Source organism: Erigeron canadensis, chromosome 7, assembly GCF_010389155.1.
Source record: "Erigeron canadensis isolate Cc75 chromosome 7, C_canadensis_v1, whole genome shotgun sequence".
Classification (NCBI taxonomy): domain Eukaryota; kingdom Viridiplantae; phylum Streptophyta; class Magnoliopsida; order Asterales; family Asteraceae; genus Erigeron; species Erigeron canadensis.
In genome coordinates this window covers 30,922,168-30,994,256 of record NC_057767.1, presented here as the reverse complement: position 1 = coordinate 30,994,256, position 72,089 = coordinate 30,922,168, and the positions used below count along the sequence as shown (strand labels likewise).

General features: G+C 32.2%; 3 protein-coding genes and 1 long non-coding RNA gene across 5 annotated transcripts; 2 read left to right on the top strand and 2 right to left on the bottom strand.

The window, feature by feature from the left end:
• The first annotated feature begins 28,197 nt into the window (after positions 1–28,197).
• Positions 28,198–33,527, top strand: LOC122606692. The gene is made up of 3 exons (XR_006324979.1): positions 28,198–28,255; positions 31,069–31,206; positions 33,446–33,527. It is a non-coding gene; the product is annotated as an uncharacterized LOC122606692 (long non-coding RNA).
• Positions 33,528–41,211: 7,684 nt separating this feature from the next.
• Positions 41,212–52,471, bottom strand: LOC122606708 (protein TIC110, chloroplastic). The gene is made up of 16 exons (XM_043779559.1): positions 52,130–52,471; positions 51,516–51,819; positions 50,653–50,712; positions 49,939–50,062; positions 49,727–49,795; positions 49,309–49,407; positions 49,108–49,174; positions 48,450–48,514; positions 48,275–48,369; positions 46,932–47,059; positions 46,380–46,480; positions 45,905–46,121; positions 45,215–45,369; positions 43,584–43,709; positions 42,191–43,168; positions 41,212–41,712 (listed from the first exon to the last, which is right to left on the bottom strand). The coding sequence occupies exons 1-16, from the start codon at positions 52,341–52,343 to the stop codon at positions 41,467–41,469; spliced, it is 3,048 nt and encodes a 1,015-aa protein (XP_043635494.1). The 5' UTR covers positions 52,344–52,471; the 3' UTR covers positions 41,212–41,466.
• Positions 52,472–58,030: 5,559 nt separating this feature from the next.
• Positions 58,031–63,665, top strand: LOC122609392 (putative tRNA pseudouridine synthase). Of its 2 annotated transcripts, XM_043782440.1 has the most exons (9): positions 58,031–58,452; positions 59,939–60,051; positions 60,142–60,290; positions 60,684–60,828; positions 61,242–61,661; positions 62,219–62,275; positions 62,375–62,648; positions 63,088–63,146; positions 63,239–63,665. In XM_043782440.1, the coding sequence occupies exons 1-7, from the start codon at positions 58,167–58,169 to the stop codon at positions 62,645–62,647; spliced, it is 1,443 nt and encodes a 480-aa protein (XP_043638375.1). In that variant the 5' UTR covers positions 58,031–58,166; the 3' UTR covers position 62,648; positions 63,088–63,146; positions 63,239–63,665. The 2 variants fall into 2 exon arrangements, with proteins under 2 accessions (XP_043638375.1, XP_043638374.1); XM_043782439.1 differs by having other exon boundaries at positions 62,219–62,648.
• A 4,934-nt stretch (positions 63,666–68,599) lies between these two features.
• On the bottom strand, positions 68,600–69,412 carry LOC122609286. Its single transcript, XM_043782340.1, has 2 exons — positions 69,217–69,412; positions 68,600–69,123 (listed from the first exon to the last, which is right to left on the bottom strand). Exons 1-2 carry the CDS (start codon positions 69,410–69,412, stop codon positions 68,600–68,602), a joined length of 720 nt encoding a protein of 239 aa, XP_043638275.1.
• Between the last annotated feature and the right edge of the window lie 2,677 nt (positions 69,413–72,089).

Here is a 72,089-nt window from a genome sequence, read left to right as displayed (position 1 = left end):
TGATATTTAGCTTCATTTGATTGAAATGATGTATAAGAATTTAATTTAATTTGTGATTTAGTTGTATAGTATGTTTTGGCCAATTCGCATACGTGATCCAATTAGATCGATGAGTATTACATTTATAAATGCTATGCAACTATTTTTGGTGTACACATGTTTATGTTTGGGCTTGCATACATGTGTTTTATTTATCATATGTGATAAAGTCTTTAATAAATCCGGTTGATGTATCGATGAATTATGAGAATAAAAAGGGTGAACTTTTTGATAATTTGATATGTGGGATAATTGCAAGAGAGAATTAAGGGGTGAGTTATAGTGGTGAACGATTTTGGGGGAGGAAGGGAATATTAATTCTCTTTTAGTAATTAATTTAATTTAATTGATTTATAAATTTACCATACTATCCCTATAATTTTTAATTAATTATTAGTTCTCGCAGTTCTCGACTTTTTCTTGGTTCTCATTTTATCTTTTTACTATATATATATATATATATATATATATATATATATATATAATGCTTTTATTGATTTATTAAAGGATCCTCTTGAAGAAAAGCCTAAAAATCTTTTTAATCACAAAATGATGTCACATGTATAAGAATCAAGAAATGAGATATAAAAAAAATAATAATTAGTAGATTATACATGCCAATTATTTATGGCTTATAAGGGGTTTTTAACTACTTTTAGGAGGATTAATCATTTCTCATTTGTTATACTTTCGTTATTTGTTTTAATTAAATATTACTTCTTATACAATTGTACTTTATTTAATTATCAATTTCATTTATGATAACTTAAATTTTGTATCCCTTTGTTTATTGTAAAAAGTAATAATAGATTTTTAAATCATTCATCTCTAATTTTGTGCGGTAACCTGCCAACATTTTCTTACAAAAGAGTCTGGTTTAAAATTATTATCATCATTGCACCTCCAACGTTGTGTATCGTTCACTTGAGGAGTACCCACGTGCAATGTGACGACGCCGGTGTTTGGTGATGGCGGTGTCTGGTTGGGATTAAAGGAGCGATTGTTGATGATGTTGGCGTCTTAGAGTAATGTAGGTAATTGATGTAAATAGGATAGTGAAAATATTTAAAGACTCGTGATATAAATTAATTCATTAAGAATAATCTTGAATATCACATAAATCTAGCTTTCAAAAAAAGGGTTACATCTCTCTATATAACTAAGAGAGGATATGTTTTTGCTTAGTTGACAACTATGAGAACATGACATGTAGGATTTTTCATGATGTGTCATTTTTACATTAATTTCCTAACTTTAAGCATCATATGTCATTTAAATTATTCCTAATTATTTATCCTAATCATTATTAATTAATCATAAAGAAAATTAAAAGGCAAAAAGTAACACAATAAATATTAACATCAATAAAAAAAATCCGTATCAGCAATGAATACGGTTGCAACATGGATATGTATGTATGGCTAAACTATCTTTTTATTATTAATTTAATTAGTTGTTTTTAAAACATATATGTCTATTATTAATGATTAATGAAGTCGACTAAAATATATAGATAATTTTTATTTTTGAAAATTTGGAAAATTTGGGAGGAATAATTCATGGCTAAGTGACTTAAGTCTTTGAATGTTAACTAAGTTTTTTATTTATATGTTCTTTTTTTTTTTATTCTTTTTAGTATGTAAAGAAAATACTTAGTCAAATATACTATTTATTTAAGGATTATATGATGAATAATAACTTTTGAAGTTCTAATCTAGTCGCGTATTTATTGAACTAATTATCTACATTGAATTAAATATGATATAGGCTTTTTTTTAATCTTTTAAATGCTAGAAGATCATATTTTGCTTTTAAGTTATTAAATAAAAAACTATTTGAAATTAACCCTTTTAGTTTTTTGTTTTATGCATTGAACTTTAACTTATGTTAATGATTTATTTAGGAATATATTTTATACAATATATATTTTGATTTTATTTATTGTTACATGATTGTATGATTTAGACCTTATTAAAAGGACTAGTCCATTGATTAATATTAAAATATATTCATTTATGATGTAACTGTCTTTAACATACAAATTTATATTTGAATATATGGAAATGCTAAATACAGCCCTAAGAGCTATATTTAACGTGCATAAAAAAACTTATAACTTCCATATTAAAAGTCCACCCCCTGATTTTCATGGTAAATGTATAAATAATTTATGCACCTTAAACACAGCCGTAAAGGTTGTATTTAGCAAACCCCTTTACTGAAATAATTATTTACCATGCAACGCATGGGTTTAATCTAGTTTTTTATATACTCGTAATAGTATAAATATTAGTAGCTTCTAGTTCTAGTTGTTTTTTCTAAAATGAAAACTATAACCAATTGTAACACATCAGATTAACTCAAAATAAATATGCATATATGCTTTTTATGTTGCCAGTAGTATTATCAATTACAAAGTGTATACTGTATACTAAAGCAACACTTGCTTTTGCAGACAGGTATTGATAATGTTGGTGAACCGCTTATTAGTTCGATGATGAGAATAATGGACAAAAAGGTATATATTTAAGAGTTGGCTTTTTATAAAATTGATAGAGTTGATTAAATTAGTAGTGTTATAAAGGACAGGGACGGGGTCAAAGTTTTATTTCAAAGGGTTTGAAAATATAGTGTACTAACATTTGTAAACTAAAAGATTGAGTTTCATCATGACTAGTCCAACTGGTTAGAGGCACCCTCAGGTTTTACCCAAGGTCTTGAGTTCGATCCTTAGGGATGGTAAGTCTTGGGGTTTTTTCTTCCGAATACTTATAACGACCTATAGTTAACATCTCGTTGTCTAGGGTACGTGCAAGACTTCACCATTATACGGTGAGGTTTCCGTGATGTCGTGTACTGACTAAATGTTCGGGAAAAAAAACGAGTGAGTTTAAACCAAAATTATGTCGGGTTTGGTTCCTATCAATATGTTGGGTCAAGATTGGTTCTTTCGCTTCTGTTTCAAATTTTCATCCGAAGATATTAGAAAGTCAAAGCAATTTTTTGACTGGTTATCAAAAATATGACATTATAAATAAATGAATGATTAAAAAGGATTTTGCGAGGTTTTTTTCAAACTAATGTATTGGCTAAATTTATTTACCAATTTAATATGATTTTAAAAAAATTTACCATTATGGGTTACTATATTAAATTCTTTCACTTTCATCTTCAATTCCATCTTCTACATAAAAATCATCTATATTGATTTTATCTTCTAAAACGTTATGAACATCAAAACTATTCACAACAATAGCCTGCGATATTATATATATTGAAATCTTCAATTTGAGGTATGTAAGAAACCGCATTCAATTAATTCACTATGCTAACCGTAAATGAAAACCAAAAATCACAACAAAGATAAATTTCATTCTAAGTAGTTTATTATCACCAATAAATTTATTCAGACGAAAAAAACAAAAAAATCATAACAAATAGGAGTGTGCTGACGAAAACCAAAATGTAAACCATCATATTCACATGTTTTCCAAGTAATTAAGATTCAAGACTAAGAGCATCACATATATGATTCCGAAAGGATTCCAGAATCACCAAACCAACAAGATGCAAACCTATAAAAACCGAACACTATAACAAAATAGTTTAAACTCAATTTCAAGTTATCGATAAATTAGAGCTATATATGAAACCATGCCTTAATTAATGCCTTATATGTAAAGTGTAACCAAAAGAAATAAGTGATGCCTAATTAGTTTTTACCAGCAATACGAGAGATTGCCGTACAAATACATAATATGGATGATGTTTATGAAATAGATGGAATTAAAGATGAAAGTGAAGATTTTAAAATGAAGAGTTTAATATAATAACCTATAATGGTAAATATTTTTGAAATCATACTAAATTGGTAAATAAATTTACCCACTACACTAATTTGGAAAAAAACTTTGCTAACTATAACTCTAAACATTCCATTTTTACTATATTCCATATTTAATTTATCTAATTATGGTAATCTATTAATCGTTCAATCTGACTTCTATGTTTTTATATTTAGAAAATGATTAAATCTTCGTATATCATACTCTAAATTACATCCTTCTAATAATATGATCAAAACACATAGTGCAATCAAAAGATGGAATTATAAGAGAAAAAATAATGAAATACACTTGACATTGAGTTAAGATATTAAAAGGATTATTAAGAAGATGAGTTAATAGTGTTAATCATTTTTTTCTTTTTTTTCTCTTTTGTTGGTTTAACAAGTTGATATTCATGTATCCAATTTATCTAATAACTAGATTATTGTCCCGCGTAATACGCGAGTAAATATATTTTTATAATTATATATATCAAAAATATAATTTTTTTTAAATAATAAATAACAAATTAAAATATTCAATTTCATTTTATTAACATTTGTTTTTTGACCTTGATAAATTCACAAAAACTTATTATGTTGCTCAATAAGTCTTATTGATTCATAAATTATTCAATGTCAAAAGTTATTGTTTATTCATGTTATCACAAATATCTCGATGTCATTCGGATTTTCATGTCATGTCATAAAAAATATCACACATGACACATTCTTTAGAGGGTGCCAAGGCATACAACCTTCTAAACCGAGTTGCGAGATTGCTACCATCAAGCCAATAATCATTCCAGAATTTTGTCATATTTTCACTCTCAGCTGTTCTTTAATAACATCTTAAGGAGGTTAACAATCGAGTGTGCCTTAGGGAAAGAGGAACATATATTTTCCCATATATTATTACCATTAATTTTACACAAGAATGCAGACTCGGAACATGAATCACATTGATGCTTTTAAACCTAACGGCATTCAGATTTCGAACCACATGTCATATCTATTAGTACATATCAATGCCAAATTAAGAGTATCCAGACCATCAAAACCTAAACAACCCACTTTTTTACCCGACAATTGCCTTCTTGTAGATCCATTACATTTCATTTTCCGAGTTTGACCCCCTTCCTCCCTTACCCTTTCTACCAAAAAAATGAAGTTGTGGTCTTTATTAATTAAAATAGAGAAAAATAATATATCCTAAATGCTTTGAATTGCCGAGTTAGAATCCATCATTTGGGGACACATTAACATTGAGTTTAGATTTTATTCTAGAATAACTTTGCAAAATTTATGAAATATAACAATGGATGGAGTGTCCACTCCAATTTTGATACAATGTAAACTTTTTTAAGGGTATATTTATAATTTTGTTGCTACAAAATATTAATAAATAAAGAATACATACAAACAATGACTTTGTTGTCATAAGTCTCTTTTTTAGAATTACATAACTTGGTTGGAAAACATTAGGTTTGAGATAAGCCTCTCTATTGATAGAGTAAAAATTTTTGAGTTGTTTTGATTTTTAATATAATAGGAAAAAAAAGGGTAGAAAAAAAGGGGTTTTTTATTTGTTTGGGTAAATGTATAGTACATTGATCATATAGTTGTATGTAAAAATGTTTTTTTATTTCAAATTATTTTATAATAGTAATCACAATAGTTTGTGCATATTACAAGCTAAATTATATATCATTAATTTTGATAACTTATTTTATGTTGTTTAATAGAGCGTAACTTTTCCGTCATCACATGTTCCGAAATTGCAGATCAATGTTAGAGGTTGACATTTCCAAAGTTGTCACTCACCTAAGCTAAACTCGGCCTTCTCAACACTGCCGTTGATAATTTCTAAACCTGACATTATTATACATATATATATATATATATATATATATATATATATATATATATATATATATATATATTGTAACACCCCACCGTTGGCGGAAACATGAGGTGTCATGAAAAGTACAGCACGACATGGAATTACATAGATACTGCTAAATGAAATAGAATATAATAAATATATTCTCAAAAACATGAGTTCACAGTCATGTCAATGATAGAACAGCCTATTACAATGAGCCCATAAACTGAAAAAGTCCAAGGCATGTAATCTTAAAGTCTGCTAGAAGAGGAGGAGCACTAATCTCCAAAGTCCAGCCTAGCATGCAAATCATTATCCCTGAATAACCTAAGTACCTGAAAAGTATACTAAAACGTGTCAACACAAAGGTTGGTGAGTTCGTAGGTTTTAGTCAAAAAGTCTAGTCAAGAAATAAGTCTTTTGTCGATTCTTTAAGTACAAAAATAAGTATTTGTTCGATATATAATGAGCAGAGTTACGCCATAGCCAGTCAATGGTCTCAAGTCTCAACGTCACAAGTCTCAATATCACAAGTCTCAATGTCACAAGTCTCAAAGTCACGAGACCCAAAGTCTCAAAGTCCGGTCTAACGGTACCTGCCTTAGTCCATAGTCTCAAAGTCTCAAGTCTCCATATAAAACACGTCAAATAAGCACATCATCAAGCACAACAACACACACATAATCATACGCATACAACAAGACATAAGCACGTCAAATGGCATAAGTAACTCTATACGCACATGCTCAGTATTGAACATAAACAGAAATCGACAAACTGTTTAAAAAGAACAAGTATACTTTTCACCCCAAAAACTTATAAAAAAAGGGGGGGGGGGGGGGGGGCTACGAAACTCACCTGAAAGCAGCACAAGTATAAGTATCCTAAGTCAACGAACAAGAACAGGAACAATCAATACACCTGAAATAAGCTCACTATCTGTCCAAAAGTCCTACATTGTCCACAAGTCACCCGGTAAGTACTTACTAATTGCACAAGTCCATGTCCTATACTAGTGTCTTAGAAAATGCCATTATGTCTCATCGAATGTCATAATATAAATAATAGTCTTATGGTCCTTGTAAATTGTCCAAAAAATTTAGTTCGCTCAATAATGTCACGCTTTATTGTTTATATCCCGTCAAGTCTTCGTATGAAACATTATTATAAAAATATGTGAAGCCTTTACAAAGTCTTTTCATTTCAAATTAGTCTTTTTATTTATATAAGTATAAATATGTTATTATTAGGTTAGTCCTTGTATATATATATATATATATACTTGTCCATTTAAATTAATCTGTAAATATATATGTAAGTCCATATTATTTCAATTTTAGTGACCAACTATACTTTAACTTTGACCAAGAAATTTGATTTGACTTTGACCAGAAAACTAAATTTTGACTTTGACCATAAATCCAAATTTTGACCATCCAAAAGTCCAAATAAGCCCCAAATAAACATAAAAACCTAATTTTGAACCAAAATGACATTTCCTGCCGGTTTGACCGGCGTTGACTGACAGTTGACCAACTTTGACCGAACCAAAAATCACATACAAACTTAAATTTGATCGAGATGAAGAAAAGAACAAGATTTCAATGATATAAACATGATTACAACTCGAGTCGATGAGTTTTGGGTTTATGCTTTTCGTATTTCAAGGATTTTCGGGTCGAGGTTTTCGGATCTAACAAGATTTCGGTTTTTGTTTCCGGATCTTGATGGATTTCGCATATATATACACACATTCATGCTCAAAACCGTAAAATATATAAATTTTTGTCAAGGAACACGGATCTATAGATATATACACATATATATAACCGAAAATATATATATTATTGTAAAAATCACGGATTATTATATATACATACATATATTTGGCCGAAAACAAAATTAAATAGGTAGAAAATTCGTGATTTGGTGAAGAAAAACCATTTCGATAACCAAATCTTACCAAAACTAAGAAAAAGATGAAGAATATGAAGATTGATGATGAAATCCGTGGTGGTTCGTGGTGGTTCGTGGGGTGGTCGAGTGGTAGCTGCCGAAAATAAAGAGAAAGGAGATGGAGGGGGGCGGCCACAAGAGAAAGAGAGGAGGGAGGAAGTGGTGGGAGGGGAAAATGAGGGGAAAAAGGTTAGGGTTAGGGTTTTGATGTTTCCCATCCCTAGCTTTGACCAAATTTGACCCATCTTTGACCTAACTAAAACTCGTTTGACTCGACCATTCAAGAAAACCCGATACCCGTTAAAATATTTTGTCGACATATTTATATGTAACTTTTCAATAGCTTTATAAAGGATATAAACATGACAAAATTTATTTATTAAATCTTCAATTGATTTAATTTAAAGTATTTTATTTATTTTGGCATTTTCACAAGACAATTAGTATTTCTCCTGTTCTTGAGTCCTCGTACAAATTTTTTTTTTCTAAAGTCTAAATGTCCAAAGAGTCCAAATAAGTCATAAGTCCACCTATTTCATCGATAAAGTTTTAAAGTCTAATGACGTAATTAAACAGAATGAACTAAAATGACCGGAAAAGTACTTCGGATAAAACGCTCAGATGACGGTTGTCACATATATATATATATATATATATATATATATAGGGTGAGGATCCTGGAAGAAGGTGTCTTAAGGAGAGAATGGAGAGAAGGTCCTATGGGCCAATCAAAACGCGACATGTGGCAAAAACAAAAAAGTTGCGTGGTGGCATAATCGTAAATAAATTAAACTTTTTTGAAGCTTGGTCAGCTTGGGGAGTCAGCTTGGTTGGGTCAGCTTGGGTTGGGTAAGTTTGGTCAGTTTGGTTAGATGGGTTGAATCAGCTTGGGGTTAAATCAGCTTGGTTGAATCAACTTGGGGTCAGCTTGGGGTTGAATCAGCTTGGGGTCAGCTTGGGGTTCGGTTGGGTCAATTTGGGGTTGGGTCAGCTTGGGATGGGTCAATTTGGGTTGGTCAGGTTGGTCAGTTTGGGTTGGGTCAGGTTGGTTAGCTTGGGTTGGATCACCTTGACACAATCTACACAAATGTAGATTATGGGTTTTAGGTAAGCTTGGGTTCTGGGTTGGGTCAGTTTGGGTCAGGTTGGGGTCTGGTCAGGTTGGGTCAGCTTGGGGTTGGGTTAGCTTGACACAATTTACGCATAATCTACACAAATATAGATTATGGGTTTTGGGTCAGCTTCGGGTTTATGTAAGGTTGCATCAACTTGGTTCTGGGTCAGCTTCGGGTTGGATTTGGTTAGCTTGGGGTTGACCAAGCTGATCAACCAAGCTGACCCAGACCCCGGGCTGACCAAATTGACCCAAGCTGACAAACCAAGCTGATCACCAAGCTAACCACCCAAGCTAACCCAACCCAAGCTGACCCAGAACCCAGGCTGACCAAAAGTTTGATTTATTTATAAAAATGCCACCGCGCATTTTTTTTTTAAAAATGACGTGTCACACTCTCATTGGTTAATAGAGTCTTCTCTCCCTTCTCTCCTTAACACACTTTCTTATTTGATCTCTCTCCTATATATATATATACATACGAGCATGGTACCCGCGCAATGCGGCGGCGGTGGTGGAAAAGACGGTCTAGTGGAGTCGGTGATGGTACTATTGGTGGTGGTGGTAGTGTCAAGTGGTGTAGGTGGAAATTTTTAGAAGATAAGGGCTTAAAGTGTTAAGTATTAAAATAAGGGTTTATGGTGTAAATTAATTCATTAAGGGCAAAGTTGGTAATTTATAAAACTCTTTCCATAGTGTTTTTTATTAAGGGGCAATTTAGTAATTTCCCCTGTGACATTTGAGTAACTATTTCTAAAAATGGAAGGGGTGATAATCTTTATATAGGAGTATATATATATATATTGATTGTAGATACAGAGTGTTACGACAACGCAACTTTTCTGTCACCGCATGCTCCAAAATGCAGATCAATGTTAGAGGTTGAGATTCCCAAAGTTGTCACTCACCTAGGCTAAACTCGGCCTTCTCAACACTGCCGTTGATAATTTCTAAACCTGACATTATTATTATTATTATTATTATTATTATTATATATATTGATTGTAGATACATGGTGTTACGACATTATTAATATTCAATTTTACTTTATTATGGTTTAAAATATAACTTACTATTTATATTAATAGAAAATTGATCTATATATTTTAAATGAAACATATCTTAAATATTCAATTAAAATATGCTTTGTATTTTTTTTTATGATATTAACTATTATTTTATTGGATAAGATATATGATATATTGTATTATTTTATTATTAGGATATATATTAGCTATTAATCTATAGAATATATAATATGAACTATTATTCTATTAAATATATTAGCTATTATTCTTGATTTTTTATATTAAAATTATTGGGTAAAAAGTGTAAATATGTGATGAAAAACCCAAAAGTGTAAATTAAATTTAAAGGGGGCTTTTTGTATAATTATAAAATGTATAAGTATTAATATTGTCATTTAGTAAAGATAAAATAATTAAATTTGATCTAATGATTCTAAATCAAAGATGAAATCCATCCAAGGGTTCTTGTTTGTTTATAAATGAATTTAGAACATTATTATATATATACTGGTGGATAATAATAATCTTCTTTATAGCTAATTAAGAAAGATATGAAAAATACTGCGTAGCATATTTATTTAGTTGACAAAATGGGTTTATGTTTATTTATAACTTTTTCAAATATTTGATGATTATTTCATGTCATGTAGATTATTAGTTTTTAAAATAAATTTTTAATGTGAATAACTTAGTGCTAGTATGACTTAAGTATTTGAGTGTCAACTAAGTTTTTTTGGTTTATTGTCATTTTTCTCTCTTTTATAATATTTTGTGATATTATATAAAGTAAATACTTAGTCAAATCTATTATTTAAAGATTATAGAATGAATAAATACTTTCAAACTTTGAACTGAGTGACGTACTTATTTAAGTAATATCTAGAGTAATAATTACATATCAATGATATCTAATTATATTAGCATTGAATTAAATATGATATATTGGATTTGTTTTTTTTTTATCCTTTGAATTTTCTTATTTTAAATTTTAGTTACCTAATGAATTATTCATTTTTTGAAAATTAACTTTTTCAGTTTATGTTTTACGTGTTGAAATTGAACTTATATTGATGATTTATCTATGGAGTATATTTATATTTTATATACTTTGTTTCTTAATTTCATTTGTTGTTACATGGTTCAATATTTTAGACATTATTAGGAAAAAAATTTTACATGGTTCCATATTTTAGACATTATTAGAAAAAAATATTCGTTGATTAGTATTAAAATATATTCATTTACGATGTAACTAACTTTAAAAAAGTAGGTTTAACATTTGAATACATTGTTGTTATAATATTTTAGTTTTATAATTTAATTTGCAAAATGCATTTTGCTTGTTTGATTTTACGACAATAATTATTCACCATGCAAACATGACTCTAATCTAGTTATAAAAGTAAACTTCCAAATAACATTATGTATTTCAAGGGATGGAGGAACATTTTGTTCTTTCGGGCATATATATAGGAAAAGATAAAATTAGTCCACCTAAAAAAAGTCCATGTAACTTATACATGTGTAAGTTAACTCCGACCACCACCATGATCATCTCTGACCACCACCATGATTTTCCGGTCACCGCGCCGCCGGAAAATCATGTGTAAGTTACTTACACATGTGTAAGAAAATCATGTGTAAGTTACTTACACATGTGTAAGTAACTTTACACATGATTTTTCGGTGGGTCCGTCGCCGGAAAGTCCTAGTGTTTTTACAAAAAAGTCTTGCATATCGTAGTAGATGATGATGGTGGTGTGTAAGTTACGAAAATCAATTGACTTTTTTGAACTTTTTTTAGCTGGACTCATTTTATCTCACCCCTATATATATATATATAACACAAGCTACTAATTACCTAAACCACCACCAAAACATTCTTCAAGAAAGATAACATATATAATATCTAACCCCTTCAGGCCTCCACCCACCCCCCGTTCCTCTTTTTTATCTGTCTCTTTAAGTGAGACTTGAAATTACCATCATTCCCTCAATAATCAAAATTTACTTTTTCATCTTCACCAAATACCTTTAATAAAAAAATTTGTAACATAAATTTCCTAACCCATAAAAAAACTACATTATCCAATTTTAAATTAAAAGCTTTGACATTAATAACCACCACACCACTGTCCTCCGTCACCACCACCACCGCTACTGTCAGTGCCATCACATCACATAGGCATACTTCTTATATTTCTAAAAATTGTATAGAAATATTGCGCACCTCCAAATAGGTGTGTGACACTTTGGTACCAACTATTTTCGGCAAAAATGTGAGACACCTATGTTGAGGGGCGTCACACCTGTTATAAGAATGTTCAGGAACAACTGTTCAAAGAATACCGACAACTTGAAAAATTCACACACTAAACACACACTAGTGAATAGGGATAGATAATGGATTTTGTTGATTCTAAGAATACCCAGAATTATGTATAGGGAGGAAAGAAAATAACTGTTGATATCATCACAAAACTGATTCTAAACATTCTTCATTCTATTATTTATACTAAATCTAATAACTATTAAAATAAGAAACAATAAATTTAAAAAAAGTCATAGTTTGAATGAGAATTCAAACGTTTGACCAATAATTTAATAATCATAGTTTGACTAAGAAGTCAAACTTTTGACCAAGAATTCACTAATGATGTTCCTGCATCATTCTTCCCCTCTTAAAGAAAACTCACCCTCGAGTTTTAGTTCAAAATTACCGGGATCAAATGGAAGCATATCACAAACACCATCAATCTTGGAATTTTCACCTCGAGAAATCTTTTCTTGAACACCAAAAACAAGATTCAATAACTGCATAAACTTAAAAAAACCATAACTCCTTGTGAAAAACTCCAATCGAAAATCCCAACTGTCAGAATGTGATTTAATGAGTCTTGAATAACATATTCAGAACGATCCAACGATGAACGAATCAGTGGCGCCTGTTTTTCTGCAACTGCGTAGAGTTGGACGAACATAAACGTTTTTTTTGGTATCTTTCGAGTTGGGATGTAATCTTCTTCTTCGATATTCTCATCATATGGACAATCACTAGACCCAAACCAAAGATAACATTCATCATCCTTGTATTCATACATAGGTGGATAATCATATATCATATCATCACTATGATGCATCTTGATTAGGATTTTCGTCTCTGATACCAAATTGACGCAGCGAGAAAAAAAGGATACATAATTGTAACCTGTTGATTCTAAGAATGTCCAGGAACAACTCTTCAAATTATCGTTAATTCACAATGAATACCGAAAACTTGGAAAATTCACGCACTAAACATACACTAGTTAATAGGGATTAATAATCGATTTTGTCGATTCTAAGAATACTCAGAAACAAATCTTCTAATAATTATTGATTCAAAAGAATACCGATAATTAGATAATTTCAAACACACTAACACACACTTGTTGTATAGGGAGGAAAGGAAATACCTTTTTATATCATCGAAATAATGATTCTATACATTCTTCATCATATTATTTATACTAATTCTAAAAACTATTAAAATATGAAACAATAAATATAATGAGAAGTCAAACATTTGACCAAGAATTCATAAATCATAGTTTGACTGAGAAGTCAAACTTTTGACCAAGAATTAAATAAATACTCTCGCATCAACTTTGAATGTGCAAAATACTTTGACTATTCCTAATAACCATACTTCACAATAGTAAAAAAGAAATTAAGATTTTAATTCAACTCGTGATGTTAAGTTGTAAATAAGTTAAAATAAATTTTTAAATATTTAAATGGGTTGGAAGTGTCTAAGTTAGAAAAGTACTAGTTTGGACTCAAACAAGTCAAAAGAGGCATAATGGATGAACTTTTGATAGTACAACTAAATTTTAGACCCGTATAAATATACGGGTATATATAAGAATTATACGCTAAACAAAACCTAAAATATGTTTATGGCAAAAGTTGTGAAATAAGTTTTATGAAGTAACATATGTTTGATTTATAAAGTCTCATTTAAAAATATATTTATCAAATTTTGTCAGCCTATTTGATAGAGGTTTATCTCTTGAAGAAGATTAAGGTTCAAACTTTGACATAGATTTTGAAGTAATTTTAGAAGCAGAATTAAATCTCTCTATATAACTAAGAGAAGATAAGTTTTTGATTATGTGACAATTATAAAATCATGCCATGTAGGATTTTTTCCTAGGTGTCATACTTATATTAAATTCTTAATTTTAAGCATACTTAAAAAAAAATTACACTAATTATTCTTTATCCTAATCATTATTGATTAAATAATAAAAAAAAATTGAAAAATAAAAGAAAAAATCGTTTCATATATATGGTGGATATATATCTCATAATCTCTTAAATCTCATTATATTTATTTATAATTTTATATTAATATTAATATTAAATTTATCATAAACTTCCTTATGTACGTAAGGATTTTTTTCTTAATTATGTATGAGATTTGACAAGTTTTCATATTATACTATTATTTAATTAATATAATTTCAAATAATAATAATAATAAAATAATTTGTTTAGACCTTTTGCATTTAATTTAAACTTCTTTTTATACAATAATAACTATATATTTTATATAAAGTTATTACTATTTTAATTAGTAATTATATATTTGTATACATTGACGTTAATGTACCAATAATATTTTTTTATTTATCAGTATAACGAGAGTTGTCTATTTATAAAATGCTATTATAAGTGTCTTATCATACAACGCATGGGTTTAATCTAGTTTGGTATATGTAATAGTAATATGTTCAAGAAATTATAATTTCTAAACAAATTTATAGGTTTAATTAGAAATTAATAGAATTGGAAAATATAGATTATATTGTTTATCATGTTTAGGAAGTGATAACGTATCTTCATCATAAAATTTCATTATTTAGTTTTATTAAAAATCTTGTGATAAATGTTATATGATATATAAATAATAATCCATTGAAAATAGAACTAAACAAAAAAACGATAAAAAAAGTTTCTTTCTTACAATAGTAGCTGAAGACAAGCTACATACACACATAGATTCTTTTTCCACATATTGGTATCCTGCTGGTCAAATTTGAATGTCAATTTTGTGTGTTATGTTTTTTTATTAATGGGTTGGATATGAGTAAAATTACTGGTAAATTTGAATGTCAATTTCGTGTGTTATGTTTTCTATAGATGGGTTGGGTATGAGTAAAATTAGTGGGTATATATACCCACTAATTAGCCGTTATGAATTCTGTTGTTAAGACCTATAGGTAACTGCAAAACTTGCCACTATGATTCTACCAAGTAATCGTATTTTTGTGATCATAATAACTAGATTTGGCCAATCAAATATTGTGTAGACGCATGCTAAGTATTCGTACAACTTAAATGTTTGAAAATAAAATTTATGATAAGGAAAAATCAACAAACTTTTACGGATAATTAGGAGAGTATGGAAGTCGATTTATATTCAAGTGTAAAATATTAATTTTTTTAAAGGTTTATGCAGGGAGCTAACTACATGAAGTTGTAGGGAATATATCCCCATTTAATTTTTATAATCAAATTTACTATATTAATAATTAAATGATGACATCATTAAGAGTATTTGATAAAATAAAGAGTTGTCTGTTATTATATATAAAGATAAAGATGATATGGATACTAGCTATTAAATAGTAAAAACTTAAATGGCTATGGACTGAGAAAACTTAAATGAAACGTATTTGGTTATATTTCCATTTGATCCACTCTCATCCTGGAAGCATATATAGTCTTAATTGGTTTTTTTTTCACTTCCGATGCATTTGTTTCTCCCCATTTTATGCTCTTTGTTTTGCTTATTAGGATCTACTTGAAGCCGTATCAAAGGCTACCGACCACTATCATGATCGGAATATCATTAAGGACGGGGGGTCTGGAAAGGTGTACAAGGGGAAAGTCTCATGGAAAGGGCAATTGATGTATATTGCTGTTTGGAGGTTAGATCGTCAGTATAGAGAAAATTACTATGACTTCAGGAGCGAGATTGCATTTCTTTCAGCTTTCGAACATGATAATATCAGCTTTATGTATAACTTCTTTGACAAGGATGAGGATGAGGCTGAAGATGATGATGATGATGATGACGACGACGACAACAACAACGATGGTGATTTTTACTATGATAGTAATGATTATATTGATGAACAATTAATCATTTACAAGCACGCATTTCATGGAAATCTCCAAGAACATCTACGGAAGCCAGATGAACTCACATTATCCCGGAGATTGCAAATATGTTTAGGTGTTGCACGTGGATTGAATTATATCCATAATCAGAGTGTCATACATTGTGACATCAACAGCTCTAAAATATTGTTAGACGAACATTGGGAGCCCAAGATATTTGGGTTTGAACTTTCCACAAGGTTTCCCCAAAGTTGGACGCATCGCCTTCACTTATCTCGCTACCCAGACACTAAAAGGATAATGACGCCAAAATATGATGTTTACTTGTACGGTGTATTATTGTTTGAAGTACTTTGCGGAAAGAAACCAATGTTTGATGATAAAGATGTTTTAGTTGAAAAGCTAGATGACATTATTGATCCTAGTTTAAGGAAACAGATTGGTAGTCAATCAATGAAACTCTTAAAAGATATGGCCGATAATTGTCTGGATAAACAACTTGTGAAACGTCCAAGCATGAATCAGATTGTCAAAGACCTTGAAGAAGCATTGGAACGTCAACGGGTACAGGAAAATCTTGTAAGACCATCTTTTTATTTATTTATTTATTTTTTTAATGTTTCTATCCTTCTCTTACATTCATTAGTTTCATGTTACTTATTCAATTACACTATGATAATTTGTATTAAAGGCACGTTCAACAGATGGAGGTGAAGGTGCATCGGGGAACTCCTTTCTGGTAACTATTTTCTTTTTTATACTTCCGAGAAGATTATGGTACATACAATTAGGGCTGTCAATGGGTTCAGGTTTGGGTTGGCGGGTTGGTGGGTTGAAAAACTCCAACCCTAACCCAACCACTAAAAGTTTCAGGTCAGAAAGTTCAACCCTGACCCACAACCCGTCAACCCATAACTCAACCCATGTGACCTGATAAGCAAATATAGTATATATATAAAATGGAATAAGTCAACCGATATAAAGCTTTATCATTGATAGTGTAAGCTGAAAATGAATGATACAAAACAGAAAAAAATACGGGGATATTGTTAGTACTTGGCACAAAGTTAATACACTTACCCTCTCATATTACATCAACTATCATCTCATAGAATTTTGGATCCTCCACTTATTTCAGATTTGAAGTTACTTTAGGTTATAAATATAGAAAATGAGAATTTGGCGTGTGAATTAGTGTAATGTACAGTACGAGTATTATATATAATTCAATTATTTTAAAGTTATCGGGTTGACAAGTCGACCTGACAACCTTACAACTCAACCCGGACCCAACCCAAAAAAATTCAGGTTGGTGGGTTGGCGGGTTAGTGGGTCGAAAATACTCAACTTTAACCTGATTTTTTTTTTGTTGGGTCTCGGATTGGGTCAATATTGACAGCTCTACATACAATTGACTTCTTACCATACTTAAAGTAAGATATCTAACAAAATACTCCGTAAATAATTTAGTGTAATTATAGATATTGTTTTATTCATCTGCATCCAACATAAGATTATTTTAGAAAAAACTAAAGCGAGTGCCTTTGATTTTTATCTAACCAATGGTTTTTATTAAATCTCATCATTTATAAAAAATTTCTACCTACTTAAATCCTCATCGATGAAGATGTCCCTCATGTCGTACACACACTCTCCATCCACCACCACCAACACAATCTCCGGTGACTCCCTCTCTCTCCTCTTCCAATGACAACAATTACCACCATCTCCAAACACCACCACATTCTTTCTCATTCTTCCTCTCCATCCGTAGGTCCATATGGCTTAATTAGCCATGGCAGTCATGGTGGTGGTGCCACCCGTAGGTAGATCCCTATTTAATTTACCCACAACCCCTTTTGACCTATCACCCTTATGACATATCACACTCTCTGACTACCTTTATTAATGTTTTAAGGGTGCAACCCCTATTGAATCATAGTTTCTAGCGATGGGGGTGGCGGTGGCAACGGTGCGAGGCGACAGGGGAATCAAACTTGATTTTCAATCATATTTGATTGGATATCGTTAGTAGAATAAATTATTGGAGCATGTGCCAGAGTGTTTGATTTTCACCAATTAAGTTTAATTGGTTTAACCAATCAAATTTGACTGGATACTGACGTCGGAGTACTACATCGGAGTAGGCATTGGAGTATTTGCTTTTACAAATCAAGACTGACAGTGACGGGTGGTGGTGGTGTCCGACTGTAACGATGGTGGTGGGGTGATGATGTAATGACAACAACAAGGGTGGCTAACGACGACAATTGGTGGTGGCGGCGGCAATGAGGGGTAGTGGCGGCGGCGTCGTGCAGCGACAGTTTTAGCAAATTGTTACAATTAGTTTTCTAAGCTTCACATAAATTTTTAGAGATAGTTTTGGTAGAAAATGAATGAATAAAAAATTAGAAATAGTGGTTATCAACATAAATCATCCCTGTAATTTTTGGAATAAAACAATGTTTAAAATCCTAAAAGAGAAGGTAGTTCTTTTTATAAGTATATATATCTATATATATATTAAAACAGTAGTTAACCGGACGATTCTAAGCCTTCTTTAACTTAAAATTATCTTCAAACAATGCCACGTAGGATAAAATCTAGGTGGCAACTCCATATTTTTTTACAATATTTAATTTATTTAGATATAAAAAATTTGAAATAAAAGATAAAAAAAAGTTAGAAAACAAATCTTCATCATACTAAAACAATTCTCGATTATATGATCTTTAAAGTATATTTATTTCTTAATTTAAGATATATAAAACACTAATCTAATATATAGGTTCCGTAAGTTTCTAATTATTATTCTCAATAAATTATATCATTTTAATTTATAGATTTCCAATAAAGATTTGCTTTTATTTACTCATAATATCTATCCATATCTACAATTTGTAATCATATACAAAGATACATATTAAAATAAATAAAAAAAACTCTATCAAACTCTCACCAATTTCAGATTTATTACCTTTATTCTTTGTTTTTTTTATGTTCTTTATTAAATTATGTCATCTTTTGTTTTACAGCATTCATGGAAAAATCGTTAATCCAACTTTTGATCATAAACTTTTATAAATTTAATTACTCTGTATTAACAACAAAAGATATGTTTTTTTGTCAAATAAGTGATCTATATCACGTGTAAGGATTTTAGATAGTTCATTTGCTTTTGAATTTCAAAGGCGTATTTTTTGAATATGAGATATAAAGAGTAGAATAGTGTGCGTATTATAAATTTAGATTGGTCTTCTTTGTAAGATAATGAGTATTCTTTGAGTGAAGAATCAATTAATACAAAAATGAATATGTGTGATAAGACTTGCATTTTATTTAATTTATGGATATGAATACTATATCCTTAATTTTAATTTGAATTGTCTTTTAAAGTTCATATATATATATATATATATATATATTAAAACAGTAGTAATCCGGACGATTTTAAAACACCTTCAACTAAAAACTATCTTACTCTGTATAACATTACCACATAGAATAAATCCCATGTGGCATCTCCACATTTTTTTGATAATTTTTTTGTATCCTTAAATTAAATTTATTTTAAATATTAAAATAAATATGACTTACTTAATTTCTAAATACTATATAAGTATTAAAATCTATTTATTTTAGCTAAAAGTTTGTTTTCAGTCTAATTAAAATTGAAGATCACGTGTAATTAATTGCAACTTTTATAAATAGCTACTTGATTATTGAAACATGACCCTACTTATATGTGATTGGTTTTTTTTTTTTACAATCATTTATGAAAATTGTTGAGTGACCCTTATCATTTTGACATTCAGTTTCATTGTTGTTATGTATTTTATTCAATAATATGTTATAATCTTTTTTTTATAACCTATGTAGCCGAGTCCGAATTCAACACATGTTATTTAATATTTTTGTTGACTGGTTTTGTTGTTAACCATAATATAAAAATACAAGGGTCAACAAATGATATGATTGTATAGATTAACACAAAACATTTTTAATAGTTATCAATATCTGCATCTAGATTATTTTTCTTATATTTTATCTATCCATTAATGATGTTTTAATTAGCCGCACATCGTGCGAGTAAAAGACCTAGTGTATATATATATATATATATATATATAACCAAACTAGATAAAACGAAACCTGAAAATTGTTTAAATATATAAATTTAACAAACACATAATAACATTAAATAATATATAGTAGAGAAAGGGATGTTTAGAAATTCTTGAAAAAAAAAACACGATAACCATTCTCTACCATGCATTTTCTTTCTTTAATAAAATAATTATAATTCATTCAATTAATCCAAAATGCTTTATCTCACAAACTATACATAATTAGACGGAAAAAAATATATGGGTAAGATCTTTTTAACTTTCTTAAATAGAGATGCGACTCGATATACTCTTGATGACTTTTTAACTTTTTTTTCCCTTTGACTTGTGTACCTAGACATGTGTAATATTTTTTGTTTTCACATGTAAATTACATGTAAATTACAAAATGATTATTTCTAAACAACAATGGGCGGAACCTGTCAATCCTTGACGGAGCAATGGTGACCAAGTGACGCAGCGAGAAAAAGAGATAAATAATTGATTTTGTTAATTCTAAAAATACTCCGAAACAATTCTTCTAAATTTTCGTTGATTCAAATTGAATACCGAAATTTAGGGGTTTCACACTAAAACATAAGCATGTGTATAGGGAAAATGATTTTTTATATAATGGAAAAAACTAATTACCAACACATATTACATCCCAATTTATAGATGAGTTTATGAAAAAGAAACTCAAACCATTACTAAACTAAATTAAATTGGAAAGAAACTAAAGAGTTTAAGATAAAGAAACTAGAAATCTAGAATGTTCCTCATCATTCTCCCCTTCTTTAACAAAAACTCGTCCTCGAGTTTTGACTCGAAACCACCGGGATCAAACGAAAGCATATCATTAACGCCATCAATCTCGGACTTTTCACCCAGAGAAATGTTTTTTTGAACACCGGGAATAAGATTCAAGAACTGTAGAAACTTCTAAAAATCATAACCCCTTGTGTAAAATTTAAACCGAAAATCCCAACGGTCAGATCGTGCGTCGATGAGTCTTGAATCACATATCCAAAAATCACAGCGATCCAACGATGAATGAATCCGTTATGCCTGTTTTCCTGCAACTGTGCAAACATGGATGAACCTAAATGAATTTCTGGGTAATATTCGAATTGTCAGGTAATCTTCTTTGTCGATATTTTCATCAAATGAACAACCATCAGACCCAAACCAAAAATACCACTCTTCATCCTTGTATGGCACCGAACAATGCTTTTCTTCCCTAAGAACTCTTCATCCTTGTATTCATCATACATAGGTGGAAAATGATAGATTATATCATCACTATGAGACATCTTGATGATCAGGGTTTTCGGCTCTGATACCAACTGACGCAGCGAGAAAAGAATGATAAACATTTGGATCGTGTTGATTCTAAGAATACCCAGGAACAACTCTTTTAACTATCGTTGATTCACAATGATACTGATAATTAGACAATTTCACACACTAACACATACTTGTGTATAGGGAGGAAAGAAAAGATATTTCTTATATCATCATCAAAAGACTGATTTTGTAACAATGCTTTCATCTCAATATATAGGCATAATTCGATTAATAATAAAGACCTTTCACCTACATAATTATTCAATAACCTTCAAAGTTATTAATAATAGCAAAAAAACCTCATAAAATTCTTAATTTGACTCTCATCATAATGATGAAGGTCAAATGATGAAGGTCAAATTAAGAATTTTATGAGTTTTTTCTTTTTTTTTCAGGGAGGAAACAATAGATATTTCTTATATCATCATAAAAAACTAATTTGTTAACAATGCTTTCATCTCAATATACATGCATACTAGGATTAAACAATAAAGACCTTTCACCTACCTAATTATTCAATAACCTTCAAAGTTATTAATAATAAGAAAAACCTCATCAAATTATTATATAGACCTTCATCACCAAGGGCGGAGCCCGTCAATCCATGGCGGAGTCATAATGGCTAAGGTCGGAGCCCGTCCGGGTAGATCACCGATAACCTCTTATGACCTATCACCCCTATGAACCATCACCCTATGACCTATTACACCAAGCGGCTACCCTTTATAATTTCCTTCCGCCGCCTTCGAATCACAATTTTAGTTTTATGGTCTTTATGCATCAAAATGTAGTTTTTAAGTGTTATCACACAGGGGCGGTACCACGTGGGGGGCAAGGGGGGCTAATGCCCCCTCCCAAATTTAGATTTTGTCATGTACTTTAAAAATTTTCATCAATTTTTAAAATTATTCTATAGGTTTTGAATATTTTGTCCCTTTTTAAATTTATTTTTCACGAATTTTTTAATTTTGTCCTCTTGAAATTTTTGGGTACCACCTCTGTTCTCATATGTTCTTATTTTAAGTTTGTTTTTATTTGATTGATGTCACATATATAAGGTAAAGGTTCATGTGAGAACCATTTAAATTGGAAGAACCATGAGAACCACTATATTCTAACTTGATGTCCATATGTGATAGGTATATGATTAAATTATACTTAATATTACTATTTATGTTCATATGTGAATGGTTCTCGATTGAACCATACCCTATATATATATATTTTTTCATTCTTAATTTGTAGATGCAATTTCTGAAGATTCCGCTAATCAAAATAAAGTTTGCCACCAATAATTTTGAGGAAGCACGTATCGTAGGGTATGGTGGGTTTGGTACGGTGTACAGAGCAAACCTTGATGTTTTAGATATCCAAAGTGTGTCATCAATTAAAGGGAAATCTAAAGATGAACTTCCCAGGAAAAGTAAAACAGTAGCCATAAAACGACTCTCAAAGAAAGGAGATGCGCAAGCTGAACAAGGTTTTTCAACTGAAATTCAATTGCTTACAAGTTGTAAGCATCCAAACGTAGTGTCTCTTCTTGGATATTGTATAGAAGCCAATGAAATGATTCTCATATATGAGTATGCTTTAAAAGGAAGCCTTAGTGATTATCTACGAAGCGAACTTAGTCTGTCTTGGTCGCAAAGAATAAAAATCTGCCTTGATGTTGCTCGTGGAATTAACTACCTTCACACCACAATGGAGGGTAAACCAAGGATAATACATCGAGATATAAAGAGTGAGAACATTTTGTTGGACCAGAATCTAAATGCAAAGATTGCTGACTTTGGGCTCTCCAGATTCCACCCTATGGTTGGAACAAAGAGCACTGTCCTTACCAAAATTCTTGCAGGCACAGAGGTGTACATCGATCCCGAATATCGGATGACAGGTAGGTATAAATCGGAATCCGATATTTATTCTTTTGGAGTGGTTTTATTTGAGGTGCTATCTGGTAAAATGGCTTATGATAGTAGTTACATGATGGAGAATGACGACGGACTTGCACCCATTGTGCGAAGACGGTTCAACGAGCGAACATTGGCGGGATTAATAGATCCTAAAATGTACACAAAAGAAGATGACGAACTCACTTTTACTCTAAATATAGGACCCAATCAAGATTCTTTCGATTTGTTTTCAAACGTTGGACATGAATGTTTAGCAAAAACTCAAGTTGAACGTCCAAAAATGGAGGTTGTTATCAAAGCACTTGAAGATGCATTCGAGGCTCAAGTAAGTTCACGTTTCTCAGTTTTATTCATTTTATTGATTCGATCCTGTTAGTAAATATCCATTACCTGCAGCTTGTAGACTACAACATTCCGATCTTCTTAATTTTACTGCAGGTTGAAACCATCCTCTCAAGGTTTCGTTTCAGTAGCTTAAAGTTTGCAACACAGAACTTTGCTAAAACATGCTACATGGAGTTAGACACATATGGTAATAAGGTGTACAAAGCACAACTCGATCATTTTGAGAGCAACAGCAGTTTGCTGGAAATAGAAGGAAAGAACAATGGCAAGAAATGCATCAGCGTAGCTATAACACGTATTTCACATAGAAAAGATAAGCATGGAAAAGAACACTTCTTTTCAGAAATTGGAATGCATACAAGTTATAAGCATCCTAACATAGCCCCTCTTCTTGGCTTTTGCTACGAAGGTGATAACATGCTTCTTGTTTACGAGCATGATTCTAGTGAAAGCCTGGATAACTATCTGAGAGACTCTGATAACAGCAGTAAGCATACATGGATACAGCGTCTGCATCTGTCTCTAGCGATTGCACGTGGACTCAACCATCTATACACCATGATGGACCGCAAGCAGGAGACGATACGTATTGACATAAGGAGTGCCAACATTCTACTAGTGAAGAGTGGGGAGGCGAAAATTGCTTACTGTGGGTTCTCGAAATTACTCCGTGCAAATCAAGAGGCATGCACCGACACCACCCATAATAACGTATGCACAAAAGTGTACTGCTGCCCAGAGTATCAAAAGACAGGTGAACGGAATAAACAGTCAGAAATCTACTCGTTTGGAGTAGTGTTATTTGAGATCTTTTGCGGGAGGTTAGCTTATGATCCAGTATACACAGTGGAAAATGACAATGGGCTTGCACCCATTGCTTGTCGATGCTACAGTGATGGAAGAATAAAGAAAATGATAGATCCTGCTCTTAAGGAAGAAACTTTACAAGAGATATTAACTTCAAAGAGAGAACCTCTTAAAGAGTCCCTAAACGCATACATAAGGATTGCCTATCTATGTCTGGCAGAAAATCAAGCACGGCGTCCAACCATGCAAAGCGTCATAGAAGAACTAGAGAGAGCTCTTAACATTCAAGTAAGCATAAATACTTTTTAATTAGCTAGCCCCTTTATTTTCTATCTTAATTAGCCTCTCCCAAACAACTCCTCATCTTGACCCTGTCTTCATCGCCACATCTTACAAGACTAGAACTAAATTCAAATGCCTTGACCCGGCAGATTGGATAATCCGCTAAAAAGTGAAAAATCATAACTTTTCCGAAAAACATTTATTTAATTAATTAACTATTAATTCTCAATCCAACAAGATCAACATGCAATATAATTAATTTATCCAACCTAGATGGGTGTTTAGAAAATTTACCTCTTTATGAAAAGTCATGATCGAATTCCAGAAACTAAACTTTCCAAAATAGGAAACCTCCAAGTGTGCGTACGGGAATCATCACCAAGAAAGTCGAAACCCTCCAAGGGTTTCTTGAAGAATTCGAAACCCACACAAACAAAGGGAGGTGAAACCTTTGTTAAATCTAATTTAGGTTTTACTAGAAACCTAAATTATAATTGAACTCTAAATTATAATGATGATGATGTGTAAGTTATAATTTACACATGTCTTAATTGGTCTTAAAATAATTTTCACCTATATATATTTATATATATATATATAGGAAAATGATAAATCCTCATATCCAAATAGCCTAATAATCATCCTAATACATTAAGGAGGTGACATGTGTTATCCATTAATTCTCTATCCTAATCTTGTCCCCTGATTTTTTCACGTGTCATCATCTCGTTATTAGGAGGATTTTTAGGTCATTTAGTTAAAAGGATTAATCATTTCCCATACATATATATATATATATATATATATATATATATCAAAGGGAATCAAATCGATAACATGTGTTAGATAACTAACATGTGTTGGGTTCATATCTTAACGTGAACCAACTTTGTTTTCTTTCCATCTAATAAAAAATAACAAAATATATGTCATATTATAAAAAAAAAAAAGATGTAAATGCGAGCAAAATAAATTTTAAAGAACAAAACCTTTTGTATAAGAAGAAGTCATGATCAACCAACAATTGAGAACAAAATGGATTAAAGAAGACAAAATATCAAAAATTAAACTAAAGTGCATGATTTTTATTTTAAGATAGAAAGGAGATAAATGATGGAAAATGATTTATAAAATTTATTTAGGTTGTACATATAATAACTTTTTGTGAGAGTATAAGGATAATATATATCTTTAAAATTCAAAAAGTATTTTCTTGGTAGGAAAAGATTTATGATAGATTATATATATAACTATTTATTTAATAAGCAAAAAAGAAAGTAAAAATCTTCCTCAAATAATTAGGCTTAAGAAAGGGGATTAAAGGTGTCAACTATACTCCCAACCTTCTGTTTTAGTTATAATTTGACAAATATCGCTCAAATAAATCATTATTTGTTGATCAAAGTTTTTCTCAATCGTGATTTAGTATAGTGGTGGTAGGTATATATATATATATTTATTCCATGTTTATATATATATATATATATATATATATATATATATATATATATATCGATAGAGAATTGATATTGGTATCACAATATTTGATTATATTACCACATCTGTCAAGAGCGACACTACTTTAAGGGTAAGGGTGGATGGGCTATAAGTCCGCTCAACTCATGTAGTGTAAATTTCTTTGAAATACGTTGGTTTTGTTTATTAATGTTACGGGTGAACGAAATGTGGGATACCGATCAATAAGGATAAATTTAAACTTTTGAAAGATATTTGTAAGAACAAAACTTAGGTCGATGTATTTGAGCATGTAAAAGTGATATAAAAACCAACAAATATGCTAAAACTCTAATAAAATGCTAAAATTAGCGAAAATCCATAAAAGTTGCTTAAGAATCGTAACAATTTAGTCTTAAAGTTACTTTGTACGAATATGGAACTTTTGTTAAAAAATTTGTGCTACGGGTCACTCGCAATTCTGGTTCCGCCACTGAGAAGTGTGCATTTAATACTTGTACAGTTTGTAATGATACTTGTACATCGTGATAAGAATATTAGAAAAAATTGATACAATAAATATCATCCCTAATATCTATATTTATACTATCTTATAAAGCATTTGATTTTCCATTTTCCAAAAAATTAACTTGATTTTCATAAACTACTCATCTGTTTTATTCACTAATTTAATATACTTATGATACTTTTAATGAAATTATTTACAATATACATCTCTCATCTCTTAAAATAAGTACACTACCTTATCTTACATAAAAAAAACTTTATCATTTATAATCACACCGCAACCAGCACCGGCCGCCGTCGCTTGTGCCACCACCCGCAACCTCTGTCACCGCCGCCATCACAGCGCCGCATCACGCGGGCAAGTGACTAGTAGTAAAAGTTCGTGCTTTACTATGTTTCTGTTTAATTTGTTATATAACGTGCTCGATGATAGGTTTGTGTGGAGTTTAGATTGATGAAGGTGGCTCATTGAATGTCCCATGATCCACAGGAAAACATTATAAAAGGTCTCCAAATTTCATTTGAAGACGTTCAGTCGGCCACAGGGAACTTTAGTCAAAAGAATTGTTTTGGAAGTGGGGGATTTTGGAAGGCATATAAAGGAGAACTTCGGCATTCTATTGCTAACTTAGATAGCGTCAGTGCCAGTGATAGTGCTGGTCCCATAGCCAGTGACGACAACGCCAACACTGATTTCAATATTGTTGCAAAACGATGGCATAGCAAGTCTAGTCAAGCAGATCAGCAATTTCGGACAGAAGTTAGTATTCTTATCAGGCGTAAGCATCCATATATCATTGGTCTTGTAGGCTATTGTGATGAAATGGATGAAAGGATAATCATTTATGAGGAAGCATCCAAGGGAAGTCTTGATATGTATTTGAATGATGCTACTCTAACATGGATGAAGAGGCTTGAAATATGCAAAGATGTTGCATACGCGTTGATATTTCTTCATGGAGATGATGGAATGCTAAAGAAGGTAGTACATGGGAACATCCAAAGCCCTGCCATTCTGTTAAATGAAGACTGGAACGCAAAACTTTCTAATCTGGAGATGTCGTCACTAGATTCACTAGAGCTGGACAGAGAACATGTGAGCAATAATACTTATGGTGCATTGGGGTATCTTAACCCGGAGTACGAACAAGGTTACTTGACAGAAAAATCAGATATATATTCTTTTGGTGTCGTTATGTTTGAGATATTGTGCGGACGATTGGCATGGTCAGAAGGCTTTGAGGATCATTCTGAATCTCTAGGCCCTTTGGCTAAAAGGCACCATAAAGAAGGAAAACTTGATGAGATGGTATTTGAGGGTATAAAGGAAGAAATTGATCCGGAGTCAATGGCAATATATGCAGATATTGCGTCTCAATGCTTGCATAATATCAGAGAAAAACGGCCAACGGCAGACAGTGTGGTATCACAAATCCATAAAGCGAGGGTTCTACAAGTAAGTTATTACTCATGTTTGCATCAATCGATCTATCTATATCTATATCTATATCTATACTATATTATAAAGCAGATTTACCCTAAATTTTCAATATTAAACTTGAAACTTTTAATATTGATTTTAAATACTTCCCTAAAATGTCCCTCCTATCTATTCTATATTTATCTAAAATAACTATAATACCATTTCTCTCTCCTCAAATCTCAACCAATCATCTTTTTTTTCTCTCCTCCATAAATCATTTATTCTTTCAATTCATTCAAAATCTTTTATCTCAAAAATCGTACATCGATAGTTATAAAAATTGTATGGGTGTTCTTAAAATTCCATGCTCTTTCATTAGAGATGTCATTCGATATACTTTCGACAAAATTTTAAATCCGAGGCGGAGCCCGTATGGATAAGGCATTTGAATATCATACTAACTCTTATAACCTATCATACTCTATGACCTAGATATCACCCCACCATCTCACCACCGCAACGCGCGGGTACTTGCTCTCGTACTATTAAATAAAGCACTTGGGTGTATTTTTCAATTTTGAAATTTTGTAAACATAATAATATATAACAAATCAAGTTAAATTAACTTGTTAACAATTACTAAAACACAATATTTTTTATGAAGACTAAGCTTGGACGACATTACCCTTAGTAAACCATCCGTCTCTACACATTGTAGGAATACATAAATTTTTTTTGAAGTGGACATATTTAGAGTGTAGTTTGTCATATAAGTTTTGGGTAAAAAAATTTTGTGAAACAAGGTAATCCGGTAGTGCCGGTCTCAATATTTTACTTCGAATCCGGTAGTGGCAAAACCGGTGTCAGGATCAAGCATCGAGACCGGTAGTGCCAATACCGGTCTCGCAGGTTGCACAGAAGCTTTTCAGACGCACAGTAGGAGTAGGATATTAAAAAGATTTATGGCTGTCTTGTATTATATTGTTGACTTACGTCTCAAACTGTATCTATCTTTCAAGGATGCATGCTATTCATATACATTTTACTGTACACGTGGCCACGAATAATTCGTCACTGTCCACCCATGTTTGACTCCTGCATCTTCAAAACCCATACAACAAGCCATACTTCTCTACATCTTCCTCACATGCTCATTTCATATATCTATCTACTCACATGCTCACTTATTCAGACTTCATATTCTGTTACATACATCCACCACCATCTCCATTTAGATTTAATCACAGTTGCCGTCTAAAAATAAAAAATAAAACTTAATCACAATTGGATTGTTGGATATGATGAAACCAATACAAAAATCTATCCATCAATAATCACAATTGGATTGTTGCCTGCCACTCCCTGCCAACCCTACAGAACCCTATAGCCACTACAACAAAAATGTCATATATTCACACTTACTTTTAAGAGGTGTGAAAAAACTTCTTAATTTGTTCACACTTAAAAATGTTTAAAAAGTATACACATTTAAAAGTGTAAAGAAATTTAAAAATTTATAATTTTTTCACACTTATATATGTGGAAAGAAAAAGTTCACACCCAAAAGTGTGAACAAATGTCAAACATATTCACATTTAAAAGTGTGAAAGTTATATTGTAACACCTAAATTCTTCACATTTCTCTTGTGTGAAGAATTTAGTGTTACAAATTAATCCGTACTCTTTTAAGTGTGAATAATTAAGATACTTTTACACACTTAAATGTGTGAAACTTTTTTTTTTCACATATATAAGTGAAAAACTTATAACTTTTCAAATTTCTTCACATTTTTATAAGTGAATACTTTTTACACTTTTTTAAGTGTGAACAAATTAAATAATTTTTTCACACTTGTTAAAAACAAATGTGAATAAATGAAAATTTTTTTGTAGTGAGCACCACCTTGTCGTCTTCTACTCGAGACCGGTGTTCCCACCACCGGTCTCGCTAATCAAACCGAGGCCGGTAGTGGAAATACCGGTCTCGGGTGAGATTGTTGAGTACGGTGTTGGGAGTGCTGGAATACCCACTTTTAAAAATTTTGTTTTACAAAAACTTATTTGATAAAACCATTATCATAAATCACCATTTCAAGAAATTTTTCTAGGAATACAATTATAGTAATACAATTCTTTATTTGCGGAAAGTAGAAAAGGGTTATGTAATACGAAGGCATTTTTTTGAAAATGGGAAAATAGTTTTGAGGGCTACTAACAAACTTTTAAAAAAGTAAGTATTCGTTAATGAATATCATGAATATTTTTTTATATTTATTTAGAATTTAGTTGTCATAATCATTACTTCCGTATAACACCCCACTCAGATGATCCGATCCATGTCTGTATATGTATGTATCAATAAATTAAAATTAAATTAAAATTATTACTCCCTTCCGTTTCACTAAAAGTGTCATATTTTTAATTTTCAAAGTCTAACATTTGTAACTTTGACCCTAAATAATTTTATTTGTATTAAGTTAGATAATATTTGATAAAAGTTATATGAATTGATTGTGTTTTAGAGGTGTTTTTTAATGGTACAACTTTTATCAAGTTTTATATAACACAAAAATATATATTTACGGTCAAAGTGTAAAAATAAAGACTTTGAATATTCAAAGTAGGACACTCCTAATAGGACGGATGAAGGATATTTCTAAAGTTGCAACCTATCAAACACATCAAAATTTCAACTTAATCAATTAGTCAGTTATAAATACATTGTGTTAAGTTTCAAAGCATAATATATTTGACTAGTTTTCTAGTTTTTATAAAAAAATTAGTTTTCAAATGAACATTTCACTATTATTAATTTATTATTATAAAAATTTTAATTTATTGTATAGATGGATTATGAAAGATGGCTGGCCAAATTGAGCGACTGTAGAGAGATAGTCCAAATGGCAGTCCCAAAGATTGATGCTAAAGGAAAGGATCTTTACGACATACTCTGCAAAGGAATCGTCATTGATGAGGGCAAACAGGTACTTGTTCACATCTCATAATAATCTCTCCGTTGCATGCATATTATACATGATTTGGATTTTGTACTCCATAGTCTGCAAAGGAATCGCCATACAACCGTTAAGACATGTATTAGTATTAGTATTAGTATTAGACATTAGTAATTATTGGCATCCTTAAGCCTCTCTCATTTTGTGATCCATCAAAATTTTGTACTAACTAATTTATACAAATCGTACATAATTTTGTTAACTTACTTTTCTATATTGAATCTAATTAACATAAAAATTATAAATGGTTAGAAATACTTTTTCATTCGAGGTCCAGATCAATTGATAATTCTGTTTACTAGTGTGGAGACATCAGACATGAAGGTTTTTACATACATACAGGGATTTGAAACCGGCTGGGCCTTGTGAAATTTTTTTTTTTTTTTTTGAAAGATCAATTGGATTGAAACTTGTTGGTCCTGGTGAGCTTTTTTTTCTTTGAAAGATTATTTGGATAAGTTTATTCTCTTTCAGATAAAGAAATAATTTTTCAATAATAAATATTTAATTTGGTAAAGTTCTATCTTAATTTACTTGTTTTCATTAAAGATTTCAATAAAAAATAATTTAGTTTTAGTTTTAAAAAGTAGTGAATTATATAAATTTTGTGCTAAATTTGATGCAAAATGATAAAATGAATGAATAGTTATATTGTTTACATCAAATTTTGCTGCATTTAGTTTTAATGTATCAGTCATAAGGGGCAAGGGTGTAGTCGATTTGTTCTATCGGCAAAAAGTATCGGCTAGCTTCGGCTCTTTGGCAAACCTATAACACATGCATTGGCTAGTTTTGGCGATTTTAATCGGCTAGTTTTGGCTATATATAGCGACATGTTTTGGCCGATCCTTGTGAACGTTGGGAGCGTGCCTTTGTGACCGTTTTTTTTTTGTTCTTGTGCCAAAACTTCATCTTCACCGGAAATCTAACCGGAAAATTTTGGGGGTTTTTCGATTTGAGGCTAGATCTATGTTTTCTTGGCTTCTATTGCCGGAATACATGCCGATAAAACTTGCCGATGCTCCTAACGTTATATAGCACCCTTTCTGGTGAGATCTTTTGGGGTTTCCGGTGGTTGCCAGCCAGAAACGTTCACTTTTTTAATGACCCAAACTTTGTTTGGCTTGTGCAAGGGTGTAGTTGGCTGTTCGACTACTTGTTGCTTCGGTTTTCCGGTCCCTTTTTTGGGGTTTTCGATTTAATTGATTAGGGTTTCTCGTTGCTTTGTTGGTTCGGTTTTCCGGTGAGCCCTTTTGGGTTTTTGTTGAACTGCTGGTGCTGCTGCATGTTGCTTTGGTTTCCCGGCGTACCCTTTCTTGGGTTTTCCGGTAAACTGTTGTTGTTGCTGCTTACAGTGGCTGTGGTTTTCCAGCAATCCCTTTATTGGGTTTATGGTTAACTGTTGCTGCTGCTTACGGCGGCTATAGTTTTCCGGCAAGCCCTTTCTTGGGTATATATATATATATGTATATTTATCTGTTTACATTGTCATTAATTGAATGTTTGTGATTAGCTTGGTAGTGTTTACTTAGCGGTAGCGTTGCCGGATTTTTTCTTGGTAACGTTGCCGAATTTTGTTCCATTAAAGCAATAAGTAGTCGAAAAAAGAAGTTTTAGCCGATGATGGTATCATTGAATTGTTAGGTTGCCGGTGTTACGTTAAATGGGCGATGATAATACAAATGTTCGTAAAAATGAGACTCGGATGATCTGAGGCGTATCTTAGCGGGGTAAACCTTCAGGTTAGCAGTCATGGCGTCCCTGACTTCCGAAATTCCCGACCCCCAAATTCTGAGCCCAAGTTTTTATTTTAAAAAAAAAACGGTCACTTGTTATGTTTTCCGGCAACTTTTTTTTTAATTTCCGCTTATCTTTTATATGTTTTCCGGCATTGGTAAATTAACAAGTTGTGGCTTGTTTTGTTTGCTACACCATGTAATTTGGCAAGTTTTGGCTAGTTTTTGGCAACGACACCTGTCGAATTGTCATTCGTCGATAACTTACCAAACTTTTGGCACTACACCCTTGCCCCTAATGTACCATTATTTGAAAAGGGTTACTCGAAAATTGTACAATCTTAATGTTTTTATGCATACCATAAATACTCGTATGTTTTAGTGGTTTCTCATTTGTTTAATATATGCTCCCAGGAATGCATTTACACATAATTAAAACTGATGATTTGATTTATTTATTTTTTGTGCAATAGTGGTTCTCACTCGGAAGTAATTGGGAGAAAAATGTAATGATAGCATCAAGCCAATTTTCGTATGAAAATCATCACTCGCTTAAGTTGCGATCTGTTCAAGAGTCCAGGTTCCTTTCTTCCTCTTTGTTTACATACGTACCCTACACCCCTTCGTATGAATTTTTTTTTTGCCTAACACAAAAAAAGTTTTGACTTCCTATATTAAAATATTCTCGATCATCAAGTAAATTAAGTAAAAAACAAATACTATATTACTTTAGGATGTATCGTTTAACGTATCAAAGTTTAAAATTCTGAAATTCCTCACCTAATAAGTACTTTGACTCCTATGACAATGTCTATATATGATTCCTAGTCACTAACTTTTGGTGCCTACTTGACAAAAATTAGCTGCACTGATCAAACAGCCTACAAACCCAATCTAGCTCACACAAACTAACAACAACCCTCATTTGATCAACTAGCTAGACTTAGTGACTACCATCCCATCACCTTATTCCATTAAATCAAATTTGATGTGGGACACCATTGAAAAGTAAATGTCATATAATTAAAGCATTTCAACAAAGAGTTCATCATACATACACCCTATAAATGAACACAAGAATAAATGAAATCAAATAACAAACATTAGCTAGAAGCATGAAAAGTCCCAATGAGTACCTAGCAATCCTGCATTAATCTTCTAAATCAATACAGTAGCATATAGGTTACTTTAGTTTTGCAAAACTTTTTAAAATTAAGATTTCTGATGGTTTTTTGATTCAGAAAATTTATTGAAACAGGCTTGAAGAATGTGATTTGGACATTTAAATTATAATGTACATTGTTGTTCTCATGATTTCACTAAAAACTTGTACTGTATTTATGTGTATATATATATAGGGTAAGGTTCAATTGACAATCATTCACATATGAACATAGATAATATTAAGTATAATTTGATATGTTCATATGTGTACGAATATGTTCACATATACCTATCACATATGAACATCAAGTTATAATATAGTGTTTCTCATGTTTCTTTCAATTTAAATGGTTCCACTTGAACCTTTATATATATAGGAAAAGTTTCATGTGAAAATCATATGATTTGGAAGAAGCATAAGAAGTTTTCAATTATAACTTGACCTTAGTTCATATGTGAAGAAATTTGTTTCTTATGTTATACGGAGTAGGTTTCATGAAATAGCGGAGATATCAGATAGTTCAAATTTAAAGATCAGCATAAAGACGACAACCCAACGTTTATCCGTGAATATCGACTATGGTGTCTATCTCGTCTTTAGATTTTGTGCTGCAACAAAATTTTCTGATAAACAGAAGTATGTGAACCTCACTTACAAAATGGGAAGTGAAGCCTTAAATGCATATTTTGCCACATGGAGAAAGGACAAGTGGATGGAGATTGAATTATATCGGTTCTTGAATAAAAGAGAAGATACTGACTTTGAATTTCTACTAGAGAGCTTTTCACAACGTTATTGTGGAAGGCCTGGCATCTATGTTGAAGGAATTGAGTTTCGAGCTATTGACAATGCAAGTTTAAAAATACTGCTACATGATAATAAAGTAAGGGAAAATATATTCTACTGTTAGTAGTAGTACTGCTGCTCTCACAAAAATCCCCCAGATTTTCCCATGTGATAAACTAATAATCATCTCCCCCTTGGATGTGAGGGCAACAACAGCCAGGTAGATGCTATTAAGAGCATGGTAGCTTTCCCCATAAAGTAAATATCAGGGTACCTTTTAATATTTCAACACTACTACAATTGCGTAAAAGATGATAAATAGACTGGTACAGGGAGGAGGTTTTATATTAAACGTTGAAAGCAAGTCGATCACTTGACTGATATATACATACATATATAATATACCGCCAACCGGGAAATTCCCGTGACCAACTCCAACCTTTTCTCCCGGGCCACCTTCAGATGTTTAGCTAGGGAGATTCGTACATAAGATATCTTAAAGAACATTCATACACTTGACCACCGGGCGACTTTGGTGGTGATTTACAAAAGCTTATAGTTAACATGATGTTATTCTATCTTTACAGGAAAAACAAGTAAAAAACTACAATTCAAACATGGACCCGACGCAAAGTTTGCTGGCTAGTACTGCTGCTTATAATATTTCTCGTATTTTCCCTTGGCCTTTGTCAAAGTTGTTCAGCGGGGGAGACTATCATATGCTTTCATCAATGGACCTTTGCGATTCTTCCAATGCGGAACTATATGATTTGAAACCTTCCACTGAGTCCAGGTTTGCTTTTTGATCAACTTCAATAGAATGCACTAACTCATATTAAACATGAATCTTCTATCTATTCATTTTCCATTAAAGCATACTCCTAACCCAAGGTTCCATCCAACCCACATATGGATGAGAATGAATGGTTGGCCAAGTGTTCAGACTCCCCTGATAGTTCGCTGATAATTGACATCTGCAGTGACCAAGTCTTCGATCATCAGCGAATCCTTGTCCCAACATGATATAACAATTTTTGCCATCCTATAATACTATAACATGTAATCATATAACATGTAATAGGACTTATCTCAGCATCCATATAAAATTCATAAAAGTGATATTACTTTTTATAATGTTATATGACTCATCAGCTGAGTGGTTCGCCTCTTGTCCACCTGAGTTGTTTACTTCATTTTCCAACTTGGAAAACCAATGACTCTTCAGGTTAGGTTCTCTCTCAACATAGACCATTCAAATTTTGTATAAGACAATTTTTATTTGTCATTTATTCCGCAATGACAATTTAAGGGCAATTTTTAGCCACTTCTTGCTCATATCAACAACTTCCGGTTTTTAGACACGGACAATTATGTCTTATAATCTCGTGTTGATGTGTGACAAATATGGCAATTAAAATATATACTACAACACATTTCATTTAAGAAAAAGTATTGTAAAAAATGAAATATGATATATGTTTCTAATGTTCTAGTATTACGTACATTCTTTTACTTTGATTTTACTTACATTCTGTATATTTGAATTTATCGGTTTATTTTTTCATAAATTTTTACATCTGAATTATAAAGTTTATTGGTTTACATATATTTAATCTTATTTTAAGTATCTCAAACTCGTGTATTTGACACGGGTTTAATTTAGTTGGTTAATAAATAACTGGGATTTTTTACGGATAGCTAGACCAACACTAGTATCCGATTAATAGTTCGTTTAAACTTTTGTATCCTGGGCTAGTGGGATTTGTTTACACCACTATTACTTTGAATTCTTGGAAAGTCTTTGAATAATGTAATCACATGATATGTTATATGTACAACCAGATTTCGAGAGGTGATTGTGCTTCGGCCGACACAAGTATTTCGAATCAAGTGCAAGATTGAAAGTAAAAGATTGTCACCAAAGAAAAAATTTATGTGTTACCTTGTGTTCAAGCTGTCAGAGGAGTGTTGTGGGTTGCATTGTCCAGTGGTAGTACGTGATCCATGTCAGGGAAGAAGCAAAAAGACTCGAATTCTTTATTTTAGGATCCCCCAACGACGGAATATTAATGATATTAATCAGTATCCAAAAGAGAGGGAAGATGGATGGCTGGAAGTTAATGTATGGAAGATCAAATCATCAGATGAGCCTCAAAATGATTGTATTTCTATCAATTTGAAGCTTGACACTTATGAAGGAACTATGTCCGGCCTTGTCATATGTGGCCTAGAATTTCGTCCGATGTAAGCCTATGATATAGAATTTCAGGCGTCCTTTTAGCTTAATTTCCGTACTTACAAGACATTCGTGTTGTGAATGGCTTACCTTCAGAAGGTTTATGACTTCTTGCATATTCTTTATTTAGAAACTCATACTTTCTATGTATTGTTTGAATGTCGACGTAAAAATTGGAAATTTGACGATATTACCACGTGAGGGACCTGGATGAAGATGTTTTTTTATATATATAATGAAAATGAATTTCATTGATAAATATATAATTTACATAGAAATAAAAAACAAACGGGTAACAAGCTGCGCCGTCATTACTTTTGTATTGCATAATATTAATTTGTTTCTCGTTTGTTATCGTTCTCATCAATCTAGTGAGATTCCAACTTCTGTAATCTCGCGTCGCGTCATATTATTTGGTAACGGTTCTAGCACACATTTTTGGAATGATAATTGGTTTGGAAATTCATCACTGGCAACCACGTATCCAAGGCTATTTGCACTCGAGAGTAATCCTAATTGTTTTATTAGTAAGCGTAAAAAGTAGGAGGGGCTGGAATTGGGTATGGTGGCGACCATTACGAGATAGAAGTGAAAGATTACAAATTCATATGCGTTTTTGGTAGATGTTTTTGATAGTTTTGTTGATGGCCTTTATGTGCTATGGGAATATGGATCTGGATTCGAAAAACAATGACTATAGATATATAGGTATCGATGTAGATTGAGATGGAGATGATGATGATAATGGATAAAAAGATATATCTATTATTGTTTTATTTTTATTTTTTTTATTATTTAACGGTTAAACAAACTCTTCTATTTCACAATCGATACTGGTATAAATTACACCATTTGGAACACACCAACAAAACATTATATACTAATCAACTACTCTATACAATCAAGATTAAAAGATTTCCACCTATCCCACGTTACCGAATTACACTTTGAACAATATTATTGTTTTATTTCTAAATAACCTTCAAGCGGATTTAAAGGGGGAAAAAATGAAACAAAATTAATTACTCTTTTGGTTCTTGTGTTAGTGAAATGACTAGATTACCCATTATATGCAGATTACATGACCTCACGTTTAATGTTTTGTTATTGATTTGGATCAAAACAATTGACGAAGCAAATTTATTTGGACTTAAACGATCATTTATGAAACCTAAGGATTAAAATAATAACTTTTGACCCACGATACGGACCATATTATAATTTACTCTAAAAATTATTTAAAACAATCTAAAATCAAACCAAATCTAATTCTGCTTTTGGGGCATTAGCTTAAACGGTTTGGGTTTATCGGCTTTTGGAGTAGATAGAGGTTCGAACTTCCCTGAAACAATATTGACTTTGTTTTAAGTGAAACAATATTGCTTATTTAGTATTAGACGAATACCCATGCAATGCGGTGGTGTATGCGGCGGCATGTCGGTGGTGGCAGTGGCAACTTGTAGTGGCAACGGCGGCGGTTAAGATAGATAGATGATGTAAAATAATTTATGTGATTTAAGGAGTTGATGATGCTAATATAATAAATAAAAATTGTATGTTATAAATGTTTTAAGAGATTAAGAGATTACAAAAATAGAATACCTAATTTGCTTATAAGTAGTTATAGATATAGATCATAGATAAGAATGGATAAGTAAATTTGCTATAATAACAATAAAATAAATGCAACACTAATAGTTGGAATCAAAGGTGTATATAAATATATATTTTTTCATATCAAAAAATATAAAACAAATAAATTTATGTAAGTTAACAATACCCTAATAAAAACCAAATTAGCATTTACCATTTTCAGTACTTCCTCTTATAGATCAATGGTTGAGTACCAACTTTACATATTGGAAGTCTTGAGTTCGAGACATGGGAAAGACATTTGAAGGAATTTCACAATAAAGTCATCAATTGAAGCAAGTTTGAGTCCTGCAGAGGAGTCAGGGTATTATCCCAATTAAATGTCGTGCTTTCGAGCAGTTTAGTTGAGAGTTTCTCCTCCTACTAGGTATTGAAGGTTAGGTGGCTCTCTAGCACAGACCCGGTTAAGATAACATAAATTAGATCTCCTGTTGCGAGCAAATGATCCACACCTTTAAAAAAAATTACCATTTTCAAAGATTTTGATGGTCCAGTTCAACACCCTTCTTTTTAATTAATTAAGAAAAACTAATTAGCATATCTACATTATCTTAATTTTACATGTTGCATAAAAGTCTACTAAATGTATATTTTTCATTTTTAACTTTTTTTAATACTTTCATACAACAACAAGACTGCATTCAAATTTATTGTATTTTTTTAAATGTTTTTTAGAATTCTATAAATCTCATTTTCAAAAGATAATAAATATAATTAATAAAATAAAATTAAGAAACGGTGATATATTTCATAGAATGTATAAAAATAAAGACACATGGAAGCCTCTTTATATATTTTGGAGATGTAATTTTTATACAACTTTTTTTATTTATGTTATTGTGTTAAGAATGTATTAACGGAGTATGAGCCTTCAATTCGTTTGTGTTGTTGAATTTTACACGACATTCACATAATAATACTCGTACCAACAATGATAAGTTATTTTAACTTCATAACTATGTTACTAGAAGAACACTTAAACAAAAACTCCTTTTTTATATAATTATATGTAAATTAATTATTAATTTAAATTTGTACATGTCATGTAAGATTATATGTGAAGAGTTTACAATTTAAAAAAAGAAAATTTATCTCTGTTGACAAATGATCAAAAATCTTACATGAAAGCTAGATTAAAGTGTAAGATTAAACATATTCTCGCTTAGTTATGCACAAATTTTAAATAAGTAATAAGGGGTAGGTTACTACAAAGTATATAAAACAAATATCAAAATAAAACAAGTAAGACTAGATTTGGATCATGAATGACTTGGTATCCCAAATCTCATTTCCTTGTTTACCAAGTAAATTGTCTTTTAAATGCTTGCTAAAGTGCTAGATACAAACTCACTGTTGTAAGAAAAAATGTTTATTTGTTGGCGTATATGTTGACATAAAGAGAAGTCGATATATAAAAGAATGATATGAATAAATTGAATAAAGCGTGGGCTACAATTGAATAGTCGATAGTTATGTTTGATTCAGTTAAGTTTTGATAAATAAAAGACGAGGCTTGAACTCGAAACTACAAAACCAATGAATTATGGGACAAATATCCATTTCAATACTAGCGTTGTACCCGCGCGATGCAGCGGGGAATAAGAAAAAAACGCGGGTGGTTTGATGGTGGTCTGTGGGGCGGCGGCGATGAAAAAGAAAAAAAAATAAACCGGCGGCAGTGGATGGTGGTTTGATGGTGATTTTTGGGGCGGTGGTGGATTGTGTTTATGGGGATAGCGTACATAGAAGGTGGATTGCGGCGGTGGATGGTGGTATTTGGGGCGGTGGTGGATGGTGTTTATGGGGGGAGAAAATCAGAGAAGGGGGGAGGGAGAGAAAATCGGAAATCGGATGAACGTATGTTTGTGTAATGAGCGTGATGGAGAAAAAATAGGGTAATGTAAATTAGGAGGCCATAAAAGACATTTTAAAGGTAAATGTGTTAAAAGGGAGTGGGGTAATTTGGTTATTAATGGATTATAGATATAGATATGATATAGGTGCACCAATTGTCAATACTATCACAATTCACAAATTCCAAAAGAGCACCGAGAACCTACATGGACATTAATTTGGTTTAAAGACGTCGCAAAACTTATGTTTAGAATCAGACTAGCCACACCTAACAATTAATGAAACACATACTTGGTTTTATATTGAACGTAAGAGATTACGAGTACGGAACTAACAGACAGCCTGTTTCACACATAGACGATAAATAGATAACAGTTCAGTTCGTCCCATGGGGGACATCCGATAAAATTGGAACGATACAGTTCAGTTCAGTTCTGAACCGAAGGTGGTTTCAGACTTTCAGGTCAACTATTCGGGCTTATGGACCTGGGTCACGTATTACAAACCCCTAGTAACAATCTTACATGACCCAAAATCCTTGAATGTAGTTAAATCCACATGTATCAGCCAACTCAATACTGGCATTCATGTTTATTCAAAAATTACTGAGTTCTGGAAATCCAACAAAAACCAGTTTCATAATGTACATACTATCAAACATCTTACGGTACCTATGGTGAACAATACAATCTTTAAACAAATACGTATTCGAACAATCGAATACTCTGCAGGGAAGACTCATCCCCTTACCTACAACACCTGCCTGTCTGCCTATAGCTCTTAAAACCTGGAGGAAAAACTCAAAAAACAAACTCCTCTTCACTAGTTCCACTACTAGGCATTGCTCGATCTTTCATCCCTTGTAGTGCTTCTGCTGTTGCATCATTGATGTCCAACAAGTATTTTAAACGTGACAACTTTTCAGGCGCTGGGTCACTCTTCAGATATATTAGAAAGAGATCTGCCAACTCTTCAGTCACCTCCCAAGACAACGGTGATGCTGGTACGGCTTTGTCACAGGCTAACAAGTCGTTCAGAGAAGAAACCTGTATCCAAATCGCAAAAAATTATAAGAACACCGTTCATCAGAATTTAAAAAAACGTGGGGCCCAAAATGAACCAACACACTCAATTCAAAGATTGCCGAATTAGAGAATATTATGGTTCAATTATTCCATGTTGTAAGAGCAGATGTCCAAAACCAAACGAATAAGAGAATCAAAAGTTTCTTGTATAAACTAAATATACAAAATAAACAGACGGGCTCTGATTTCTCAAAACATATATAATTTTTTATTTTGGATAGCCTAGAAACATAAGCTTATTTTTGGTAAATTTTGAATCTGCATCAACTTTTGTGCACATTGGGCATTATTGTTTGAAATTGGTAGATGATAGTACTTATGTGTTTCAATTGATTGAAGTTGGAACAATTGGATAATCAAAATTTTGATAAATGGGAGCGAACGTCTCTCAAATTAGGTTAGATTAAGAGGTAAATAGGAAACTCTAGTTTACACTTACCACCCCTTTAGCATTCCTCTGTCTAAGCAACGATACAGCCTGAATCAAAGAATTTGACAACCTAGTTCGTGCAAGTTCATGAACAACACCTCTCGCCTTCTCTACATCGATACTAAGATCTTCCGGGATCTTTTCATAAACTTCAACCTCATCAAACTCACCAGTCCCTGAAGAAAATATATCATCTACTGTTTTCTTAAAAAGATTCTGTCTTAGACTTTCTGAGACCATCACATCTAGCTCAATCCCTGACCCCTTGAGCTCACGAATCTCCTTTATACTGAGACGCCCCTGGCCCACAGCAGTTTCAAGGGCAGCTGCCATTTTAGTGCTCGTTATGTTCTTTATTATCTTTTGGGCATACTCAGATGGCAATCCGACTTGTCTCTGCAGCTCATTTAGCTGTGAAACACGGGCTTTTGTGAGCTGCCCATCTGCTAATATTACCTCAGCTTGCTGCCTGAAAGCTTGCTCGGCTAAGCTTCTATGCACATCCACAATCTCTTTATCAGTCAGCCCAAGAATGCCACCTAATTGCTTTAAAAAGACATACTCAGAATCGTCCTTTTTTGTGGTGATTTGAGCCCCAAACGGGACTCTTGTAACTTCCCCGGTTAAACAATAGAGTAAATAGGTTTTGTAAAGGTCGGCTCTGTCCCTATCAGGAAGGTCATCTTTGAGAGTTATATCTGTTTGACCCTTCTTCCCCTGGGTCATTTGTGTCGGTCTGATTTTACGAAGGGTCTGTAATGACTCCCATTCTTGATCTTCATCCTCTACTTCTTCGACGGGTTTTGCTTCCACATCAATAATCTCGTCTTCTGAGGTCGTCTCGGATGATTCGCCTTTGATGTCTGACACGAGTTCAGTTACAACTAAGTTGTTGAATGCTATCATCTTCTTGAGCTCTCTTGCTGCCTCTGTGCGGCTACCTGACGCCCGTGATCTTTGTATGTAACTTATAAAAATTTTCCGTACCTGCACAAAAGAATGTCATAATGTGACAAAGTCACAAAACTTGAATATGAACTGTACACAGCTACAGAAAATAAAAGGTGATGACTTTGATTCACTGGGTAATGGATAGGTCAATTGGTGCTACGTTTTATCTATAATAAAATAACTAGTTAAAAGAAAGCACATCAAATGGGTCAAATGTAAGGACGTTTAACTTTTGCATGAAATCTCCTCTAAATCATTGTATTGAATAAACGGATTGTCTTTTACTGTTTTACATAACAACAAAAACTGCACATTAAATCTCTGTAATGGAATTTGAAATATTTGGAAAAATATGTTCCAGGCCTAATCTGCATTAATTTTACTCATTATTCTGACCACCAACCCACTCAAGCTACAACCTCTAATAATACAACTGCCATGAAGGACTTACCGCCTTGCCAGCAATAGACATGGCCACCTGCCTTGTTAACCGTAAACCATATGCAGCCTTTCTTACAGCTTGTTGGACATCAGCATCATACCCATCAACTCCTGCAGCTATAGCCTCCTTAACAACCTGAAATCCTTTTTTTATTAATAATACTCACTCGAAAATGATAATTAAAAAAGAACCACAAAAAACCACCGACTCCAAATTGGCATCAACCTATCCATTGAAAACTCCAATAGTTAATTTCTAGGTAAGATTCTATAGTAATTGGTAAATCACCCACTTGCCTATTATGATTTGGGCCTGTAATATTCCTTTTGTTCTCCTTTATTGAAGGGTAATTTAGATACGAAGTACTTGATAAACAATTAACATATCACTCTAAAGTTGAAACCACAAATCAATCCAAACATTAAATGTTTAACGGAGAAGCTATATCTGTGTTCATTAGCCTCCCATAAAAAACAAATGCACATGGAAACTCAAGGTATATTGATAAACGCCTAAGTCGTCTAATCTTAAAGTATGAAAACGAACATGTTTTGTGAATGTTAATAGACGATTAGGGCGTGTTTATGTTTGTTTAAGTGTTTCAGGTCTTTGGTGACAAATTGAAGTTAAATGGATCATAAACAAGTCAAGCAAAGTCAAGAATCAACTCAAGAAGTGTCAAGGCAAAAATCTGGAAAACTGCCATTTCTGGAGGGCAGTCTGGGACGGCCAGGAGGCAGTCTGGGACGGCCAGAGCTGCACTAAAAATCCGAAAATTAGGGATTTAATTACTTTTCAGTTTATAACACCTTCATACACGACTTTGGGAGGTTACACTACATATTTTCTCATCCCTGGGCAGTTTCCTAACACACACAACACCCCAATTTCATCAACTCATATTTCCATGGAGATTCAAGCCCTAATTGAAGAATCAATGATGAAATCAATGATGAAGATTTTAGGCTAATTCTCTTTTGATCATTCTCATGTGAACAATTATGTAAGACAATTGTATTCAACTTTTCTTATGTTCATGTTGGATTAGATGTTTAATTTCCCATTAGTCTTTTAACATCTAATGTTGTTTGGATTGTTTGAATGATTACTAGTTTATAACCTTGAATGAATTCCATCTATCTTTTGATTTCAATTTCTTGTTAATCAATTATTATTGGAAAAATCTCTTGTGAACTTGTAATCTTGTTAATGAATAGATAATTTAGTTGTGTCAATTCCCCGGTTTTCATTATCGTGAATCATCACAACCTAATTGATTAGTTCTTAGCATTTATTCAATCCAAACTTATAACGAATCATGTCTATGTGATTTCCAATGAACATAAGTTAGGTTATACTTTTGAAAACATAATTTGAAGTATGAGAATGATCCCTTTTATTTAATTGAAGTAATTGTTAAGTTTATGATCAAATTTAGTTTTTAATCAAATCAATCAATCAATCGGTTTTAAGTTTCATGTCTAGTTTAATTAATTTTGTAAAATTCTTCAACATTTTCCCTTGATTCCCTGTAGATACGATACTCTACTTGCCCTAGCTAATTAATGGTATTTAATTTTATTTTTGATCGGTTCAACGACATTGGTCATATATATAAAAAGATTCAGTAAAGTAATTACCTTTTCAAATAAAGTGCCACAGATCTCCTCATGAATCTTTTCAACAATTTGTTTAGGGATGCAAAGCATAACTTGCAACCTCTCCAGGGACTTAACCTCATCATCACTAAGCTCTCCATCTTTCACATATTGTTGAAGGTTTTGACGGTATATCTCTGTTACAAATTAACGCATAAGGATATTGCAAGAACTACACCAATATTTTGTAATACGAAAGCTTCCAGCCATTAACAAGTCAACCTAAACAACAGTTTCACGACCAAGATGTAAAAGAACAACACAACAATTATGCATACAGACTTTTCCTTGATTCTCAGTAGATTTGGCAAGTTCGACTCATTTACTGATAAAGAGTCGATTACAGGTCAAACAGAAGGCAGCTGAAGAAGAAACGGGTCGAAGGGGTTAACAGTCTCCTGAAACGCATATTAAAGGCTTGTGACATCCTAAATGGTTCTATTTAAAAGACGTTACTATAGTGAAACATTAATATTTGTGATCATATCCAACAACTCGACTATTAATAGGAATCGGGCTAAAGAGTATTCATGTATCAACTCAACCTGACCCTTTTCAACCGTAACAAGAGACAACTCATTTTAACCCGTTACTCAACCTACTAGTTCTTTACAATTCTAATTATCAAAGAGATGGCATAGATAAAAAAGAAAGTTTCCCAGCACACACTACCTTCATGAATCTCAATGGCTTTCTCAGTGTCAAAGTGCAACTGCTCACAAAGATTTTGAAGAAAAGCTGCTTTGCTATCTGCAGCTTCTAAAGCACCCCCAGTTACAGACTCGGCAAGGAGTTTACGGTATACTTTTGAGGTGACGTCTATTGCAATTGATTCTGCTTCCCTTTTACCCAAACCAAAGATATTCCTCAACTGGCTCAATGTAGCAAGCTATGGAGCACAAGAAACAAAAAAACATTATGTAAAAGTAGAATAAATATATAGCCCAGTTTATATCCACCAGTATATATGGGTCACATTTCTATCGGACTCGACCGTTTCATTAATTCCCTTCACATGAATGAGAGGACAATACAGAAATGTTTTGACAGACCAAAATGTCGAGCCATAAACATTTAAGCAAACTTCACAAGTTCAATCACATGTACAATAGGACCCAAACAGGAAAGTTTATTTGGTAATTGGTACCTTGTCTTTCTCCATACGGCCACCTGATAGAGAATCAGCAATGTATGCTCTGTACAGGAGCTTAAGGTCGTCCATCTTTCTATCACCATCATACTCGCCACCTACCCCCATAAGTGATATAGGTTACCAATGAATAAACAAGAAATACGATATTTTACTAGAGGCGGCATTTTTAAACCCATTTACTTGTAAGTGGGTCAATTAAGTTATGTTTATCTCTAGCTGGTCAAAGTTCAACTAAAAAGGTATGTAAAGAAAATGAGTCAAATGGTTAAAGCTCAGCCGGAGTTATCTGTAATGCGTACAACCTTCTAGGTCATTTTACTTAAAATACTAAATTTAATTGAGAAAGCATAATGCTGGTAATCATATATTTATATTAAATCAAAAATCAAAATTTGTAGGCAAATATACTTTTTGGGTCATCCCAGCCATCAGTGACACTTTGAACCATTCCCGTTTTCACATGTTACCCAACCTGCCCGACCTGCCATGTTGCCACCTCTATGTTTTGAAGGAACGAAAATTGCTCTGGATAGAGCATCAGGGTACCTATTAAAGAAATGGGACCAAGCCCACGAGCAAAGCGACTCGCATCAGGATGGCTTTTGAGTGAGACAAGTGCATTATTGAATGCTAATATCTTATCAAGTTCTTCTACAATAAGTCTGGCGTCCTTGCTGAAAAAACAAAATCATTCTAGCATTACAAATGCCACACAAAACTAAATAACACTTTCTAGAAGTATTACAAACTTCATTCTAGCATTAGATTTAGGTGCTTTTACTATTAGTCAACTATCCAAGATATTCATACTTTATAAAGTCGCAATCTTTGAAATGAGAAACTGCCAAAAAGAGAAATGGTACATACATGTTGACATTTCGAAAAAGATACCATAGAATAAGTAGAGCATACAAATTCATCATGTAGAAAAAATGTTGCATTTAAGGGACAAGTGGTTCAACTTAAATGCATAACAATATCAGATATCTAAGATACTCCTTGAGAATAGCACAATAAATTTGTTGGGCCAAATTTGATGTTGATACTTTATAATGAAAAAAACAGCAACGTTGCAATCTTGATGTAATGCATTCCCAAAAGAATCTTTTGCGTGAGATCAATTTGATGTTAGGGAAAAAGTATATAACAAAACCCATTTTATGTAAGATAAGTAACTTGGTCATTAATGAGGTGGCAAAAGAACGGATTGGGCAGCGGGTCAAGAAAGTTCATTTTTGTCGGTAGTTGAGTCAGTCAGACCTCTAGTCCAAAAACATTAGAACTTCTATATCTAAGTAGTGTGTCCAATATAACTACAAAAAATACTATGACTCTAGTCCAAAAAACATTAGAACTTCTATATCTAAGTAGTGTGTCCAATGTAATTACAAAAATACTATGACTTCAATAATAATCTTCTTTCATATAAACTTCACTTCGTATGAAATTCAACTTGTTTTCCTAAACCAACTTGTATTATTTTACCCATTTGAGCCATAAACCAAAACCAGAACTTACTAATTCACAAGCAAACAAGTCAAGAATGTCACATCTATTTCAAATATTATCTGATAAGGCACCAATATCACTTACACGGTTCTTGTCCTGGACTTAAGTCAGTAAGACCTCTAGTCCAGAAACATTAGAACTTCTATATCTAATTAGTGTGTCCAATATAATTACAAAAAATACTATGACTTCAATAATAATCTAATCTTTCATATAAATTTCACTTCATATGAAATTCAACTTGTTTCCTCTAAACCAATTTGTATTATTTTACCCATTTGAGCCATTAGAGGCAAACCATAACAGAACCGAATAATTCACAAGTCAAGAATGTCACATCTATATCAAATATTATCTGATAAGGCACCAATATAACTTACGCAGTTCTTGTCCTGGACTTGAGTACATCCATACTTGTAGATATATTTGCTTCAACAAGCTTTCTACTATGCTCCCTGAACATGTCCTCAGCTAGCTGAAAGAAATCCAATTCAATCATTAGAACACTACAACTGGTCATCAAATGTATTCATTAATGACCTTTAAAATGCTTACCTCATCGGAAAGCCGACACTGCAGTTGTGCATCTCTCAGGCTAATAAGATATTCAGGCTGAACATCTAAGAGATGCAACAGAAACATAGGTAAATATGTATGGGAAATTATATTTTAACAGAGTACATGTAATATTTTAGAACACAAACTATTGTTGCTTAAAGTAGATTGTCAAGTAAAATAGAAGACATAACTTATATACCATTGAGGTATATGGATTTGCATTTCAGAACTGATTATTTAATAAACAATATATGAAGCAGCTAATCAATTCTTGATGCTTGGATGGATGGAGTTGCTTCTTATAATCTATTCATGTCGGAGTCATATAACTAGAGTTTAGAATGATCAGTTAAAGACCAGGTGGAACTAAAAATATAACAAAATTACCTAATCAAATTTTAGAGGCTTTTACTCTCATGACTCATTTTATAAACACCTATCTTCATAATTCTCTATGCCATGAATTTTCAAGCCACACACTCAGCATGTGACTAACTGTAAACAGGATATTCATCTGTATGTTATACAGCTGAGTATCTAAATTAAACTATTGAATAACTTATAATCACTTCCGAAGTCCACATCTAAACATGTTACTAGTTCATGATTATATAGTTGACATGAAAGTTCAATATAATCAACGAAACAGCCTTACCTTGAGTAACTAATTTTAGCTTGGAAGCATACAACCGTTGGGCATTGTCACGTATAGCAACCTCAACCTGATGGACAGAAAATTACCAACAGCCAAAAATCTATGAGCTGCTTTCGAACATAGACATAATTACTTAATAAGTTTGTAAATTTATGAAGCCACACTGTTATATGTTTGAATTAACAATGACAATGATGATACCTGTGACTCGGTAACCTTGAACACACGCTTCCAGGGTAAAAGAAAACCTGAAGCCTCTCCAAACACGAGTGTTGAAACATAAATCAGCTTCTGAAATGCCTGCACTGGAGACCCCCAACAATGATAAAGCTCTGTATCTTTACTTAGCCAACTAATTCTAAGGATCAGCTGGTTGGGTACAGGTTCAATACGGGTTGGGGCAGTAACAAGTCAATTTGGGTTGGGCTGCCCCACAAACATTTTTTGGTCAAACTATAGTTCTTTTGTTAGTTTGTATACAAACATTTGAACTCTTAATGCTTAACAATTATTAAAAAGTTTTATCTAGAACTTTTTAGTATACCAACGCAAGTCATATGCAGTAATAAACGTTGATGAACTTCCATCCTATTCAGTAGCGAATTGAAAGGTAACTCACCCGACGCTGTTCTGCATCTGCTTCACGATCACCAGTTTCCAATCTTTGTCTGAAAATACGCCTACCAATCTGTTGAACATATACAAAGGGTGAAGAGAAAGATCAGTGCATCTTGAAATAAGACAGCTTACCCCCCCCCCCCCCCATCCCCTTCTCTTTTTCTCCCCCTTCATCCAAATTATTCATCAACAAATCAACATTGTAAACAGTACCTCCATGTGCATAGATGCTGCATCAGGGTCATCAATTCCCAGTGAATTTTTGAATTTAATGATAATATCAGCCTCGTCACCCTTTAAATCTTCACCTCCAGAAGGAAGCACGGATGTAACATATCTGAGATATGAATAGAATGATAAAATGGTAATAAGTTTCCATGAATTCTTTTGCATTACCAGGGGGGAATGTGTGAAACTGATAAAAGTGTGAAAAGACTTGATAGGTCAAGAGATGTATAAACTTTATTATGATAGGTCGATAAAAGAATCAGAAAGCTTATAGATGACAAAACGGACTAGTCAAAGCGAATTAAGTTTACCAGCCAAATCTTTTAGTCTGTTTTTTGTTTAACCTTTATAAAACTTTAAGAGATTATGACAACAAAATCTGGTATTAATAATCATGACTCCAATCTCTTTGAAAAATCAATATTGGAAGATGTAAGCAATAAGCACCTAAGTAGGCTTAAGGCTGTTTTTAAAACCATTTGGTGTATTTGACATTTGAGCTTACTTACACTAAAAATTTCCTTTAAATGGTTGATCCCTTAAACATGTTAACTACAATCATAAACCAAAAACTATTTGCCCATATACAGGTTCAAACTGCAGCCTCTACTAAACTACATGCAGTGGACATCAGAAATTAGATGAACATAGTCACTCACATAAAAGTTCTACATACTAAAAAAAAAAAAAGTTACTCACCGGCAATATATATCACAAAGCTCTGCATTGAAAGCTTCGTCCTGTTTGCTAACACCATATCTGAAATGCAGAAGTATAAACATCAACAGTCAAGACACTAGCTAGCAGGGATTTCTGCCAAGTATACAAAAGACCGCAACTCGTTCACTATGTTCCTACAAGTAAGTCTCAATATTTTCCTCATTAATTCTTTTGCTAACTAACGATAAGAATCTATACATGTTCCAAGCTTCTTATCCTTGATACAAAATAATAAACAAACTTTAACTTACAATAAACAAAACGTTGCACCTCATTGCATACAAGATCAGCTACTTTGATCTAATTTTACCAAACACATATATTAGAAAGACAACTAGCCTAATATATACTATTTTCCAGATATATTCTTAGCTAGTCTCATCCCCGGCTAGCTTATCATCTAATTTTGCCAGAAAATCAAAACCATTCATGCTTAACACAGTTGCATACAGTCATTTTCCCAGTTGACTTGTATTGTATATCAATACTAAATCAGCAAAACATTCACCCAAAGATAAGCTTTTTGTTTGCCCATAAGAACAGCAAAAACTCGTTTTTCAAATAATCATAAAAACAAATCCATAATTTGTCATTTTTCATATATGATTGCCTTTTTGCCCAATGTGAAAGTCACATACAGTTTCATTAAACTTACACAGACATATATGATAACTGATCCTTCCTTTTAAAAACTATAGATCAACTCTTAATATATCATTCAGTTCATCACAAAACTGCACTAATATTCATTTGCTTAAACCAAAAAATCATCATTCTGCAATCTAAAAACAGCATAAACCGCAAGCAATTTTATTTATTTGAGACAATAAAAAAACAAAAACCTGCTGGCAATGCTTTCAATATCTTCTTTCTTAACCGACCCAGGATCCGAACCAGCCACATAATTATGCAAACTAACAGCAGCAACCTCTGGAACAGAAGAATTCATAGCGTAAACAGCACCAGCACCAGCAGCACCCAAAACAACAGCTCCACCCAAACCAACATTCTTATTCCCACCGATACGCAACCCTAATCCATATCCAGCCGCAACCGCAGCCGCAACTACAACAACTGAGCTAGCCAACCTAACTGTTGGCGTCATGGAATCGATTATCGATTGAAATGCCGTTAACTCCTTCTTTCCTGTTTTAAAATACATATATACATTTAGATAGTATAAAAACAAGCTTTAGCCAGGTCAAATATAGTTACAATTACCTGAATGAACATAAAAGTATTTTAATTACCTTTTTTCTCTTTTTTGAAAAGTTAAATTTTATTCAAATATGACCACTTTTTTTTTAAATTACCTAAATACACATTTCGGAAAAGTATAATGCTATCTTACGATATTATACATATAGTTAGTTATTCATTGTAACAAACTTATAACAACTTCTAAGTAGAATTTTTAAATTTACTTTAATTAATTTAAATTTAATGAAAACAGTACCTCCGAAAACATCGGTGACGGGAGCGGCACTGGAAGGCTGGTCGGGAGATGAAGCGGAGCACCTGACGGAAGGATTCCGGTAAGCATAACGGTGGCGCCGGCGAGTGAAAGTGAGTGAATTAGTAGTGAATTTGAGAGGTGTGGGGTTTAGAAATGGAGTGAATAGGATAGAAGGTGGTTGTTGTTGTTGTGTTGAAAGGAGTGACGGATTCATGACGGTGAGATTGTGAGTTTTTACGCCGGCGATGGAGGTCCGGCGAGTTTTGAGAAGTGGAAATGTGGATAGGGAAGATAGAGAAAGAGATAAAAGGGGGAAAAGGGCGGAGATGGAAATGAAATGTTGGGGGGTGAGTGGGGGTGTAGGCAGGGTTTTTGTAAAAAAAACTAGTGGTTAGACCAGTGCTAATTTTATTTTAAGATTGTATCAATAAATAAATATAACTGAGTTATACATAATAAAAATATTCTTATGAGTGGATTAATTTAAAAAAAAAGAATGCTAGATATACCTTGGGATTTATTAATGATACACGAGGGCTTAAAACGCGTACATTGCACGCAGGAGAGAAATTATAAAATGGATTGCCCATAGTAGGCGCATATAAGAAGGATTATGTTGGTTACCTAGATGTGATAGGTATTATGAATTTTCCCCCACTTTGATATATAGACCCACGTGGATGCGCTATAATCTTAAATAATTTCTTTAATACCAGTTCAAGCATGCATGTAGCGAAGTAAATGTACTCCTATTACAACTAATGACCATTTTAAAAAAAATTAATGACTTAAAATGCATAGAAAAGTCTTATTTAGCACTAAAAAAAACAAATATACCTCATAATTTTCATCACAAATTTGATAGGTTGTTCTTTGTATAAGATTTGAAATTTGTTGATCATTCATTTTAACTCCAATAGCACCAGTGGCATCTACAATCCTAACTTGCACATTAAATCTACCCAAAACAAAAAAAAAACAGAGATACAATTTTACCACACAACTTAATGATTATAGAGTTTTAATATAAAATATAAATATATACCTAGGATTGATGAGAACTCCTTCCTTGTTACGTGAACAACAAATCCACATTTTGTTGTCCCTTAAAACATCAATAATGTCGACTGCATCCATGTAGAGATTGGTCAACTTAACTTCTTGAGAACAGTTCACACATTCCATTGAATACCATAACTGGTCGGTTGGAATAAAACCGATTGTTGCAACAACAACCACTTTATCAAACTGTCAAAATGAAAATGTTTATACATTAGAATGTTAAAAAGCTAGTTATAAATTCGAAAGAAAGTTATGTTAAAAAGTAATCTAATCAAAAAATAAAAATTCACATACAATGAATATTTACATGTTCGTCTATCAGGATCATCTCAATACTACTTATGTTATTAACATCTCCATATAGAGGTTGCTTCCATAGCCGCAAATTCTAACCGTTATCGTACATGGCTTATTATTTGGACGCAAATTTCTAATTGAAATATGGTTTAGTGAAGCCATGCTAAAATTGATCTGTTATGTGTTTACGTTTTGAAATGCCTTGAAACTGAATGGAAGTGGCCTTATATAGACATAGACATGCAAGGAAGTAACTGCCACAAGCAATACACGAATGGTTACATATTCAAATTTTCGAAAATTTGAACTTCTTGAAAGCATAACTAATTCGTTTTCGAAAATTTGAACTTCTTATAAAAGTAACTAATCCGTAAACCTTCCAAGGAGCAATATTGTAATGATTTTTGGGTTTTCTTGCATTTTTAAGCATGCCACATAGGCGATTACTAACAAATTTTGAAGTGAGATTTATATAATGTAGGGATATTGTTTGATTTTATGATTGTTTGTATTTGTTATGTGATACACTTATATCTTTATATTTTTAGTTATGATAATGAGTAATTAATTAATTAACCCAACAAGCCCAAAAATATGGACAATCCCCTTTCTCTTTTTTTCAACTAATATACTTAAAAAACTTGACAGAAAAATTTATAAACAAACCAAAATTAAATAAAACCCGTTAAGTTAATCAGATCTTTGCTTAAAAAAATTGTCATCAAACCAACAACCAGAGTTATAAAAAGTTAATCGCTATCTTAATTGATCAAAAAAAGATAAACAACATATCTAATAACAACCTTTTTCAATTCGGATGCATGGAATCAAAGGAGAACATGGAGCCTAAATTTTTGATGCAAAGAAAAATGCATTAAAATGTATTTTGGTTCATTTCCTGCATCATGGGTCTCCTTTATTTACTATAGGGGGCCCATGAGGGCATTTATTTTGTACTCTTTTACTTTCAGTAATGTATTCCTAGGCTCGTTCTTTAATCCAAAAAAAAACCCTCAAAAAGAGCATGTAGCAATAATAACTTATTATGGTCATATTTTTTATAAAAAGAAAATAGAGATGCAGCTAGAATTGAACCACAAAACAGTTAAAAAAAAATCTAAACGACAATTTCATTTATATATAATATATATATTAGATAAATACTCGTGCGATGAGACGGCGAGATGATGGCGGTGACGGGTAGAGGTTGTGGCGACTAGTTGCGGCGAGTAGTGTAAATTATTGATGTAAAAGGATAAAGTAATTATTTTATGAGAAAATGTCACAAATGGTCCATGTGGTTTGTCATATTCGCATTTTGCCCCCTGTATTTTTTTTCGTTACCAATGGTCCCTTGATTTTTCATTTTCATTGCCAACAGTCCCCTGACACTAACTTCTGTTAAATTTAACCGTTAAACTACTCATGTGCATATCATGTGAGGGCACTTTAGTCAATTTCATAATCACATGGACTATTTGTAATAACATCTTCAATCATATACATCATTATCATCTTCATAGTCATCATTAAGAACATCCTCAGAAACCCTATGTAACACCCCAATATTTTAAGATAAAAGAAAATTAACCCTTTTCATAGTTTTGGCATTAAATTAATTTCCTAGTATTTTGTTTTAAGATAAGGGGTTAATTTAGTTGAAACTTTAGTGGCTAGCGGGTATTAAACCCATTAAAATTGAAATGGGACGTGGCCTTCAGGGAAGAAAAGTCAGCCACTTAGTCTTATGACTCATGTTTTTCCCACTCATTCTTTCAACCTACTTCTTACTAATTCATCTCTCAATCCATCAAAATTCATGCAATTAAGGTTTCAAAACTCAAATTAAAGAATTTCAATCCTGGAACGATAACAACAATCACCATCAATTGAATAAGAAATTGAAAATTTGAGGGTTGTATGGAGGGGTGGTGGCTGAAATTTTAAGAAGAAAATGGGGGAAGAATTGTGATTGAAAGCCCTAACTCTTGTCTCTCATTCTTGAGGTATTAATTTTCTATAACCCTAGTTCTATTTTGTTATTGAAAATTAGGATTCTTAATTCTAGAATTTGGGGATTTTTGTTATTGATATGTTCAAGTAGAACCCTAACTAAATTTGATTGATAAATGGATATTTTGATTGAAAGAGATGTTGTTAATGAAAGTCCCCCTTGGTAAGAATCTTATATCTTGTGGTGTTTGGCTAGAAATTATGAAATAAAGCTCTTTTATGAGAATTTGAATTGATGGAAAAATGTTGAGTGGCCAAACACCATAGTGTTAGAATCGATGAATGCAAGTAGTTTCATGTAAGGCAATTGAGTCATGGAACTCATAGATGGTATGTGTTTATTCTTGTATAGGTATTGAAGATTGAATTGTTGAATTTGTAGCCTTATTGTGTCAAGTAGCCAAGTTTGAGGTGAGTGTATATGCATATAATCATGTTCTTGTTATTTGAGGTCATAGGTGGGTAAATTCCTACTAGTCATATTGTATGTAAGAGCTAGTAGGTGGGTAAATTCCAAATAGCCAAATTATCCATGGCCATGTTGAAAAATGAATGTATGTTGTTTGAATTGTATGAAAAGGCTAGCTTGCTAGGCTTATATGGTGCTTGATGCACAAAGTTGAATGACATGATTGATTGTATGCATAGCTTAGCATTTTAGTGTTTAACTATCTTATAGGAGTTGGTAGTAGCAAGAGCAAGGAGGTTATAGAGTGACGTTCAAGTGAAGTCTTTTGCCATCTCAAAGGTTGACATCTTGGGTAATTTGGGTAGAACATCCCTTTGGTACCTTTTGGCTCTTGATACATGTTATTTTTGGTTAAACAGGTCTATTTTGGTATAAAACCTGTGATAAGGTCAAGTTTTTAGCTATTTGGATTGTATATGGTATTGTAAGCATCTAGTAGGTCAATGACTCGGGTAAGCGACCCGTTTCGTTGTACATTGATTCTTTTGGTCGAACAATGGTTGTAATTATCATATATCATGTCAAATACTTGTTTGAAATCTGAAATGTAGTGTTATGAAGCTTAGAATTGTGTTTGAAAAGATTACAAGTTGAGTCAAGTGTCAAATTGGGTCTTTTTGTTGTTCAGCCCAAATATGTGGCACGTACAGAAAATGTATGTGACACATTTTAGGTTCTGTTCGAATTTGCGTCATTTGTGTGGCACATACACTATGGATGTGGCACATGGAAAACTGAAAGTCAGGATATGTGGCACATGAAATTTGGCATGTGGCACATATTTGCTTCTGTTCTGGTTTTAACTCAAAAATGTGGCACATGTATATAAGCATGTGGCACACCTGGGTAAAAAAAAAAAATCTTATAACTTTTATATTATCATACACGGAGTTTGGTTGTTACACCCTAGAATAATATAACCTAAAATTTTAATTTTTAGTACTTGTAATATAAACCTAACCTAGCTAGTAATTCATAATTGATACATAAACCATTCAAATTTGTCAAGCATAATCACAGATGGTCGAGCCTACCTCGTATGGGGTTATATTATATACCACAAGCCCGATTCAATCTATCCAAAGCATTTAAATAATGTATATATATCTTTACCCTCAATCTCATACCCACCTGAAAGGCTGAAACCCCCTTTTCTGCCAATAGAGAATCCATATGCACACCCAATGATGTCAAATCTGGACATGTTCTTGTTGACATAGTTAATGGAATTTTCATCATCATCATCGAATTCAATTATTTCGAAATACAGTCTTGATTTTTCATTTTATTTTGTTGATTGTGATTTTTATTATTCTTGAAATTAGACCCACCTCCATGGCTCCATCATGATGATGCTTACTAGTGGTGGTCCTGGTGGATGATGTGGTAGTAGTTGTTGTGGTTATCGGGGGTGGGTGGGTGGTTGACCACGGTGGCAAGAGCCAAGAGCGGTGGTGGTAGTTGTTGATGGTATACTACTGTCAGATGTACTGACTTTAGTGGTTGAAAAACAACCCTATTTTTGTATCATCAAGATTGAATCTTTGATATGGGTTTTGTATCATTTGATGCGGGTTGAAAAAAGCCCCACTTTTATATATAATCCATGTGTATTACATATACATATCATGTGATTATATAAATATAAATAGAGATATATAGGTATTGGGGATATAGAGTTATATTTTTAAATTGAATTTAGAGTTGGTTACGAGTGGGTTAATTGTGTCGTAGATGAAGTAAACAGATTATGATAGTCACAGATGAGTACTTAACTACACATGTGTAATATTTATATGGTAGAAGTTTTATTTTGTAGACATCAAGTAAAAGTGTAAACTATATCTACCCATTCATAAGAGAGTTTATACTAAAGATAATAATAACTTCTTTTGATTAATTTTAGCTACTTCATTTTTTTTTTTTTCAATTTCCCGATTTTACATTATATTTATCAGTATATATTGAACATAATTTAAAAACCTTTTAACTTATTATCAAACACACATCTAATCTAATATTTGATACTATAATTTTTTATGGTGTTGGTGTCACAAAATAATACTCTGTTTGTGATGAGTTTAGACCCGGGCACAAACCATCTTCCTATAGGGTGAGGATTGAGGAAAGCTTTAGCCAAGCCGTATATTCTTGAAAATCCGTTAACATATCACCACCAACCGTTAACACCCCCATATGTCTGCCTTCATTCCCATTCCTATTTTCACACTCTCATTCCCTCCTTTAATTCTTTACAACCAAACACCCCCAAAAATCTTTATTTCAAACCCTAATAATAAATTCAAAACAAATTCTACCAGAGTTGTTTCTTGTTCATCGTTTTCTCAGTCTCAAGAAACCCTAGCTCCTTTACAGGTTGAACATTCTGTAAATAGTAATACTAGTGGTAAAAAATGGGAAGGTTTCCGGAAAAGGAAGGTGTTAATGCGTGTCGGCTATGCCGGTTATCTCGATTACCGAGGTAAAATGTTAAAAATTCAGCAATGTAGACAAATATATAAACTTATATGTAGTATTTAGTATACTCTTTAGGTTATTAAGTGTTGGCTATCAAAATTAAGAGCTTTAATTTAGATAATTAAAAATCTGTATTTCGATAATGTCTATCTAATAATATATGTGACAATTCGGTTCAAGAAACTCAAAATTAATCATAACCTGGACAGGCGCAACGTGTGTTCGTGTACCTAAACCAGTTATAACATGGGTGTCTGGGGGCGTGTTCTTTGATTATAAGATGGTAGGTTATACGCCGTAGAAATAAGCACCAATGTTGTGGAAAACTGCGATTTTAGTTCAAAATTAGCTAGATTGCAGTTGTAGCTTTTGGTTACTGGACACTCAAAAGTGTGTTTAGCTGGTTGGCCCATACATCTATACTGAACCCATACGTGACCCACTTATCTATACACAACATAAACATGACAGGTTTTTATCTGGTCAAGCCATTGCATTTATGACATCAACCCATTTAATTTCATGTAAAATCAAGTCATGTCGAGAAATGCCAGTTTAAGTTGACTACATAGGAAAAGTGAGGGTGATAATTTTCCAAATAAAGGGGAAACAGATTCAGTTCGGATTCAGTTTAAGTGGAACCATAAGGAAAGAGAAGGGCTAATTATCTGGTCCTTAGTGTGGGTATCTAGCTACTGGTGACGTGGTCGATCTCTACCGGACGATGAAGAGGCATGCCGCTGAGTCCAATTACCAATGCTTATCAAAAAAAAAAGCTAGTTACAACAAAAAGTTAGAGTGCATTGTGAAAATTACAGAAGTATCATGTGATTTTCCAATAGAAAAAGGTAAAACTATCTTCAAATCAACTTATGCAGTTTGACTGACTAAAGGATCACATTAGAGTAAAGCAACTTAGTATGGTAATAAAACATTTAGAGGGTAATGAGCTAGAAGTGTCTATTTTGATTTTGTGTAGTAAAAGATATCCCTCAGTAAAAAATGAATTTAAGTAAGTTCCTCAAAGGTGAATGGAAAGTTAAAGGTTGCTATTTTTGGTTTGAGAAAAGGCTTGCTTGAATTTGATCTGTTTTCTAATTAGTTTTAAAATTCACGCTTGAGTATATAGGAGGATTAATTTTTTTGGTATTCTTTTGGCTAATCTATCTTAATAATTTGATTTTAGCATTTGTTCAAATAATATTACTATCATGAAAGGTAAAATGTTCACCCGATCATATAAATCACACATGACGATGTTTTCAAACTACATATGATTAATATACGTGTGATTTAGTACCAAGTGATTAGAATCAATCTGAGCCATCCATTTTTTGATCTAAGGTCTCAACCTTTTTAGGGGTCTTAAATGAACCCCTTTCAAGTTATGTTATTCCTTGACAATAATATAATCGCAATAACAATTTCTTATGTTATGCATTCGACTAGAATTAGAAACAAGATATAACATTCTATTTTGTGTCATATAGCAATAGAGAAAGAGTTGGAAATAGCCATTTACAGAGCGGGTGGAATTCGTGACAGTAACTTTGGAGATTTGAAAAAGATAACTTGGGCCACGAGTAGCCAAATAGATGATGAAGTAAGTTTAAACAAAATTTTACAACCCAGATATTTTGTTTTCAGCCCTTTTATCTCCACTATCAATCTAATCATTTATAGTTTATTCTAGGTTCATTCTTTATCAACCATGATATCGTTTAAATTGGAAATACCTGAGAATGCTTGGATTGATGACCCAAATGGGATAGCACTTGTGGATATTGTCAATACGTATCTTCCTATAAATATTAAAGTTTTCAGCATTCTACCTTCACAAAAGTAAGAAATAAGTTACTTCGGATGATACGAATTTTCTATTTATTTTGTACATTTATTGATGCAGATTTATTCCTCTTTTTTTTTGTGTGTGGTGAATCGAATGCATGTCTCTAGGATAGTTGAACCGAAGAGACTCACCATAAATTTGAAAAGCATATTTGCTATGTCTAATGACATTTATATAGTTTATTGGACAAAATAAATTATAAAATAACCATTTAACTGAATACTCATGTTACCCTATCAAGTGTCTTTCCGTTCGAGTAGTTTGAGTGATGATGTTTCCTATGTAGTGCTTCTTGACCATATTGGCTTGCCTTTAAAATCTCTCATATAAATCTTATTATTCTCTTCATATCAGCTAATTAGATCTTTTGGTCACTATGTTTTCAGGAGTTTTAATGCTAAAGAAGAATGTAATATGCGGAAATATGGTTACCTCCTTCCTTTGGAAGTCATTGGGATCACTAGTAACTTCAATGAAGCTGAAATAGAACACCACTTATCAGTCTTCAATGATATACTTTGTTTTTTTGAGGTATACTTTGAATATTTAGTTCAGTATGTTATTCCCCTTGAACTTTTATTTGTTTACACAATTAGTAATTTGGCGCTTTTCTTGTGTATATACAACTTGTTCATTGAAGACATGATTATGTATTGTTTTTGTTGGCTCATGTTTTCTTTTTGTACTTGATCGGTAGTGTTTGGATTTGCGACCTTAAACTGAATGTCTATTATTGCGACTTGCAGCAGCAATTGTTAATTTTTTAGGGGTAAAAGGCAAAAAGCCCAGTAAATACTGAAATGGTTCATTATAAATTTTGAATAAGCAGATTTTTCTTCTCATATCTGAATTTTAGTTTTTCTAAATTACATATATTGGTTAGTCTGTAAGTGATGTCATAGTTTGACCATTTATTGAGTTTGACTTTATATGCGTTATTTCAGGGAAAACATCCTTTCCATAACTATACAATCCCATCCGAGTATCATGCACAACAGTCTCCTGACAATGAGATTGATGAAAGTAATGGAGAAGAATCAGTGGAACCGGAGTATGGTGAATGTGATGGAGAAGAAGTTCACAGGACATATGAAATGGTCATGGAATACCTCAATGAAGAAAGCACCTCATTAAGATGCACCGACTCCGATAAAAATCTAGTTGACGAATCTGATGCAAATAACGATAGTTTAAATGATTTGATAATCTTCGCAAAATGGTTGCATGAACCTGATGAGAATGACCGCATAACTGATATCCATTTCAGAAGAATTTTCCAGTGTTCATGTGGAAAGCCGAAACATTCGAATGGAGTAAGTTATGTTGAGATCTCTATATGTGGGGAGTCTTTCATGCCATATCAAGTAAGTCTGTCTAAACTGTGACCTAGCTAGCTAGATAATATACCGATCCAAACTTTCCTTTCATTATTTTGTGGTCACATAACAGACTTCAGACCCAACTGATCTTGATTTTGAATGTGTGGTTAATTAGGGTTCCAAAATTCATATAACTTGTTTTGTGCTAGTTGCAACAAAACTTATTATTTACAGGAATTTTTATTATATTATTCACATTTCTGCTTATTAATATTGATACAGTTTATATAAAATAAATAAATATTAATGATGTCCAGTTTGGTTAGTAGCTCATTAGTTACTTAAACAATTAGAATTTGACACTTACTACTGATGATTTGACCACGTATTTAAACAGAATAGAAGCACATCCAAACACTACTACTACATGCAAGATTTTCTATGACAATTGAGTTTATTATTCCGATTATTCAATATCACATAATCAGTCTCGAGCAAACACATCCAAACACTGCCTTACTATTATTATTACTCAACCTAGGAACAAGTTAAAATTTGACGGATGTTTCACAATTAGGTTTCATAACATGGTACTTGATCAGATCCGCAAAATGGTGGGATCAGCAGTGGCAGCGAAGCGTGGACTACTCCCAAGAGATGTAATTCCCCTATCACTTAACAAATTTACACGTTTTGTCCTGCCTGCTGCTCCATCTGAAATGTTATTTTTAAGATGGAACCATTTCATTTTGGAAAAGGAGTCTGGAAAATCTATAAGGCCTGAAATTCTGGCAGCAGTTGAATCAGAAGAAATACTAAAGGATGTTGAAGATTTCTATGAATTAATCATGTTGCCTCAGCTTTCAGAATTTTTGGACCCTTTGAAATCTCCTTGGAAGGAGTGGGTCGAGTTATTAGATGAAAACACGAGAATTCCAGATTCTCAGTTGGGTGAAGTCAGGAATGCATGGGTTACATGGGAGGAAAATTTCTGGGTCAAGACTGATGCTGCGTTATACTATTCTGGTTGAGGTATGTTACAACAGTTGAATCTTCACATTTCTTTAATATTTTGGCTTTAAGCCTCTAACCGATTAAATTAAACCAAGATCTGTTGCAACATCTCAAGAAATGCTAGAGCCTAGAGTCAGGCAAGTTTTTTTTTTGAGGCGGGATAGGGGAAAGGTTAGCTTATGGGTCAAACCAGGTTCAGACAGTTTTTGATAATGATTGAAAAGATCCACGTCAGATTTGGAGTTCAGTTGACACAAAACATTCTTTGTCCAAATTTGTTAATGTTTTCTTTCTAAACACTAGTTTTAAATATGATTTATTAGTTTATATTTTTTTAGGCTTTTAGCAATTTAAATTTTGTGAGCAGAAGGATGTATGAGGTTACATCATACACTTTGGACGGCAATTAACCCATTTGATCCATCTTTGGCTAAGTTTTTGCTTATACTTGTTACAGAAAAACATAACCAATAGAAATGTGTTGAAAGTGCCACCTCCATGAAACACCAATCTAAGGTTCTTTCTCTAAGTATTTTCTTTTTATGATTTGTGATTTGACTATACATAAAAGTGATTTCATAACTTACGGTAACATGTTGTTCCTTTAGATTAGGGGATCTGATGGGTTCTAATGGAAAAGACACGGATGTTGCTTTTATCCCAAGGTTCATCAACTATGCAACTGTTCACTTCAGCTCTGCTTAAATTATGAATGTTGCTTGATATGTAAGTTGGAAATGTGGAAATACATGAATATGTCCAAATGCCATAAAGTTAAGGTGATGAATCTGACAATCTGTTGTGTAGTCGTGTAGAGTTACGACTAAAATTTTTATTTCTCAAAACACCCCAACCAACAGCAAAAGTTTTGGTGGGTTGTACATGAGGTTCATGTGTTTATAACATGTTCATTTATCTACTTCGAAAAGAACTATGAGGATTAGTTTTGTTGGGTTTTTTTATTTAATATCTGTAAATATTATTCTTTTATCAAAATCCATTAATGTGCATTAAGTACATTATTTTTGTTACTCAGTTCATGTGTACATCCTTCTTAGTACTTGAACTTAATGCTCATAGCATAGTTTCTTTGAAGAAAACCTGGAAACTGCTATTTGTTATACGTACACATAAACATATACTTGTATCTCATATAACCCTCGCACATATTTATGGTTACACGTTAGACCACTTTCAACGATACTCTCTTCACTGTTGTGCCAATTTCAAAACTGACGCATCTCTGCCTTTCTTTGTCATGTTATTTTACACAAGCACACGCATACATATAGATATACAAACAAGTATCGCTTGCCCTTCTCCTAACCCGACATTCCACTAATGAGTCTCAATCGAAGTGGTAATGCGAAGTGGTAGTCCAAATGGTTTGGGAAACCAAAGTCTTTAGTTTGAGTTTTTTTTCTTTTTTTTTTTCTTTTCAATCTTACATTTTCTTTGGGATCTTTTTACGTTTCTAACTTTGATTAATTAATTAATTTAGGTTCAAAAATTCATTCATCTCCCAATAAATATAAAACAACTCCTTAAATTCAATCTTAAAAAAATAATAACCCTTGGATGAGAAGCAAAATTGAATTTTAGCCTTTGGATTATTTGCTTGCATCATATTTCTTTTTTAGATTTATTCCCTAAATTACTAAATTACTAAATATTAAACACTTAAGTAACTCATATCAAATTAAGAACTTTGAACAATTATGAATTAGATGATACAATGTTTTACGTCCAGCAATACCTTTAAATTATCATTATAAATACTTTATATGCTATAATTTTAGGAATTAAGATTTTTTGGTTGATATAAAAAATAAGTTACCAATTAATTTTTGTAATTAATTTAATCCAATAATTCATTATTAAGTATTGTAACCTGCATATAAAAATATTGACAAGAATAAATATAATAATAATATATAATTTATAATAAATCAGTAAATTTTTGTTTTAAAAAACCTCAATGTATCATATTGTCGGTTAATAATAGTAATAATAATAATGATAAATACATAAGATGTTGTAATCCAACGGTTTTTTTTTAAACTGAATTTTGTTCGTGTCACGATTCGACAACGGGATGTCTAGCATACATTGTCTAAACTGGCCCCGCGTTAGGGATCTCTCTCGAAGTAGGATTGTCTATTTCAAATAACCGATGCACGAAGATTAATACGGGTAAACCCTACCTCCTCATACTTGAACCTAGGAATACCCAAGCCAAGCCCTCATAAAGGAACTTAATTTTTTATGTCCTTCTCAAGGATTGAGCACAAAACCTCTTGCAAAGAGGGATGATCTTTCAATTTTAATAGAAATAAATACATTGTGAATTAATGTCAATATGTAATCCTACAAGTAATTGGTCAACTTCTTACAAGAATTTGTATTTTAGATATTATCTCTTGCATTACATTAGATGTTTGACAAATTTACAAACTGAACTACCTTTTTCTTTTTAAGGAAGATATTAAAACTTGTTGCACATATTATTATCTTTTTAATGGTGTTTAATGAATATATTTGTCATATAGATTTTTATTTCAATTAGTTAATATATTCCACAATCATAATGATTTGCTATCTGTTTTTTACAATATTCTTTTCATCACACATAAACTTTTTATTATATAAAGAGTTATATATTAATTCATAAATAATCATATAAATACTTATACGTGAATTCCATTAAGTTTTTTCTTAATTCTATCTCCTAATTTTTTCAAATGTTATTATCTTATGTATGATTAAGTTGATTTTTAGATTGATTTTTAGGCTGATAAATCATTTTTTTTTATATAGAATTTTAGGTTGATTTATCATTTAACTATGAAAAATGATTAATCAACCTAACTCATTAACCTAAAAACCAATCTAAATCTTAAAAATTGACACGTTCACAAAGGGTGTGCAAAAACATGAAAATGAAATAAATTTTTGTTTGGTAAAAAAAAGACACGGAAGACATGGAGATATAAAATTCTTCCGGAAATAGATTACTTCAAGTTTTGATTTTCATACTATTTTGAAAGCAATGAGTTTCATTCAAAGAATCTATGCGTGTTTACATATTGAAAAACAATGTGACTTTGAGCAAAAAAAGATATGAGTATGAAAGTCACGTGTTTTGTAAATTTCCATTCAAATTTGAAAAAATCATTTCATCTTATATTCCTCTTTCATATTTTTTTTGAGAAATATTTTTTTCTTTCAAATTCTACATCTCCATTTTATCAAAAAATGGGTATAAATATGAAGGTCACATACTCACATTACACTCTTTGATTAAATTGATATAACCTTATTTTGGGTCATTCTTTATTTTAGTATTTTTGTTTCATTTATAAACTAAATAAAATAAATGTGAGTTTAAATTAACTCAATGTTGTGTAGTCTTCAAAATGGCATCATCTTATTGTTGAGTTGATTTTCATTTTTTTATGTTAATTTATCATTATCTTTTATTTATAGTTATACATCTCTAAATATATATAAAAGAGAAACCTTAATTCCAAAATAGAGAAGTTTAGACCTTTGGAAAAAGTTCAACTTTTAATTATAATCATTAGATCAAAATGATGATGTCATATACCTTTTTTAACTTTTTTAGATTTAGTTTTTATGTAATAAAGTAAATAATTATTATTTCCTTAAATAAATTTGTAGACATTATTAATTAATACTATTTAATGATATAATTATGGAAACTAATATTTTTTAAATTTTATATCATTTTTCATCTTTAAAAACAATTTTTGACTTTTTTTTTAAATTTTCATTTTAATCGGTGTGATACACAATTGACATAACTTTTCAATGATTACTCAACGATTTTTGAGTTAATGAGGAATTGAAAAAAAAAACAAAAACGAAATCCATAATAAACTATCACAATTATGTATCAGAAAAATAGTTGTATGAAAATCGTAAAGATATCATGCATAAGTTTAAGTTAGATTAGCACAATATGTGATGTATAGATTGATAATTAAATTGGTTAGTAAATTTTGTAAATAACTAAATTATTCGATCAAAGTGTCAAAGCACAAGTATAATGACAATACAGACATATTCGGAGGAATGAAAGACATCCAATCAAACAGAAACATTACTTAGCGAGACTTCTAATAGATGATGTATCCATTTTCCAACCGGCCGATCACTGTTAACCAGAATCTCAACGACCATCAATCTAACTTCATGTTTTTTTACTGGTTCAATTTTTACCCAGTATAACTTGTCATTAATTATATATATATATATATATATTCCTCGCGTATTACGCTGGGTTATAATCTAGTTATATATATAGTAAGGAGAAATAAGATATGTTGCTAGCAGCCTAGCAACATGATTGTTACTCTTACAGATCATTTAAACAAGTGATATGTTGTTTCTGTTTAATAGATTTTGAAGTTGTCAATGAAAAAAATAGTCGAAGCATCTAACTATGTGCTCCAATTATAATTTTTTTCAGCATTCACTTCTTCAAACTTAATTATCGGATACATCTGTATATAATTCATATCTTTAGTAATGGAATTAATCATATAGGTGATCATGTTATTTGTCACATCGTTGACACCAACTTTACAATCATCAAATTTAACAAAGATATATAATAAGCGAAATATACAATAGTAATTGACCAAGTGTTCGAATAGGTAAAAACACGATGTCAGTTCCAACTACATCATGAACCCAAGCATCTTATATTTGTTGGGTTATATAACTATTTAACACATCAAATCACAAAACATGCAACGGAATATAAAATCTATGTAGTTAATTAATTAACCAAGATAGAAAACGTGTACCTTAAATTGGAGAGAGTAAAGCAAGAAACCTTTATAATAAGGTTTAAATTAAACCTTTCTACGATCGCACACACAACGTTGGAATGTATGTATGCTAATACCTTGATCACGAACTCACAAACCCGGTTGTGTTTTTCCTTATGTTGAAGTCGAAACCCAAAATTATTCCACATTCAAATCAAACTATTGATCAATGAAGTCAAAACCAAATTTGCAAGATTGGTTTTTCCTTTTTTATTGTTTTGTTCTACCGAAACCAAAGAAGGAAAAGAGGAGGATTTTTCTTGTGTGTATTGATATCTAAACCCTTTGAATTAAGCCCTATATATATAGGGATATATTTAGGGTTTAATGATTTGGTGACCAAGTTAATCAAGGCCCCAAAAGCCCTTTCAAAACCGGCCCCCTTAATTAGGAAACTTCTAGAATCTCCTAATTACAAATCAAGTCCTCCTTTAACTAACGCCGTTAACTAGTAACCGTTAGTTTTTCGTGATCTAATTAATCAATAAATTACATTTAATATATTAATTAATTATAGTTACATTCGTGTTGAACGTGTGACCCTGTAGGCTTATATACTTTTCGGACATACGTTCATTTTACGTGATCATATACTAACAATATTAGTTGGGATAAACCTTTCTTTTGCAGGGGCCTTTGTGTCGGTCAATGATCGACCCGGATTCAAAAACATTACGAATACGCCATATAAACCAAATATACAAAACATCCCAAAACAAAAGGACCGCAAACCTAAGCTCGAAACGCTACTCGTTTAATTTTAGACTAAGAGGAGTGGGAAGAAGGGTAGGAGGGGGCGACTTGTGCCATGTGGCATGGAGGGTAAAAAGAGTTGCCCCTCAAAAAAGGTGGAAATGTGTGGGTTTTTAAGTAAGGGGCGACTTGTGCCATGTGACACTTTCAATGATTGGTTTTAATGATTGATTTTATTTTTGTTTTAATTTTTTATGATTTTCATATTATTATAAAAATAACAAAATTTCTATAAATAGTAAAATAAAATACTAACCATTAAAATTAAAATCCAACACATACAAATTAAAACATAAAAACCATACATCAAACACATAAAAAAAATTATTCGATACACAAACACAAATAAATAACCATTAACTAATCATCATCGCTAAAGTAGTCATCGACTTCCAGTGGCATGTATGGTGGATGATTTCCCCTCTTGTTTTCCCAAAGATGATCTACCAAATCCGCTAAAAGCATGTTGTGGGTTTGGCTATTTCGTACGACTTGTGAATTCGCGATCTGTTGCTCCATTGAAGTTTGTTGTTCCCAATACGCTGGGTCTAGTGTCGGGTCTTCATCGTTGAAGTCTTGACAAAAAGCTTTATCTTCATTCTCCAATATCATGTTGTGTAGAGTGATACACGCGTATATCACGTCATGCATCCTCTGCTTGTCCCAAAACCGTGAGGGAAAACTAACATGTTTCCAACGCTTTTTAAGAACCCTGAACGCTCTCTCGATATCCTTTCGCGTCGATTCTTGTTTTTTCTTAAAGTATTTTCTCTTTTCGTCAATCGAGTCAGTAAAAGTCTTCACAAAGGTGGAATACTCAGGGTAGATGCCATCTGTCAAGTAGTATCCGGCTTTGTAGTAGTTGTTGTTTGCATAAAAACCCACTGTAAATTAAACAAAAGCTATTATTAGTTAACAAAAGCATATATAATATATTACTACATATTATATACTTAAACGTTAAGTACGTAATTAACCTATAGGTGCCAAGCCAGATATAATTTCTTCCAAGACTGGGGATGCCTCAAACACGTTGATGTCATTGTTGGACCCCTGCTGACCAAAATATGCATTCCAAATCCACAAGTCAGTAGATGCAACCGCCTGAAGCATCAATGATGGTCTACCAACATCCCCTCTGGTGTGCGAACCGCGCCATGCGGTTGGACACATCTCCCATGGCCGGTGCATGCAATCAATACTACCGATCATACCAGGGAAACCATGAAGCTGCTCATGCACATCGTATATTCACTCAAGATCCATAGATGTAGGTCTCCGTAGGTATGTCGGTCCATACAATTCATTTATACCTATTTAAATTATTTATAAATACGTAAAATTAATATATAACTATATAAATGTAAAATTAACTATATAAATAATATGTACGTTACTAAATATTATATACCTAACTAAATAATATGTAACTATATATAATTTACGTAAGTATTTGATATATAACTATATAAATGTAAAATTAACTATATAAATAATATATACGTAAGTAAATATTATATACCTAACTAAATAATATGTAACTATATATAATGTAAGTAAGTAAATAAGATATAACTATATATAAAATGTACCTTTACAAAAATAAATTAGCGACTCCCGGGAAGTCCTAGCCGACATCTCCAAATGCTCGTCAAACAAGTCGACGCTACACCCATATGCTAATTGACGAAGCGCAGAGGTAGTCTTGTGTATCGGCATGAAACCCAGCTTCCCACGAGCATCCATTCTTTGTTGAAAATATGGATACCTTTCTTCCAAATCATTTGTAATTCTCAAAAATAGCCGCTTGCTCATACGATAGCGCCGTCTAAAATCTCTCGCGCCAAATACGGGTCGCTCGGCAAAGTAAAGGCGGACCAATCGCGCGTATGCCTCTTCACGTCGACGTTCCAGAACCGTTCTTCTTCTAGGCGAAAGTTGATCTTCCTCATCTTCTGTGGCTTGAATCATAGTAGTAACCGTCAAAGCAACGGTACTAAGAATAGCGTCGTCGAGATCGATTGAATCATCAGATGAAGAGGGTGATGGAGGATCCATATCCATAATATATGTATATATTTATGTAAAAATGGAAGAAGATTTATGTGTGTGTGTGATGGTGTTTTGTATATATGTATATGTTTTGTTAAAAATGGAAGAAGATGAAGATATATATAGGAAGGAGAAAATTAAAAAAAAAGAAAAAAAAATAATTAGCCGTTAATGGCATTGGAAAGGGGGAAAAATTCTTGAAGTTTGGAGTGGTCAAAGGTGGAACGGGCGAGGGGAAGAAGTCAGGCAAAAGGGAAGTCGGTGGACGAGGGTGGTGTGGGGGGCGACATCAAGCGAAATGGGGCGAGGGTCGGGCAAAAAGCTAGCCACTCCGTTTAGTCTTAGGAAGCTGTGTTCGACTCATTTATTGAGTAAACTTACTTTATAGTTATTTATTTTATCTTTTATATATTATTATTGTTTTCTAGTAACTTAAATAATTATGATATTAATATTAATAATAATATTAATATTAATACTATAATATATAAAAGTTGTAATTTTTAAGTTATATCCCTTGTATATAATCGTATAAACTATTTCGGTTGTCTTACGTAGGCGCGTAAACAAGGGGTGTTTGGTATGATGAATTGGAAAGAGGGGAAAGAGAATAGGAAAACTTCATTTGTTTTGCAATAAAGAAAGAGAATGAGAATGAAGAAGTAAGAATCAATTTCATTCTCTCCAATTGTAGAAAATGAGGGAAAAATAAAATTATTTTTGTTTTTGAAGACATGTATTAAATTTATTATTGTTTAAAATTTTATATTTTTTTTATATTTATTTTATGTGGGTACCAAACAAGACAATGTATTCTCTTTTCAAATATTCATTTCTTTCTCACTAACTTCAATCTTTATTACATTTTTATTCTCTATGATTCTCTCATATCAATCACTTTTTGTTTGAATTAAAACTTGAGCTCTTTTATTATGAATTTTAAATGAGACTCAAATTCAATTTGGGTTTATTTAGATCATGTAAAGGTGGAGCTAGCGTGAATAGTTTCGTGAAAAAAAGAGGGATAAAAATCTATATTTTATGTTTTAAATATTGATGTATGTTTGCACATGGAAAATAATGATGGTGGTGTTGTGTTTGCAAGTCTAATGATCAAGGTTGTAAAGCTTGTGACTCGGGATCCGATCAACAAAAGAGAAGTAAGAATTTTTTTTTAAAAATCGAACTTGAATGGAGGAAAATTCGAATGGGGTGTTTTCTTTTTATATTTAAAAATAAAAGTAAGAATATATGTATATTTATGTATTTAACCAACAAGTAATTAGCTTAGTGGTAAGGCAAACATTTGGTGACCTTAAGGTCTCAGGTTCAATCACTGCTGGACACAAAAAATAATTCCTTTAAGGTACCCGTTATCTATGAAGCCTAGACCCATATGTGAAGTTTAAATACGTGAGTTCTATCATTCGGGGTGCCCAGATCATGTGGGGATTAGGATGGAGATATTTTACCGGTATCATATGGCTCATACGGGATGGGTCGATGAGTATCTAACATTGGTACCGGGGCTAGGGTTCCTCACATTACCTTTTTTATATTTATGTATTTAAAAATCAAAATATATTAGAAACGTTAGGTATAGAAACTTGAAGTGTAATTAAAAACAATATGATACAAAAGAGGGTTTTTGAGCTATTATTGAAAGTTGATAGGTAAAAAATAAACATGCTAGTATATTTAAAGAATCTGATGAAACCCTAAAAATCTTCAAACACAACTACAACTCTTTTTTCCCTTTATTCTCTCCAACCTAAATCACCAAAACAAACATCATCAT

What these genes read in the sequence shown, in the direction of transcription:
- LOC122606708 (XM_043779559.1), bottom strand. Translation starts at nt 52,343, where the DNA reads ATGAATCCGTCACTCCTTTCAACACAACAACAACAACCACCTTCTATC. An exon ending in CTTTGTGATATATATTGCCG is followed by an intron (nt 50,063 to 50,652) that starts GTGAGTAACTTT and finishes TTCATATCTCAG; the next exon opens with ATATGTTACATCCGTGCTTC. An exon ending in AGTGTCGGCTTTCCGATGAG is followed by an intron (nt 48,370 to 48,449) that starts GTAAGCATTTTA and finishes GATTTCTTTCAG; the next exon opens with CTAGCTGAGGACATGTTCAG.
- LOC122609392 (XM_043782439.1), top strand. Translation starts at nt 58,167, where the DNA reads ATGTCTGCCTTCATTCCCATTCCTATTTTCACACTCTCATTCCCTCCT. An exon ending in GTAGCCAAATAGATGATGAA is followed by an intron (nt 60,052 to 60,141) that starts GTAAGTTTAAAC and finishes AGTTTATTCTAG; the next exon opens with GTTCATTCTTTATCAACCAT. An exon ending in AGTCTTTCATGCCATATCAA is followed by an intron (nt 61,662 to 62,218) that starts GTAAGTCTGTCT and finishes GTACTTGATCAG; the next exon opens with ATCCGCAAAATGGTGGGATC.
- LOC122609286 (XM_043782340.1), bottom strand. Translation starts at nt 69,412, where the DNA reads ATGTGTCCAACCGCATGGCGCGGTTCGCACACCAGAGGGGATGTTGGT. An exon ending in ATCTGGCTTGGCACCTATAG is followed by an intron (nt 69,124 to 69,216) that starts GTTAATTACGTA and finishes TTTAATTTACAG; the next exon opens with TGGGTTTTTATGCAAACAAC.